This window comes from Saccostrea echinata, unplaced genomic scaffold (genome assembly GCF_033153115.1).
Source record: "Saccostrea echinata isolate AGI-Se365-2 ecotype Australia unplaced genomic scaffold, CSIRO_AGI_Sech_v1 ptg000002l, whole genome shotgun sequence".
Classification (NCBI taxonomy): Eukaryota; Metazoa; Mollusca; class Bivalvia; order Ostreida; family Ostreidae; genus Saccostrea; species Saccostrea echinata.
This window is the reverse complement of record NW_026889751.1, coordinates 2,518,948-2,591,036: the sequence shown is the minus strand read 5'-3', so window position 1 is coordinate 2,591,036 and position 72,089 is coordinate 2,518,948. Positions and strand designations below refer to the sequence as shown.

At 33.7% G+C, this 72,089-nt stretch overlaps 3 protein-coding genes across 3 annotated transcripts in view; 2 read left to right on the top strand and 1 right to left on the bottom strand.

Annotated features, from left to right (window-relative positions):
- Positions 1-816, top strand: part of LOC133205158 (chymotrypsinogen A-like) — a 14,005-nt gene extending 13,189 nt beyond the window's left edge. Inside the window, exon 4 of the mRNA XM_061340906.1 lies at positions 1-816. This exon is cut by the window's left edge and continues 1,264 nt beyond it. The gene's annotated coding sequence lies outside the window, so the exon portion shown is untranslated.
- Positions 817-36,947: 36,131 nt separating this feature from the next.
- On the top strand, positions 36,948-42,262 carry LOC133178349 (uncharacterized). The gene is made up of 3 exons (XM_061313081.1): positions 36,948-37,079; positions 41,039-41,243; positions 42,078-42,262. The coding sequence occupies exons 1-3, from the start codon at positions 36,987-36,989 to the stop codon at positions 42,125-42,127; spliced, it is 348 nt and encodes a 115-aa protein (XP_061169065.1). The 5' UTR covers positions 36,948-36,986; the 3' UTR covers positions 42,128-42,262.
- Positions 42,263-52,902: 10,640 nt separating this feature from the next.
- On the bottom strand, positions 52,903-56,090 carry LOC133178348 (group XIIA secretory phospholipase A2-like). Its single transcript, XM_061313080.1, has 4 exons — positions 55,838-56,090; positions 55,122-55,189; positions 54,558-54,723; positions 52,903-54,042 (listed from the first exon to the last, which is right to left on the bottom strand). The coding sequence occupies exons 1-4, from the start codon at positions 56,049-56,051 to the stop codon at positions 53,735-53,737; spliced, it is 756 nt and encodes a 251-aa protein (XP_061169064.1). The 5' UTR covers positions 56,052-56,090; the 3' UTR covers positions 52,903-53,734.
- Positions 56,091-72,089: the final 15,999 nt, after the last annotated feature.

The window sequence follows — 72,089 nt, the reverse complement described above, 5'->3', positions numbered from 1 at the left end:
TTTATTTGCCACGTGTAATGATTTTATTTTTATTTTTTCTTTATGAAAATGATGGTGATTAGAGTTTAATGATATTATTTTTATTTTTTCTTTATGAAAATTATGGTAATTAGAGATTTATTTTCTACTACATACATTGTTACTTATCTCCATTGTTGGTATCAGTGTTTCAGGAAGTGATGTTTCAAGCTGCACATCTATTGTAAAAACAAAACCGCGCTGATCGCAGATAATGACTGTGGTTTGTGTTGCTAATGAATGTCTGCCATAATTACGCTCAGTAGGCCAAGGCCATGTATAATTCTCTTTGAACACTCCTGGCCATAAAAAATTGAATAATATGTAAATAAATATCAATTAATGTTGAACTTGTGTACTTTTCCCTCAAATTACCACGAAATGAAATGGCAGTTAAACAAGTAAGAACAATTTACAGGCTAGATAAGATGCAAAATGTTTAAGTTAGTAAAAAAAAATGATGTACATGTATAGTGGTTTAAAGTACGTTTACTCCATATGTATCTGAATATCGAAATTAGAAAGAAGCATACTGTCACGTATATGACTGTAAATTGGAATTTACAGTAAAATGGATAAACGTAATCAGTATAAACGTGTGTTCAGTTTTTAAGCCAGTAAATAGTTCATTCCCCAAATAAAACATACAATTTGATTATGAAAGTTTGTCATTATCCTCATTCATTACGTACATAGTATGCATGTAATTTTACAGTTGTCATATTTCTAAGATCGTGAGCAAAGTCAAAAAACTGTTCTCATGTAACAATGCTGTAAAATAAATGTTTTATAAAACTGTTAACTCTTGTTGATTCATCAATTATATACTGTTATCAAGTAGCTCTAATAAATTTAATGTTAGATTTTTTTTTCCTGATTTGCTTAAAAATTGGGGCGGGTGGGCAAATTTTATTTTGATTTCATTTTCTATTACTGTAAACATCTTCATACATAACGATATTCTTATACAAATTTTTCATATTTTGTAGCTTGCGAGTGCATTTGTACAGTCAACGAGTTCCAATATTCACCAATATAAGTTCAATAACTCCTTTATTATATAGCTAAAACATTTCCCATTGATTTAGATTAATTATTTCAACTAAATAACTCGGAGTAACAAGAATTTTCAGTATCGGTTATTAAATTAACGGCTGTCCTGAAAGTGTTCAATATCGAGCATTCCAATGACCCTAGTCCAAAATATCTGACATTTTCCTGGCTTTTTTACGATTTGATATTTTACGTGCCAGGAAAACGTCAGAACCGGCGCCGTTACGAAAACTTTGAATTCGCCGCCTCCAACCGGAGGCGGCATTATCAGGTTGATTTTCGAAACTTGCGAACCAAATTAAATGTCAAACTCACAACTTATCAATAGTACAATACTTTTAGTACTGACCAACATTATTTTTATGGCTCGTTTTTAAAATATACAATCCGCGATGAAAACATTTTATCTGACAGTCGAGATTTGTTTTCATGTCGTGCATTTTAAAATCTTGCAATTCCTGTATCGAAATGTGTAGTGATGTTTTCTTTTCATCAATATTGGTGAGTACTAAGAAGCATTGTGCTATTGATACATTGAATTCGGTTCGCAAGTATCGAAAATCAACTCCGGTTGCAGACGGCGAAATTTCCAGTTTTCGTAATGGCGCCGGTTCTGACGTTTTCCTGGCACGTAAAATATCAAATCGTAAAAAAGCCAGGAAAACGTCAGATATTTCGGACTACAATGACCCTACCAAGCATTATGATCTGCTTATTGAGGTATTATTGAGGCTAATACGTAATAAATTATTTTAGGAATGACTCTAATTCTTGGCCAAATTATTCGAGTATAACCTGGTTTGAGTCAGTTTACGCTTTATAATCCGCGAAGCGGATTATAAAACAGCGTAAACTGGTTATACTCGAATAATTTGGCCAAGAATTAGAGTCATTCCTTATAATTTAATTTTAAAATCATTAAACAACTGTGGGTGTAAAATTTCGTTGCTTTTTATTAGTTCAAATTTGCCGCTCAATAATACAACCCTAGTAACGGAAGTGATGAGAAGCAAGGGGAGGTAAAAACTGATACATAGTCCTAGCAGTCATGTTTTTTTGTTTGCATGTGGTAAGATCCGAGTTACTGTTTGAAGCTAAAAGTACATTTATTAAATCTGGAATATTCCATGAATCCCGAGGACTGGAAATGAGAGCATTGAATGGATACAGACGATTCAGCTGGTTGTCAGGGGGGTGTGTCCCCATACCAAACCAGGTTATACAGAAATAATTTGTGTTCCTTTTTGGATATTAACCAATCAGAGGCTAGAATACAAACAAAATTAAATTATTAATTAATAATTTCAATTTTGCATGAAAATAAACACATCTTACCTAGCTGCCACTACTATCATTTTGTCTTTGAGAGGTTGACCAGACGACATTTTTTGTTTACAAATGTACATCGGGGAGTTCGATAGTGAACGCTTGTATTCGGAATGTTTCAGGCATACTCATACATGTATACGTACATGTAATACAAACTCAGCGTTCAATAAAACGCAAAGATATTGAACGCTAAAATTTCTTTAGACTTTTAATAGATTTTTTTTTATTTTAGGAATGACTCTAATTCTTGGCCAAATTATTCGAGTATAACCTGGTTTGGGTCAGTTTACGCTGTTTTATAATCCGCTTCGCGGATTATAAAACAGCGTAAACTGACCCAAACCAGGTTATACTCGAATAATTTGGCCAAGAATTAGAGTCATTCCTTATAATTTAATTTTAAAATCATTAAATAACTATGGGTGTAAAATTTCGTTACTTTTTATGAGTTCAAATTTGCCGCTCAATAATACAACCATAGTAACGGAAGTAACGGAAGTGATGGGAATCGAGGGGAGGTAAAAACTGATACATAGGCATAGCAGCCATGTTGTTTGGTTTGCATGTGGTAAGATCGAATTATTGTTTGAAATTAAAGGTACATTTATTAAATCTGGAATTTTCCATGAATCCCGAGGACTGGAAATGAGAGGATTGTATGGATACAGATGATTCAGCTGGTTGTCAGGGGGGGGGGGGGGTGTCCCCATACCAAACCAGGTTATACAGAAATAATTTGTGTTCCTTTTTGGATATTAACCAATCAGAGGCTAGTATACAAACAAAATTAAATTATTGTAGATTATTTATTATCTATATAATAATAACAAATACTTGTGCTTTCTGGAAATATCACAGATTTCATTGTCCTTTTAACGTCCAATTTTTCGTTCTTTGATATTGTCAAAATTTTACATAACACATATGGTGTCTAATTTAGCCATTACTAAACAGTTCTAATAGATTTACCATGTAAAGTCGACCGACACCTGTATTGTATGTAATAACTCGCAACATGCTTCTGTGCTAAAAATGGTGCCATGCAACTTTTAATACAAGCGGGGAGTAACTCTAAAACTTAGACCGCGATCAATGCCAACAAATTTCCAATTGACTTACTTGACCAAAATAGTAATTAAAGAAAAAAATTGGGGCGGGAGACTTTGAGAGGGGCGGGCAGGGCCATAGGGAGTTGTGGTATAAAACTTTATTGCAGAACCTCAAAAGCTCAGAAATGTCGTCAGAAACGAAAATGTTATACACAGACAGAATGTATGAATTTATGACTTAGACCTTCTACCTTTTGATCTCAAAATCAATAGGGGTCTTCCTAAGGCCATAGGGACTTGTATTATAAATTTTCATTGCAAAAGCTCAAAGGTCTCTCGCGATATCACCCAGAATCGGAAGTGTTAAGCACAGACAGAAAAAACAGCTAGACAAACGGACGGACAGACAGACCCAATTAATATCACCCACTTTCATGCAGTGAAAGCGAGGAACAAAAAGTTCCACGTCAGTACATCCTCTATTGTCGAACGGGTTGTTTTCCTCTTTAGATGTCGGTATATTGTAGAATGATTTCATATTGGCCAAAACTTTATTCAGGTCCGGAAATCTAAAATTGTAAATGTACATGTATTAAACAAATATAAGTTTAAACTGTACTGTGATGGAAATTTAACAAACCCATGGTTAGACTGCATACAGAAAATCTGTAATATATATGGTTTATCAAATGTATGGTACGGACAGGGTGTCAAAATAAATTATAATTAGATAACCGCGATTGTGAAACAAATATTAAAAGATCATTTTATTCGAAAGTGGTCTAGTGACGTAAATAATTCCTCAAAAGGACAAACTTACAAATTCTTTAAACAAAACTTTTGATTTGAAAATTATATTGATAAGTTATCTCCAAAATTTTGATCATTATAAAAATTATTTTAAAACTTCGTTCTGCAAATCATCATCTACCAGACGAAACTGAAGATGGTATAGTATTACGACAGAATTTGTACACTTTGTAATAATGCTAAAACTGCGGATGAATTTCATTATATTCTAGAATGTAAAACTTTATTCAATTTAGAGAAAAGTTACCTGGACAATTATTATTCTCATAGACCGAATGTTATTAAATTTATGGAATTAATGTCAACTCAGAACGAAAAAAAACCCTGAAAAAGCTATGTATGTTTATCCTTAGCTGCAGAACTGTAGCGTTATGGTTTTATATTTTAGTTTTTGACCATAACGCTACAGATCCCGTAATGCAAATATGGTGCAATTCTCGACGCAAGATTTTCTGCGCACTGGGATGTATTTCTCCACTTTCCAGCACTGGACCATCAAAATACCTTTCATTCCCCAATTCTAGGCATATTCTATTACCAACCAGTATATTTCATCCACCTCCTAACCCTTTATAGTCGTCTCTACAGACCAATAAACTCTCTTGTTTTGAATTTTTTGTCGGATGGCAGAAAATTCAAAACAAGCGAGTTTATTGGTCTGTAGAGACGACTATAAAGGGCCAGGAGGTGAATAAAATATACAGGTTGGTAAAAGAATATGTCTAGAATTAAGGAATAAAAGTAGTAGATTGTCCAATGCTGGAAAATGGAAAAAAAAAATCCCTAAAGTGCGCAGAAAATCTTGCGCCGTAAATTGCACCATATTTGCATTACGGGATCTGTAGCGTTATGATCAAAGACTAAAATATAAAACCATAACTTTACAGTTCTGCAGCTAGTTTATCCTAAAAGTTATATTATTATTATTATTATTAATGTACACCATGTACCAATTTTTGGTTTGGGTGAATAAAATGATCTCGAACGATCTGTACAGCTCTAAATAATTATATATAAATGAACTTACACTTGATATCACGATTACTTTAATACGCGAGTTCCAAGATTGTAACTCTTCTACGATAGAGGCGCAAAAAGTAACAATATCAGCATGGAAGTTGGACAGGTTCTTAATGTATACAAATGTTTATAAGTAAATGAACGATGGCTATGGCTTGTACAATTCATTCAATGTTTCAGAAAGATGACAATGCTATGCAATGATCATTTTGATGGTTTTATAAAGCTCTACTATGCATATTTACAAAAATTACTTTCAATTAGAATACTTGAAAACGAAAGAACCGTCATAGTCTTTGTAAGAAAAGTAATTCTTTGTACAAACCTTTTCTAAAAAGTTATTGGACTCTTTGAAGTTATTATAAGGGAAAGAGTCATTCAGAATGTCGACTTATAATGATCACATACGTGTGTATTTATTAGAGATCCATACATCTTCCCTCGTTTGATAAGTTCTTATCTACTGTTTTTTTTTTTTTTTATCTTGTTTTCATTTTCTTTTATTCTGATTTTTTGCTCGTAGAAAGAAATTGACGCCTTTAGTTTACTTGGGTAATTCTCGAGCTGAAGAGTGCATCCCGACAATCAGTAATGATGGTATATGGATGATGTAATAACTGTCCCGTCTGCCTGCTTAAGCGGAAACAAAACTCCCCTCCGTATCGAAAGAGCGCATCATGGGAGATAATCTCGAAACTTGCGTATTAACGAACTCTTTCGCAGTGAAGGTAAAAAATGTCTATTAGCTCGGGCCAGCGTGCTGTTGAATACAATGCGATATCGATCATTGTGGACATTTTAAGGACAGTTAAGAAAGAAGTCCTGGTGATATATCTTGCCGCTGCACATTCACCGAGCCATGCTAATAAAACTTGAGAGGAGTTAGTCCTCGTGGTTATATTTATGTTACTACTTTTCAAAAGCCGACTCTTCTAATTGAATTCAACCCTTTCCTTCTGAATATCGTTACATTTGGAAGCAAAGCAAATACTTTAAACATTCTAATTAGACAACCTAAAATGTAGAGTTTAACCCTCGACAATACATTGTATTTCAGCATAATTATATTGATTGTTCGAGGTATTCGATTGCATTGGCGTGAACAACGTTATGCCGCAGAAATCTTGCGAGATATATATGTAAGATCGAGCTTCTTGACTTCGTCACAAAAAAGCGGCAAGTACATGTACATATGTAAGTTAGATAAATGCAAGTAATCGCGATACTAAGTATTAGATATGTCAAAACCATTACATAACGATCAGATTTTTTTTTATTTCTATTCAAAAAAGAATTTAAGATATAAATTTATTCAAATTTATACATATTTAAATATTTTCGAATTCAAACCGATTACAGATATTGTTACCGCTTACCATCGTTCCGACGATTAACCTGCCATTCCTGTTGCTTAGTAATACACTGGGCGGGGCCTGCAGAGATTTTTCATTATTGAATTTTTTTTTTTTTGGTTGAATCAAGGATCAGGTTATGAAAAGTAAATGTAAGGAAAAACTGATTTTTTTGTATTATAATCATGATCAGTCAGTTTGCCAACGTGATAATTTTGTGCATAAACGCCTTTATGCGTTTTATCACGCGAGCAAATTGATTGATTACGTTATAAAACCAAAAAATAGATATTTTTTCATTAAATAATATAACATAACTTGTGGAATCCTTTGAAAAAAGGAAATCTACTATTGGGCCGATTTCAATATAATCTTGTAGCCAAATATACTATACTAAGACTCATAATTCTCTTTTATCAGTGTTTTCAATGGGATGAAAATAGGAATATTTGAAAACGCTATTCTATCAGCATTTTGTTTACTTTCCAAAAAAGTTACAAGTTAAGAAAACATCAGAATACGCGTTTTTGTAAATGTAAGCTTAAAAAAAAACATGTTTCAAGCGCAGGTTCTTCTTTTCCTTTATTACATGTATAAGTAAAATCCAGCAGAATTACATCATACTGTTTATTCATATATTAACTTTTTTTTCTATTTTTTAATATTCTTTTTTATTACAGTGTATTTATTTTATTTTTTTTAGGGGGAGGGGTATGTTGATTTTCTTTTTGCAGCATTTTCCTGGCATATTAATATCACCAATCATTGCTCTGCTATAAGAAGTTTTTAAAAATTTTTTTCCAATATATTCCTATGTAAGACCTTGATCCCTTTTTGTGGCCCCACCCTAACCTTGGGGCCAGAATTTGAACAAATTTGAATCCACTTTACCCGAGGATCCTTGCATATTAATAACAGTAATTATGGCCCTGCGGTTTCTTTTCAAAAAAACATTCCTATTAAAAAAAATTGAATTCCTATTGTGGCCAACCCTAACCCCGGGGGGCCATAATGCAAGGATTAGTTTCATATGATTTTGAAAGATCCCACAAAATTTTCACGAATTCTTAATTATCTCATCTTAAAAGAGGGCGTGGTTCTTCGGTTGCACAAACTTGAACCCCCTTTACCCAATGATGATTTCTCGCAAGTTTGGTTGATAATGGCCTAGTGGCCTGGAAAAGAATTCAAAATGTGAAAAATTTATAAACTACTCAGGAAACACTACAGACAGACGGACAACAGACACTGTTCGATCAGAAAAGCTCAGGTGAGCCTTTGGATCACGTGAGCTAAAATGGTACATCTTACGTAAAAGTTACTTGATAAATAGTGAAAAAAAATCATCAGTTAAATGATGAATAGGATAAAAAATACATGTAGTTATAGGAAAATACCGTATACATAAGAACATAAAATATTCTTCATGATTATTGTGATCACATTTAACTTGGCAGAAATATCTTTTTGATGGCGAGAGAACTACGGAAGCCCGTTGAGGCCAGTTCAGAGAAAGAAATATTTTTTATTGCGTTTAAACGCAATAATTATTGCGTTTAAACGCAAAACATTGCGTTTAATCGCAATGATTATTGCGTTTAAACGCAAAAGATTGCGATTAAACGCAATCTTTTGCGTTTAAACGCAATACTTTTGCGATTAAACGCAATACTTTTTGCGTTTAAACGCAATAATATTTTTGCGTTTAAACGCAATATTTTTTGCGTTTAAGCGCAATAATTTTTGCGTTTAAACGCAATAATTTTTGCGATTAAACGCAATACTTTTCCGATTAAACGCAATAGTATTGCGATTAAACGCAATAGTATTGCGATTAAACGCAATAATTTTGCGATTAAACGCAATAATCTTTGCGTTTAAACGCAATAATCCTCCCTTATAAGGATTTGTTTTGCATTTAAACACAATGATACTGTAGTTTCAAAATCAAACATGAATTAGTCAAAGCTTATAATTACATGTACTAGGACCCGACACTTCAACTTTGAGAAGATCTGATTTGTTCTGTGTCTTTTTGCAAAATTTTCCAGTTTTTGAAAATTGTAATAAAACAATGGCATCCTAACAACCTGAATGTCTTAAATGTATTAGAACCCAAAACTCTTAATGAAGTCTCTGATCAATTGCTTACGTGTATCACAACTTATAGAGAAAGTTTCAGTGGTATTAATAGCACTTGTCAATTTGATACATGTAGTACACATCGATCAATCTGTTTTCATTTGATTTTGATTTTGACCTCATATAAATCCATCACATATGTTCTTGTGTTTACTGTATGCAACCATAGGAAGGGTTATGAATGTACATTGAAGTCTAAATACTTCATCATGTTGTACGTAATTCCAACATTTCCTCAGTCCTTTCCAAAAATCCCTTTATACATGATTTAAACTTGTGACTGCAACGGAAGGCCAGTTTTTTTTAGCAGAACAACTGACGGAAACTTCATTAAAAATGTAGAGAAAAAGCTTAAGACATGTCTCGTTCTTAGGATTCCTTTGTTTTTACAACCCGACATTTTTTTTCTCCTCTATAAATTCTTATTAGTGATTTACCTTTCAGAGAGTGTTTGCTCGGAGAAATCTGATTCTATAAAGACAACACACAATTTCCTAATAAGTAAAAAGAGAAAGAAATAAAAGATATAAGTATGCCTGGGTCCATTTTTCTCTGCAAGGTTTGATACAAATGACTGCCTTTAAACACAAAGATTATTGCCTTTGAACGCAAAGATTATTGCGTTTAAACGCAAAAGATTGCGTTTAATCGCAATCTTTTGCGATTAAACGCAAAGTGTTTTGCGTTTAAACGCAATATACATTGCGATTAAACGCAATCTTTTGCGTTTAAACGCAATGATTATTGCGATTAAAGGCAATGTTTTGCGATTAAACGCAATAATTATTGCGTTTAAACGCAATAAAAAATATTTCTTTCTCTGAATTGGCCTCAACGGGCTTCCGTAGAGAACTTTTGTTAAGAGAAATAATTTCTCTCTTTACATTTAAGTTTTGAAAAGCGTGACTAATCACTTAAAGAAATGGATATCAGCGTGTTCAACTAGAAATTTTAAAGAAAGCACTTCTTTACTCTTTGTTAAAATGATGATTCTTACCGCCAAAAATAACGATGAGAAAAAAAAAATCTGATTTTCATAGCTCGTAAATTTTTATCACTGGTATGTGTATTGACATACAGTGTATACAGAAAACACATATGTACCTGAATTGTCGAACATCATACAGCTACTATAGGTTCACAGATAGTTTAGTACTTTTTGTAATTAGTTGGGACCGATCACATGTGATTCCATCCAAGGAATTCCCCTTTACAAAATACGAACCTTTCGTTAAATGGTAAGGAGAGTAATATATCCTTGTCCCCTTCACCCTCATCGAATCGAGTTTTTCAAGCAAGGTGTTGAACCCCCCCCCCCCCCCCGGGAAAAAAATCCTGGATCTGCACATGCAATATCAGCACGCACACGACGGGATTACTTTGTTCACTGAAAAGGATTCTATATATTCTAACAGAATTTATTCAAAACCTTCTACATGAAGTTTCTTCTACATATAAGAAGAAGAAAACAATGGCAGTGGACTTCAACTCGACATTTAGATATATGGACGACTTATTATCAATTAAAAATAGTTACTTAACTTATCAATCGTCAACTTCCCTTACTTATGCAGCAATATACTTCATCACCTGCATACTGCATGGCCGTAGGAACCGGAGGGGGGGGGGCACGGGGGGTCCGTGCCCCCCCCCCCCAATAATTTTGCAGATATATAGATTACTATAAAAAATTAGCTACTATATGCCTGTGCCCCCTCAATAAATACGTCTGATGCCCTTTTTTTTTTTTTTGCTTGTCAAGAAATTTTTGATAGTTAACAGTGCCCCCTCAACTGAAAATGTATGGCTGTGCCCCCCCCCCCCCCCAACTGAAATTGCTTCCTACGGGCCTGAATACTGCGTTTATATCTCTCAGCTAATTCAATACGCAAGAGCATGCTCTACGTATGAACATTTTTTTAAACGAGGTAAGTTATTGACAAACAAGTTGATGAAACAAGAATATCAACAGTCTCGTTTAAAGTCATCATTTCATAAGTTCTATGGTCGATACAATGACCTTGTCAGCAAATACAATTTATCATTAAGTCAATGCTGACTGACGTTTTTCATACTAACTCTCAGACCATTATTTACACACTGAATTGTCCACGGATTTTTCCGTTATTTCCCGATCATGACAAGGAGCACACGGCGGGCGTGACCGGTCGGCAGCTGCAGAACTGTAGCTCTCTGATTGAGAAATATTGGAAGAGTCAAGCATTGTAAAAGCAGTTACGGCGTCGCTTTTTTGTCGCATGCTTTCGATCCAAATGTCCACATAGTTGAATCTGTCTATATTCCGATTTGTTGTTTGTGGATACGTATCCGAGCTGTCAGTGTGTTGTCCGTTTCTCCGATGTAAAATTCTCTATATCTAGGGCATATTATAGCATAGATAACATTCCCAGTTTCGCAAGACATTTCTGCATTTATCTAACATTAGAATATCGTTCAGAGATAGAAAATTATAACTGGTTCCCTTCGCAATATGCTCGCATGTATCGCATCTCGGTGATGGAACAGTTTCTTTCATTGAAAATGGATGTACAAAGATTTAGTCTAGCGTTTGCTGTTTATAAATTGAACATTTTAGTAAACTGTTGTTTTTTTTTTTTTTTTTTGGGGGGGGGGGGTGTCTTCATCTCACTTAAGTATTCTGCTTAATTGCTTCACTAGCTGCAATAATGTAGCCTTCTCTCCGATTTTTTTTTTCTTGGGAGAGGGCTACAACTCCTTAGGATCTCCGTAATGGTGCAAGTGCGGGAGTGATTCACTACCGCAATGATTTCGGCTCAAATTATCAGTAAATGGGTATTTTATTGACATATCTTACCTGAACTCATAAAATGTAGTTATGCAAGACATGAATAGATCCAAAAATATACAGAACAATCCGTATATCGGTTATTTTTCGTGTATGTCAACATCCCAACTTAAATTTATCCGCCATGTTTACTGACCTTGATCGATTTTATTTTGGGACAACCAATGAGAATTCGGGATCTAGGGGAGCGGATCGTTTAGGATTTCCCTTATTTTAAGCATAAGTATCACTGTTTATGAAAAAATATCCCATGGAATGCTTTTATTTATCGATGTTTAGTGATATTATACAACACAAACATTTATCAACACCGACATTTACTTTATCAAGTGATTCTAAATTTCAAGCGTAAGTCTCAGTACATCACGCGAGAACTGTCATGGCTGCTGCAGAGAACGACTGGTAAACACGCAGAATTATTTTACTTGATTTTCGCGTATAAAGGGCTATGATGTTGATAGTGAATAAAAATTCCGTCTTATTGGAAGTAAGTTGAATGCAAAAACAATTTATTTTGCCTGCAGTCGCCCGTATCTAAAAAATATATTTGCACCATTACGGAGATGCAGTGGAATTGTAGCCCTCTCCTGAAAATATCAGATTAAAAAAAATCGGAGAGGGCTACATTATTGCAGCTATTACTTCACCACTGGTGTTAGGCCTTGATTTCATGGATTATGGATATGAACAAAAGAGATTATTTGTTTTCTTCCTGGTGGTCACGTGCTGTAAGGAATTGTTCTCTGTCAAATGATCAGACATTTTTTTTAGCTGCAGAACTGTAGCTCTCTAAAAAAAAAGACAGACCAGAGAGCTACAGCGCCAACGATAGAAAAAAAAACTGTATATTTATTAGGCACAAAAAGTTGCGCTCCATTTTGGGTTTATTTCGCCAAATTCTTAGCTCAACAGCACAAAAGCTCGATTTCAAAAAAAAAAAAAAAAAATCCATAGACCTCTATCAATTACTCCCATAGTTTACATCTGCACGAAGCGCATTGGACCGAATTATCTTGCCACCCAAAATGGCAATATACCTGTAAATGGACGGAATTTTCGATGGTCTCAATTTAAGTCCCAGGAAGGCTATTAACAATTGTTTTAATGAAATATGGAGATAATAACAAACAGTATTCACACTCAAAGTCTATTAATACAATACAAATCGGGAGCAGAGCAAACACGGACCTCCAAAATGATCAGAGGTGGGATCAGGTGCCATGGAGGAGTGAGCATCCCCTGCCGACCGGTCACACCCGCCGTGTGCTCCTTACATGTATCATGATTGATTTAAATAATGGAAAAATCCGTCGACAATTCAGTGTGTAAATAATGGCTTAACAATTAAAAGTATGAAAAACGTCAGTCAGCATATGACTTAATGATAGATTGTATTTGCTGACAAGGTCACTGTATCGACCATAGAACTTCCGAAATGATGACTTTAAACCAGACTGTTGATATATATTCTTGTTTCATCAACTTGTTTGTCAATAACTTTCCTCGTTTTAGAAATTGTTCATTCGTAAAGCATGCTATATTGAGAGATATACACCCAATATGCAGGTGATAAGGGTATATTGCTGCAGAAGTAAGGGAAGTAGACTATGTGTCAGACTCTGTGGTATCTGATCTGTTTTGTAACAAATTAGTCCAGCGAAAAAGTTAAAAAAATAAAAAAAAATTAATGTGTTAATTTACTTATCCAGGTAAACTAATGCATGGTTCTAGGTTTTTTTTAAATGAATAGTTAATTTTTTTCAGGTAGGACAGCTAGGACCGGTGATTAGGTGAAGTGTTTATTGATACAATGATTAATCCTTTAACCCCTCCCATTCGAAAAGACCCGTGCTATCCTGCAGCCTGGGGTAACGTAGACCTAAAAAATTTAGTGTTTGTAAAATAGACTTCAAAACCCTCGAGCCTTTTAACCTTGGTGTTCTAAAACAGACCTCAAAACCATCGAGCTTTGTTACCTTAATGATAAAGGATATATAGACCTCAAAACCATCGAGCTCTGTTACCTAAGTGATAACGGATAGACCTCAAAACCGTCGGGCTCTGTTACCTAAGTGATAAAGGATAGACCTCAAAACCATCGAGCTCTGTTACCTAAGTGATAAAGGATAGACCTCAAAACCATCGAGCTCTGTTACCTAAGTGATAAAGGATAGACCCCAAAACCATCGAGCTCTGTTACCTAAGTGATAAAGGATAATCGAGCTCTGTTACCTAAGTGATGAGGGATAGACCTCAAAACCATCGAGCTCTGTTACCTAAGTGATAAAGGATAGACCTCAAAACCATCGAGCTCTGTTACCTTAGTGATAAAGGATAGACCTCAAAACCACCGAGCTCTGTTACCTAAGTGATAAAGGATAGACCTCAAAACCATCGAGCTCTGTTACCTAAGTGATAAAGGATAGACCTCAAAACCATCGAGCTCTGTTACCTTAGTGATATAAATTAGACCAAACCAATGCAGCCAGACTGAGTAATTTTTATACCTGTATCCTCTTGAAAATAGTAAAAACTAATGTTCATTTTAATTAAAAAAATATCTTTTATTTAAAAATATGGATATCAGTCAATGAAGCAATGCATGCTATTATTTTTATTAGCTATCGGTAATTCGTACGTTCGTGATTTGGCCACATCTTTAGGCAACGACAGAAATCGGTTATCAAAATCGTAAATAAACTAAATCGGTGACATTGTGTTTTTATTGAATAAGGATCCTATACTAAGACTTGCTCTTAGGGAAGTATTGGAAAACGGAAGAATCCTAGACCAGATACTTACTTAATGGGAATATTTTCCGGTAGAGTAGAGTATATTTTTTCCTCAATGACTCAAATATATCCATAAAGATAGAAGATTACGGATATAATATTTCATCTTGTTTGTGAAATTGGCATATTTAAGCTGATTTATGAAATTGGCCATAGAACAAGTAAAGCATAAGAATAATATCACATTTATCGTCCGTCCTCATTTCTAAAACTATGTCTTATACAAGCATTTTCATTGAGTATTTCATAATAAATGTAAATATCCAGATTTCAACATTCTGTTTTATATGACTACTATTCACACATGTACAAATTAATTTAAAACTTTTTTTGTAAATAAATATAAACAGTCAAAAGTTATGCCATCATCTTGACAGATCGTTGCAAATACAACTTTTCTTAACAAAAAATGCACCGAAAAGTGTATACCTGGGTTGTGTGCATTTATAATCCCAATGTATATTAAATGAAATTATTATTTGAATTACTGCTCACTATAAACAGAGGTGGACCACATTATTTCCAATTTAGAAAAGATCAACCTTGACAGACATTTACTTCTTTTCAGGGTAAACCCCGACGGAAGACTTTGTCATTCAATTAACTTATAATCCGCCCAAAAATTTTTGCTTAAAGAAAAGTTGATCTGGCGAATGATTTAGGATACATACAAATGTAACACAAACCAAAAAATGATGCATGGATTAGTATAGATTTTTTGGCTTATTTTGACAGGAAATAACACAAATAATAAATTTCTAAAAGATTAAGAAATTGGTTAGTATTCTTTGGTGTAAAAAATTGAGACTATGAGCCGTTTATAACCCCCCCCCCCTTCCCCATTTTATGACATTTTTACAAAATCTTACAAAATGTTCTAATTTTACTCTAGCAAAATTATTCAATTTAAATCTTTTAGACTTATTGTTGATTAAAATATCCTGAATAGTACGGATGTATGGTAAGTGACGTAACTCTTTAGAAGCCACATAGTTCTAGAAATCAATCGAGTTACAGAACGTGTTTAGCATGAATCGAACGAGAAAAAAATCGTAAAATGCTGACGGTTTATACAGGTTCCACGTATTCTCTTTTTGTGTTACATAAAATGCGAAATATCACATGTGCATTTTTAAAACAAAAAATTCCTGTATTTCTAGGTAATACTGAACAGAATTTTATTTTTGATAAACCTTGTAATTCCCCCAGAATGATTTCTGTACATTAAAAAAAAAAGAACCTTTGAGTATGATTTATCAATTGACAAATTACTTGCAATCACTTACGTGATGATTTAACATACAGTAAACATGCATTTGTATGAATTTTGCACTTCTGTTAAAAATGTATAGTTTTCTATTTCTTTTAAAGCCTAACAATTTTTTCTGCACTAGGATATGTTAATTTTACACTGTACGTGGTTTTACTTTGGTTCTAATTACTAATTAAATTAGTATTACATATTTCATAAACTAAAGATTATGATTTATTTATTTAAAGGATATTCTATTATAGATCATGTACACTCTGTCTGTCTAAGTGGAAAGTTAAAAACCCCAAATTGATTAGATTTCTTTGATTGAACGAAAGTAAACGTGACTTTTTAATTTTTTTGAACATATTTGAATAAATCAAAAGGATCAGAAAAAGATCTAATAACTTACTATAGTTTCTCTTCTACTTACATGTATTACAATAAATCATGGAAATTAGGGATCCCGGAAAAGTCGATTAAACAAGTATAAATACAAGTAAACACGGATAGGTAACACAGCGTTTACGAGGGTATACTACTGGTTTCATCAATAAATTTCAGAGCAGCAGCAAATTTTCGCGTTTTAACTTGATTGGTGATGGTTAAGTTTATTTCATTTCTGCTATAAATCTAATTATTCTTGAAAAAATAAAGCACAAAAGTAATTCAGATCTTTTAATTGACGATGGTATATAGTTGTCCTCCAAATTATGATTTATTGTGAATTTTATTTAAAAAATGTCATAACCATATTTTTTACTTCTTTGAAAATTATGAAATATATTTACTTAAGTACTTTCTTTAAAATAGGTATATATACACTGTACATTGGTTGATAGTATTCACTTCTTTTATGAAAGAACCTTAGAGATTTGATATACACAGAGCATGTACAAATATAAACCAATGAATTAACTTAAAACGATGATGTATTAAATATATCGGGCTCGTTTCCTTGAAAATTTCTCACTTGAATCAGTTTCACATTTTATGGCCCCACAAGGATTCTCCTTTGCTGGTTTTTCCCGCTTCACTGTATTTGTTACGTAAAACATACGTCATTTTGCTAATGTTTACATCTGATGAAGGATTGGTTACTTAAAACAATTCACCGGATGACGAACATTTATTTTTCATTAAGACTAAATGGCATGAATGAATTCCCAGGGGTTATTGACCTGGATTCCACTAAATGTTAGAACCAGTTATGATGTCATTTCATTGTCCAGGGAGAGCCTGTAATGTAAAATCAATTTTTTCAATATTGCACCCTCAGAATTTGCCATAAACATTATAAGTTAGGACCCGTTTCACAAAACTATCTTATGATTAAGATCGGTCTTAAGACCGCAAATTATCTTAAGATTGCATCATAGCTGTTTCACAAAACTCTCATATCTTATGAAAATCGCAAGATCTTTCTTAATCTTAAGACAACTAGATATACCTGTCTTAAGTCTAAAATGAACATGACGACAGTATACTTATCTTTTTGCTCAAAACTGAATGATTTTAAAAGAGAACGGTTTTTAGAGATATCCTTTGGACTATATCAGGCCAGTCGGAACAATGACACCCCCGTCCACCTAATAATTTTGCCAATAAATACTATACTATTGAAAATATAAAATATACCTACTTTATGGTTGTACCCCATTATTCTTTGCGAGGCATTATTGTTTGTTTGTGCATTATGTAAAATTTGATCCCAGCAACTGTGTTATTTTCTGATGCAATATTTTTTTTTACACATGTAACTGCAGAAGAAATTGTTCGAGACACTATTATTTCAATATTTTAAAGAAAATGAAAGAAAGACAACTAAACTTCCTGCAAGTATATTTTTTTTAATTTCCCTGTGGCATTGAAGCATGAAATTTAACATGCTTAAGACTTGTCTTAAGATTTCTTATACTTACATTTGTGAAACAGCAGTGACAAATCTTATGAGTCACATCATAGATGATCTTAAGATCTATCTGAGGACAAATCTTACGATAGTTTTGTAAAAACCCGGCCCTGGTTAAAAGCTAGACTATCACAAGTAAAAGGCTAAGCAATATATGGATAAGCATTGAGTATTTTTACTACAATGAGTAATGATATTTTTGATATATTTGGAAGCACATCATTTCAATCGACGAATCATGAAAATCTCTCCACTTAATTTCACTAATTTTAGAACTTGATGCTTAAGAAATGTATTGAATATAAGCGAATGAGAAATACTTGGCAGAGACAGAAAATATATTTTAAGAAAACAAAAACGTATTATGATTTCAATGGCCACAAAAACTTAATAACTGACATTAAATGCATATTTAACGGACATTTCTGCAAATCACATTTACATTATAGCAAACCTGACGATCCAGTAGATAATAAACAAATGTAAATTCAAAACAAACGGACACAACAAATGATACTCTATGCACAACATTGTTCTTTGCCAAATTAACTTAATAAATGGCGAGAAACCGTTTATCTTGATTTTTTATTTTCCTTAAATTATTTAAGGAAATTAAAAGAACAAGATAAACGGTTTCTCGCCATTTATACCTATATTGAAATCAACATACATGTACATGCATGTAAACGCAGAGACATAAAAATAGAGAATTATTTAATTATAAAATGCATTTTCAAAAGATTTAAAAATTATTATTATGCTCCAAAGTTACTTGTAAGAACTTGTATATTGTACGATTTACGAATTTATTTCAAGTGATATTTTTTATAGTTTCATAAAGGAAATATCTTCATCTTCATATCTTCATGGATATCCCATCTACATTTCTGTTGCAATTAATGTAAAAAAAAAATGCTTACAAAATAATGAATGCCAAAATGTAGATGTACCTGCCCCATCATACTTTGCACCAGTCACATCCAGACACCAGGCCATATCACTTAAATGAGCTCACTTTTGATCTCATTTTCACTTTTCCACAACAAATTCCTTTTGTAAAAGTGAAAATTAGATTTTTTAAAAAGTGTGCTCTTCTAAGTTTTATGGCCCCGGAGCAACAAACGGGTGAAATTTTCGACGGCACCAATTTCAGGTCCAGGAGAGTAATTAACAAGGTTTTTTTTGGGGGGGAGGGGGTGATTGTAGAAGTAGTTAAAGCATGTATTATAGAGCTAAACAGCTATTGAAACATTTTGAGATAGCAGCTTTAAACTTTGTACCTTTTTTGCGCACTATTTTGTGTGCAATAAATATACTTTTTTCAATGGGTGGACTTGAAGCTCCCTGGTTGTTACCCCCCCCCCCCAACTTTTTTTTTGACCATTGAGATACAGACCTGCAACTAGCTTTGCCTTCTTCCTCTTTTGTCCTCGAGAAATACCAATATTTTGGGGGATTTGTCATTAGATGACTCCATAGTTAGACATATGAACAGATGCCGATTAAAGCACCCCCTATGTGTGTATGATACAATAAACAAAGTGGTGTTTACAAGCCTTTAAGAAATCAAAATTTGTTTTACTTTACATTCATGGATATATATTTACATTTTCAAATCTGAGGTAAAACTAAAAAATAAGCAAATAGCCTGATATCTTCATAGAGCCATTTGCTCACATAGACGTGATTAAAAAAAAAAATCATCTGACGGAACTCCTCTCTCGCTTTAAAAGAGGTATACAAAGGCGGAGAGGTAACTCCGACAAAACAAGGATCGGGTAAAAATGTAAATATAAGGTTTGTTTGTATTTAATGGTAAAAAAGATTGCTCACGTGATAGTGTTATGCATCACGCGAGCAAACATTTTGATCACATAATAAAACTATGAAACTACGAGGGTTGTCCCAAAATTCCGTAGACAAGCGTCGTTTTGTAGTAACCCAACGTCATAAATTAATGAAACTTTCAAAATAACTAAAACTACTAACAACTAATATTTTTAGTGTAAAACATTGCGTAATTACACAGATTTATTCTATTTAAATGAAATTATTCAATGCCTGGTGTAAAGAGGCGGCGCAATATCAAAATTTGCTATTAAAAATCGGTATTTAAAATGTAAAATCTCGCAAAAAAGAAATTTCTTGTCAAAATTTCGTGGGATAAAAATGATAGTATCTCAAATTACATAAATAACTATATTCAAATTTTAACGCATATGCCTTCATTAATAAGAATTTTATAACGTTTATTTGCACTGGTTAGACGCTTGACTGTTTTAAGAAAATGATGCCGCATTGACACAGGCGGCGCAATGGAATATGCTAAAATGTAGTTCGGAACTTTAATAGAGGTGCATTAGAAGACACAAATGTTTGGAACACATAGATACATTTAAGTTCGTATTATTTGAATGACATAAGCAGTTTTTCAAGGTATATATGGAAAACGAAGCAAGGAAAGAGACCAGCCGAAAGAAATAGACAAAGAAATCGTCGTCAAAGCTACACAGTGCAACTCCATTCGGAAAGACGAACAAAAAGTACCTCGGAGATAAGGAGATTTTTATGAATTATTAATAGATGCGTGCAATTTAAACTTTTTTGGCGTATATTTTAATGTTAAGTACATCATAACAATTATGATATTTCATACTTATTTCATAAATCTTTATGTTAAAGTAGAAAATGTGATTCTGATAATTAATGCATTTTCTCCAAAATTCGTACCGGTGACGTTTACGTATTTTTTGACGTCGAAGATTGCGCCGGGTGGTCGGAAACGGTAACATTAAAATTCTAATTAAACGTACGTTTTTTAAGTAATGATGTTAAAACTTCGTAATCTGTCAGCTAAAAACACACTTTATACACCCATAAAATTATATAAAGATACATTGATTTGTGACCGTGTAGTTTGGGTCTAAAATAATATGTCGTTGTACGGGTAAGAGGGAATGTTGGCAGTGATATGAGTGGCGCTGCGGGCCGGGAGTGGAGTGCCGTATTCCTAGGGCTCTTCCCGAAAACACATGTGTATGATTAGTCCAAAGTAACGAGTAATCTGGTTTTCGAATTTATTAAAGGTTTGAACGATGGACAACACTTTTAACAATAAAGAATTAAAAGCGGGGACACAGACGGAAGTGGCCGGTAATGCGTCTGGCCTCCGAACTCACCTATACAAATCAGACACTGGTATATAAAATAAGTTCTTTGACAATAATTAGTGAATTGAGTAAAAAAATGACAAGTGTTGAGTAAATCACAGTGTGCGAAAAGCTTCGCTAAGATGGACATAAAAGATGGATGAATTGAATATAATTACTTGAATGTTTTATAAGGTATTAGAAAGTCTTGAGTGTAATTGACACTCTGTCCCTTTGTAGTTCAAGACAATTGTCCAGTAAGTGTCACTATGTAATTATATGTAAATAATTAAGTAAATAAATCCTAGTCCAAGAATAAAGATTTGGAATTCATATCAAGAAAAATAACCAATAAAACATATTTAAATTTAAAACAAAAGTTCAAAATAAGATTTACAAAAGAGTCAATTTTGCACGGTGATAGATTTCTGCAATAGATATGAACTCAGTTTACGGAATTTTGGGACAATCCTCGTAGACTGGATAGTTATTCCTTGAATACACGATATCCTACATTGAATGTAATTCAATTGCATTTCAGAATATTTATCATTACATGTATATAGAAATTATTAATTACTGATTATTGTTATTTATTAATTACTGATTATTGTTATTTATTTATTTTGTTCTTATTTCTTTGTAAGAAAATCAAATTTGACCCATCGCTCACCACAAATTGCGTTTTGCATGTAAATCATAGAAGTGCCATTGTTGTCAAAAGGCATTTTACGTGATCTGGTACATTATTGCTGTCATATATTATCTGACTGATGGAAATTTCCGTAATATCGTATGTGTCGCTCAAGCTAAATCGAAAATGAACTATGACAAGTAAACTAATTGAACACCCCCTATAGCCATAACAATGTTTTCATTATTCCTTATCAATTTCTCCTCCAAGACACGGGTTCAAACTGATGTTTTAGGGTCAATTATTTACTTTTTTAACTTTTTTCCCATACTTAACGAGAAAGATCCAAGAAACGTCTTTTTTAATTAATCATCAGGCCAGAAGTCGAGAAGGGTGAGCACACCCGATCTTAACAAGCGAAAATGTCATCAATAAATTGTCGGTCATTGATTCTAAATAAAACATTGTTTTCTCAACAGATTATAGTCTCATTTTGACATTCAATTGTATCCCGGAAACACGTGACACGATGAAGGATATTGGGAAAAATAATTGTACCCTGTCACATAAATGTTAAATCTCGTGGTAAGCATTGATTGAAATTAACCTTCTTTTGCTCAAAAAGCGAGTAAATTTCTTAATTAAAAACCAATCCTGTTTTTACTTAAGGTTTAATCGGATATAATGTATCCTTTTATTCTTTAACAGGTACCACTTCTTTGAATTGCGGTATTCTCTCTCTCTCTTGTTATTCTGTTTAAGGGTTAAAATAATTTTTGGTTTCAAGTTCACGAAACAGTGAAAAAAGTAAACTTTACAACAAACAAACAATTTTACAAGTTTTTTTTAGTTATGATATCTTAATACCTCCATCTTGAAATAATTGCCTGTTCTGTACGAAATAATTTCAATTTGGTTTTACCCAAATATTGCCAAAATTACACTGATTCAAGGAGACTTTTCACACAATGACACTCATAGCTATTGAATAAGCCTAAGCAAATTCTGTTGCAATTTGTTCGGGGCAGGAAAACTGAAACATTGACTTTGATAGATTTTCCTAGTTATTTTTTTTGTTTACCACAGAAATAGACTAGTCCGACTCATTTCACCTATGTCTATCAAAGAACCAAAAACCAAGAATTCTTTTAGAATTTTTTTCAACTTCTCAAAGCAGGTTCAACAACCTCACACTGTAATACATGAAACGTAGGTGTGTTGACAGCTGTGACATTTTTGTGAGGTATGTAGATTCAAACTCAAAATATGAAATGACGTATACATGTATTTACAGACAGTATTTTTTTTTTCAATATAGACATGTAGTTCAAGAAGGGAAGTCGTGTGCATCTTTTTTTCAGAAGACAAGCTCAATATTAACATGCACCTTTTATAATACACAATATAATTTTCTAAATGTCCAAAAACACTTTCTTTTTTGTATAAAGGGCCCTTAAAGAAATTGGACGGGTGGATTGGTAAACATTTTATTACTACTTTTTGTTGTAAATGATGCATATATCAAATCTCTAAAATATTAAGAAAATATAGTCTTTCAATGATGCTCAGATTTCGTTATTTTTCCTACCACCCTTATCAATTTATTATAGATCAGAAGTTATCCTGGTCCACAAAGACTTTATTTTTCATTTTAACAAATATGTTCAATTTAACTTTTAACCAATAACTGAGAGTTTGCCGATTTTCGAACCACCATGGCCATGAATTGAGAAATGGTCTACAAAATATAATACCCCACCCTTCCAATTATCCCTTCTATAGTAAATAAAACTCATGTTGACTTTAGAGATTTGGAACTAAATCCTCATTTGTCTACACTAACAAGGGAACTCCTATTATAGAGAAACAAAGATTGATTTTCGCCAAGGTCACCAGGAGCATGACAACAGACGGAAACTCGTCCATTAACAAAATCTTATCATCCACTGATCATCTATAATGGCCTCTCTCAATCAATGCTGACCACTGCAAAATGATAGTTAAGATATTTCTCTGTCAAAAAGTTATATTGCTTTTATTTATATCAGCATCTTGGTAATGGAAGTTATAAATAATCCTCAGATTTTTAAAAATATTTTTACTGCCTACCGCTTACTGCTTTAGTGCAATTTCTGAGATTTTTTAAGGCTTAGTGTCTACCTAACTTTAACTTAAAGATGATAAAGGAAATATACGATAGAGGGTAAAACGATGCAACAACACGATTGTCCTTAAAAGCATGTGTTATATTATGTATAAAATGTTGAGATTGTAATAAAATAATACAAGTCAATATTATAATAAATCATTTACTTGTAAACTTTAACGAGGATGCAGCTAATTGGTTTCTCAAATTATTTTCAATAAATATATATAGCTACTGTGACAGTGCAACCTATAGAAAAACTGTATATTTATTGCGCAAAAAAAGTTGTGCTCGGTTCTGGATTTATTTCTCCAAATTCTTACCTCAAATGCACAAAAGCTCGATTTCAAAATAATTCCTTAGATAAGTACAACTTCTTTTGTTGTTGATTTCTGCACGAACATTTTGGACCGAATTGTCTTGCCACCAAAAATGGCAGTATAGATAGGCAAAATTTTCCATTGCTTCAATTTCAGACCCAGGAGGGCTAACAACGGTTATAAGGAATGTTTTTTTGTGGAAATAATAAAAGAATATGTTAGGAACACAGGGTCATATTTTTTTTTATTGCAGCTTAAATACTGAAAACGTACTTTATTCGACGGGATCATAATTTCGCGGAATCACAATTTATGTTCAATCAGCGTGTATAAATTACGCGTATATCTTGGATTGTTACGGAAGCCCATTTAAGACATATCAAAAATATTTTTGATATCGATATTACGAATTAATAAATTTATTTAAACGCATTTAAACGGTAGAGCATGCTCTACGTATGTACAATTTCTAAAACGAGATAAATTATTGACAAACAAGTTGATGAAAAGGATATCAGCTGTCTTGTTTAAAGCCATCATTTCGTAAGTTCTATGGTCGATACAATGACCTTATCAGCAAATACAGTTTATCAATGAGTCAAATGCTGACTGACGTTTTTCATTCTAATTGTTAGACCATTATTTACACACTGAATTTTCCGTTATTTCCTCATGACAAGGAGCACACGGTGGGTGTGACCGGTCGACAGGGGATGCTCACTCCTCCATGGCACCTGATCCCACCTCTGATGTTTGGAGGTCCGTGTTTGCTCTGCTCCTATTTTGTATTGTTTAATTGACTTTTGGGCTTGAATACTGTTCGTTATCTCCATATATTTCATTCTAAAATTTGTTATAACAAATCAAATTCGTTATAACAATTTTTGTAACGAATGAAATTTGTTATAAAAATTTGTTGAATTCGTTATAAAGAATTCACAAATACTTTTCTACAGGCCCTAATTGTCGAATTTGATTAAACAAACCTAAATTCGTAATAACAAATTTTTAGAATTAGTTTAAACGAATTTAATTCGTTATTACAACTTTTAGAATTCGTTTAAACAAATTTAATCTGTTATAAAAAGTTTTTGAATTCGTCATAACGAATTCAACAAATTTGTTATAACAAATTTAATTCGTTATCACGAATTAAAAAAAATTGTTATAGCAAATTAAATTTGTTCTAACAAATTCAGCAATTCGTTTTATCGAATTCAACAATTTTTTTTGATAGGTCCTAAATGGGCTTCCTAGATTGTCATTATATGTCCTTAAGGTCAGATGACACGTTTCTCGAATACATATGATTTTTCATTTGTCATTGAAGTATTGCTACTTTAACAAGTTTCCTTACAAAAAAATTGAGGTACCTTACCGAGATACCAGAGGGTGAGATACCAGAAGGCGATTTTCTTATACATGTATACATGTAATCCTTATGGGTAATCTTTTGAATTGCCAATGTCACAATTTGTGGTGTACTTATTTTAAAAAAAAAACTTATTGAAAAGAATTTAGAAATCACAAGAAAATGACAAATAGGAATAATTTCTGATATAATACCAAGAGATACAAAACATCTATTTGAGGAACGTGTCGTCTGACCTTAATGAATCTTTAGTACGCTATGACTTTCCGCGGAAAAATTGTGACCGCGTATATAGCGGAAATTAATCCCACGCGGATAAAAGTATGTCTACAGTATACGGAGAAATAAATCGAGAAACAGCGCACTTTTTGTTGGAAATAAATATACAATTTTTTTCGATGGGTGGCACTGTAACTATCTGGTCGTCCATCCCAATTCAATTTATTGAGACCAGCAAGCTACAGATATGCAGCTATAGGAGATTTGCTAGATTTAGACCATGAACATTTAACCAAAGCAAATAAAGGGGGTTCATGTCAAGGAGCACATGGCGGATGTGACCGGTCGACAGGGGATGCTTACTCCTCCAAGGCACCTGATCCAATATCTGATGCTTTTAGAGGTCCGTGTTTGCTCTGCTCCCAATTTGTATTGTTTAAGTGGACTTTCAAGCTTGATTACTGTTTTTTATCTTCATATTTCATAATAGATTTTACCCACAATAGCCTAACCCGTCACAGTTAAGTTATCGGTAACTCAACCAATACCTTAAGGTTAACTCAACCAGTAACTTAAAATAGGTTAACTCAATCACATTAACTCAACATCTAATCATCACTTTAGTTTAATGTTGGTGAATTTAATTTTGTCTTTGACGTCATAGTAGAGCCCGATTTAAGTTAAATCACATTATATGGGATAGCCTAACTCAATGTGAGTTAATTCACATTTACGTGCGTTACTGTACAATCACATTTACGTCGGAGTGTAGCCCTACGCCCTTTTATTGCATCACACAATGTGATGTGTCCAAAGGGTGGTAAGAATGTTAAGCCCCAGTCACACTGTCACCATTTTAGATCACGGTAAGCAACGGCTTGGGGATTCATGAATATTTTTGGATGCGTTGTAAGTACCATTATAAGCCCTAATAAATCGGAACAATCCTGAATGATCCGTAAATCGCTACAACTCCTTTGAAATGTTCAAAACAGTCGTAGAATATCGGGATCCTACTGTAATCCTAATATCAACGTGTAGCAATCGTATAGACTTTCATGGAGTTTCGGGGACATTCGCAACAAATAGCTCTACGCTTGCTTGAGGAAAAATGACGTCTGTACGCCTGTAAATGACGATTCGTTATAAACCGTAACGCAAGTACGTTGTGAATCGGTTGAAGAAGGATAATGTCAAGGAAGTAATGCGAATAATGACGATGTACCAATATTTATTACATTTTCAACAGTGAAATACTGTGATTTATTTATTGAATAAGAGTGATATTCTCTCACAGTGTGAAAGGATACCAAAATGATATTCTCTCACAGTGTGAAAGGATATCAAAGTAAGTTAAAAATAATTTCTGGCCTGTCGTAAGATCGAGATAGTAACCAACCATCTTGATAGAGCTAAGACTGCAAATTTCTTCCCAAATATGTTGCTAAAATCCATGCTATGTAATGTTTTCAATCTCACAACTGGTAAACTATGACGTCTCAACCGCTCAACTATGACGTCAAGCCTATGACACTGTGTTAAGAAAAGACAGAGGCAAAGGGAAAATTAAAAAAAATGTAATAAACAGAAAATTCAATGTTTTGTAGATGAATATGGAATTTATTTCACTCGTGAGACAGGATTATTTGATATTTTCACCCGTGCTTCGCATTTGTGAAAATATCAAAAAATTCTGTCCCACTCGTGAAATAAAATTCCATATTAATCTACAAAACATTGAATATCCTCTATTTCTACAGGCTGCACAACGGTTTCTGACGGATAGCTACTATGATTTTACGGTAACACAGGGATGGGTACGATATTTTACGGGTTTCTCGAACTGAATATACTGTCACGATAGCTCAGTCAGCAGAGCGCTCGCTCCGTGATCGGAAGGTCGGGTGTTCGAATCACGGCCGCGACTGACCCAAGTCGACAAAAAAATAGGTAGCAACTGTTCCTCCGCCAAGCGCTCGGCACTATGAAGTGAAAGTTGCAGGTTTTTTAGATGAGACCTTAACCGAGGCCCCATGTCACGGTAGGCGTTGGCACGATAAAGAACCCCTCACTGCTCAATGGCCCTGAGTGCCGAGTAAACTTTAGGTCTAAATTTGAAGCCCTTCACCGGTATATGGTGGCGTTTCTAATACGAGTGAAGAATTCTCGAACGAGACGTAAAACAACAAAGAAATCAATCAATCATTTCACAAAGGTACAACCAGTGGTTCATGTATGTAGGTGATACACAATATTTTAGTAATATACAGGTAATTGATTTGCGACTACTTCACGAATTTTAAAATAATTTCCTGAATAAATTCCCTGGTTCATTTAGTATATGTATTGAAGATGCAGATATTTAATTACTCTTTTGATTGATAAATGAATGTTCTTGAACTATATTTGTATACAGAATTTCGTTCAAATTAAAACACTAGTATTCACTTATTTATAAATATTCATTCAATTAAAAGACTAGTATTCACTTATTTATGAAAATAATCACATAAAAACATGTTCTTTTGCAATAAATTTAAATCATGTTTCGCTGCCTCGGCACTGCTCCTGCTTCTGAGCTTTTTAAGCTAAGCGCATGCACAAGCGTTTATTAGTGACGCTTCATACCCCGGAAGTCGTCCAATCAACGACCCCTATCAGCATGATGATTTCCTAAATTAAACGTCGCAAAATTTCCGTTTTGTTTATTTCACAAAATAGCAACACTGTATCAGATGCTTTGAACTGATCTAGGGCATCTTCCCAAGGGTCGTAGGTATGTAAAGTTAGCTACTAGTAACTGGCTACTAGTAACTGGTTATGACAAGTGGATAAAGTTAGCTACTAGTAACCGGCTACTAGTAAATGACTTAAAATGATTAAAAAACTAGCTACTAGTAACTAGCTACGACAAGTGGGTAAAGCTAGCTATTAGTAATTAGCTACGACAAGTGGGTAAAGCTAGCTACTAGTAACTGGCTACTGGTAAAAGACTCAAAATCAGAATAAAGCTAGCTACTAGTAACTGGCTAAAATATGTCAATAAAGCTAGCTACTAGTAACTGGCTAAAATATGTCAATAAAGCTAGCTTCTAGTAGTTGGCTACTAGAAACTGAATTTGAACGTAGTTCTAGTAATTGGTTTCTAATTAGCTGTATCAGTAGATATCAGCTCTCTAAATACCCAGGTACTTGAAGGATGTTAATATTTTACGCAAAAATTAATAATCATATTTCACAAAAAGTACTAGTAGCTAAAGATATCATTATAGATATCTTGGTTACTTAAGTGACGGATCATTTGGAGAAGCTAAGAGAAAGTTTACATCAGCAATTTTAGTAGATATCAGTTATGTAAGAACCCAGTTACTTTAATGATGTCAACATTTGTATCCCAAACTTGCATTATATTACACAAAAAGTGCTAGTAGCTAAGTATATTACTATAGATATCTTGTTAACTTCAGTGCCAGATTATGTGGAAAAGCTAAAAGAAAGTTTATATCAGCAATATTAGTAGATATCAGCTATGTGAGAACCCAGTTACTTCAATGCTATCAACATTTGTATCCCAAACTTGAATTATATTACACAAAAAGTGCTAGTAGCTGCGTATATTACTACAGATATCTTGTTAACTTCAGTGCCAGATCATGTGGAGAGGCTTAAAGAAAGTTTACATCAGCAATATTAGTAAATATCAGCTATGTAAGGACCCAGTTACTTCATTGATATCAACATTTGTATCCCAAACTTGCATTATATTACACAAAAAGTGCTAGTAGCTGAGTATATTACTACAGATATCTTGTTAACTTTAGTGCCAGATCATGTGCAGAAGCTAAGAGAATGGTTTCATCAGCAATACTTGTAGATATCAGCTTAGTTGGAATCCAGTCACTTCAATGATGTCAATATTTGTATCGCAAACTTTTCGTATGCCTCTCGAAATATACTAGTAGCTGAAAAGATAACAAAAGATAAAAGTAAATCGGCAGTCATTTTTTATGTGGAGAACCTTGAAGAAATTTCTATTTAGCTGTATCAGTAGATATCAGCGCTCTAAATACCCAGCTTTTGAGGCTGATAACACTTTACCCAAAAATTGATTCACATTTCACAAAACGCGCTAGTAGCTGAAGATATCACTATATCACTACATCATAAAAAATCATATCATAAAAAGTACGATTAGCTAAGTATATTACTACAGATATCTTGATAACTTCAGTGCCTGATCATCGGATGGAATGGATGTCTTCGAAATTTATAAAAGAAACGGCACACTAACGGTTTTTCTAAGATATGACTAATTCAAAATGCATAATGATAGTATTAAACTGCAAGTAGAGATTAAAAGTAGCATATTTTAATATAAGATATTTTGACTAGCGAAACAAAAATACGAGATTGTATTCATTTATTTTTTTAAATGCATTCAATATATTACTTTTATTTTCTTCCAATTAATATTTGTAATTATTTGTTGTACGTACAATTTGTAATTGTACGTACCTTTACGCACATTGCAAACCAGTTACTAGTAGCCAGCTTTACTCACATGTTGTCAGTTACTAATAGCTTCATTTACATTTTAAGTCAGATACTAGTAGCCAGTTACTAGTAGCCAACTTTACCCACTTGTCGTAGCTAGCTACTAGTAGCCAGTTACTAGAAGTTTACTAGTAGCCAACTTTACCCACTTGTTTCTGACTCACTTCGCTCCACATAAACCCTTGACCGAATAGACTAAATTTGAAGGGGTTAGAAATGCACTCTCTGATTGGCCTGATACAAGATTGCATGAATAAATCAAAACATTGCTTTATTTAACCTGAAACTAAATCGTAAACAGAAAAACACGCCATTCTTAGTCCAAACGAAAACGTCTTTACCATTAAATAACCCAGTTAAAAGCTGTCTCAACTTTTTAGTTAATGTAATAATAATGTTGAATTTATTACTGTCTTCAAGTATTGTCTCGCATTCGCTTTTTAATTCGCTTACTTTTGATTGGTCAATAGGAGAGGTCCGTAGAGTTTAAAATGTATAACCATACTAGATGGTGCGATAGTTTGTTGTTTAACGTCCCTTTCGAGAATTTTTCACTCATAAGGAGACACCACCAGTTGCCTGTGGAGGGCTGCAAATTTTGACCTACGAGGGGTGATCAAAAAGTTCGCAAACTATATCTATATTTAAAAAAACACAATTCAGATCAGAAGAAATTTGGCACACATATAGTCATACACATGTTCTATAAATAGCAGATGTTAAATAATGTTTTGCTCTGTGTTTGTGACGTCACAATGTGAAAATGACGTGCAAATCCATCGTCGTTAACCCACGGGTGATTCACATCAATTTATCATTGAGGTAGCTTGTTGACTCCAAACCGTGGTTTGCGACGATGGTGCATATCGAAAGACGATAGAAGGGAGTTTCTCAATCATTTTTGAAGTTAGATCTCACCCGCCACCGGTAGGAAAAGTGTAGATATTGAATAAAATCAAGTGTGAATGGAGGTATCCCCTGGAATCCAATATGGCGAGTTGCGAAGCTTGTGTCTTTATATGTACAGGAATATTGTCTTTTTCAAAAAAAATGCTTATTCCAGCGATTTTTGATTTTTTTTTTATTTTAATGAATATATTTAGACACACATAGAAGAACACACAATACACAAAACATCATCCTGAAGCCGAGCGCTTATGATCGAAAGCTGCTTGAATTTGTAATATATCCAATCAATCGTTCCTAATCAGTAGATTATTTTCACTTGAAGTGATTAAAAATTCTTTATTCTCTTAGGATTTCTGGCGGTCTTTTCATACCATTGCAGTGCCTAGGGGACACCGAGCGATTTCTCCACATGTAGTTGGTACTATTCTTATCTTATTTCAGCAGAATAAAATAAGGAATTATTAGAGAATTTTGTCAGAAATCAATGATTTTGGATATGTAATTGAGTTTATTAATTCTTCTGTTGAACTGTTATGTATTTTTGTGTTAGGGCAGTAGGTCAGCCTGTTCAGAATTTTTGTTTGCTGTCAGTCAAATATTGATTACATAGGGTTATGAGTGAGAGTGAAAAGCAATGGTCACTTGGTCGAGAAAAGGGGAGTACCGAGCTCATTAGAGTTATGGGTGTCGGGGGGACCAGGTGGTCTGATAGGGGCCCAGGGACAGAATGCTAATACACGGGGAGGCTCTCAGTCTGAGCGGTCGGACCAGCTATTTGCATTTAGGCCACTAGTGTTTAGTACTCCAGGCCTTCAATGGGGTGGGGATGGTGCTGTGCTCAGATACGTCCCTCACCCCCCCCCCCCGATGGGTATTTATAAGCTTGTAATCAATACAAACATGGCCACTGCTATAGAACAACTGGGGATGAACAACACTAGAGTTTGGGGGCTGTACAGAGCAATGATCAGGTCATAGCCAGATTAGGGGTATTAGAAACCCATATAGCCCAACTGACCCAAATACTTATGGGGATGTCAGATTCCTCAGGGGGTTGCCACTCCAAAGAATCTAGTTCTAGAAAGGATAACTGTAGTACTACAGTGAGTAGTCACAATACAATCCCCTTGAGTAATCCCACAGAGAATCCTTGTCAGGTGTCCCAACTTATGTGACTATTATACCCAGCAACACACATGTTACCTGTAGCAGTGTTGTTTTCTCACATTAGGGTCCATCTGAACAGGGGATTAAAATGGGACAGTGTAGGGTCTCCTTTTCAAGTGGGTATAGTGGTAACCCAGTGGCAGTTTCTCCCAGTCAAAGTGTTAGTCAGGGGAGTGGGATTAGCCATGCCTCGGACATTAAGGACATAGTCACACAGTGCTAGGGGGCAGTGCCCTGGGCGGAGCCCCTATATAGTTTTGAAGGTTCACTGCCCAGTGTGTCAGAAACTTCTATGCCCCAGGAGGCATATGAACATACAAGTAGGGAATCCCTCGGGACTCAGAGCCCCTCATATTCTGCCTTGGAACAGGTATATTGTAGGGGTCGGTCAGAAATTGGGGGTGTGCTGGTTGTCACTTCGGGGAGTCTAGCTGTGGAGTTTGGCCCAAAAGAGATTTATGCCTTATTTGCATCCCCATGCAATAGAGAAAATATTTCTTTAGGAGCCCCTGGAAGACTCTTGGGGTCATTTCATGGTGACTTATTAAGGCGAAATAGTGTCCTGTCCCGGTTTGAACGGTGGTTTGGGAAAGGCACACTCTAAGTTGCCTCACAGGTTGAATTTAGTTCTATGACCTAGAGGGTGGAGGAGACTTTAGAGCAGTGGAGTGATAGTGTCATGGAGACCGCGCAACGAGCTCTAGGGGGCGAGTGTCCCGGGACAAGTGCTCCAGGAGCAGGCAGTTCTGTGTTTCGCGATGGTCTGTCAGGATGCATGAGCCTCTAGGAGACTGATAGACAGTCCTGTAAATTTAGATGAAGCTGTTCGGCGTGTTAAGACCTACCAGCTAAGCCACCAAGCTTTTACCCCTCATCACAGAGGGGTGCGCTCTGTCTCATTAGACGGTCAATTGTCAGGTGCAGAGCAGTCAAGGTCTCTCCAACCAGCTCCACAAAGGGCGTCCTATTAAACCTGTAGTCGCCAGAACTCGCCGAAGTCAAAGCTAAGTTAAGTTCTCATGATTGATAAGTCGGTAAATGAGCGAAAGCCCTTTCAAGGCAAGCATGTCCGCTCCTTCCCCATCCCACGCAAGTGACAATGGCGGTCTGGTCTTTGCTTCAGATGCCATCAGCATGGGCATTTCCGTCGTGAGTGCCCAGACCGATTCAAGTCTGAGTCCTCAGCTCCTTCAAATGAAGGTCAAAGAAAAGGGGCTGAGAGTAAGCAGGTGTATATATCACAATCTCCAACAGTGGGGCCGTCTCCAGGGTTGCGAGGTCAGGCCACGAGAAAGCGCGTGGCGTGTGCCTGTCACCGTGAATGGTCGCGAGGTAAGTGCTGTAGTTAATTCCGCTGCGGAGTTAAGTATCATATCGCAGACAGTCTATGATAGAATATCTCCGCCCCCAGAGATCAAAGTTGGCAATGATGTGGACCTGGCTGGGGGCGGGGTTACCATGGAGGTAGGCACTCTGGGTTCTTTACCAATTGAAATAGGTAGCAAGCAGCTCGAGCACTTTGTATAGATTGCACCACCGCAGGTTGACATACTCTTGGTCCTTGATTTAATGCAGGAAGCTGTGGTTGAATTGCACTGTGGTGATGGTAAGTTCAGAGAATGGGGTTGCAGGACCCACTCAGGCCATGCATAAAGCTAGCACCAACTTTGTGCAGGCAGTTGCCTCCAGGATTACTAAATCGTAACTGATGACCTGTGTTAACCATAATGCACCTTCTAGAAAGATGGGCGGTCAGAATTGGAGCAGCTATATAAACAAGCCAGAGCCGACGAACCCACAAGGTGTCGCTGTGCAGGGTCGGGCAAACTGCATGGTTATATCAGACTAAGTAGTGTTCATGCCCCTTGCTCTTTGAGCAAGGTCAACCGGGTGACTTGTATCTGTTGCCATAATTTTCAAGTTGATGTTCAGTTTCCTTCTGGTCCAGATGTCAGGTGGTGTCCTGTGTTCCAGAGTCCAGGGAGGACCAATTCTGGCATGTTCACGAGAACCGTCTCGAGCAGATATTCGAGTGGAACTGGAATTTTTGTTGAACTATTTTATTTTGTTAAGCAAACCAGTATCGTTTTATGATTTAGACAATTAATGTTAAAAAGATTTGTTATGAATATTATATCAGGTTATCAATCTGCTTTGTAAATCACAGGAGTTTAACTATCCCTATCTCTTGGTAAAAGTGTTCTATACTTATATATTGTAAAGGCCCCTATCTCATTCCTCCACAAAATGGGAGAATGTAGTGAAATTTGGGAGGTGTTAATTTTATATTTAAGTTCGGGCTCAGGTGCTCATATATATTTCTCTCTACCATCGTTTCCGCCAAGCTGGTTTTGTAAGATATCCAATCAGTCTTTCTTTATCAATAGATTATTTTTCTTAAAAAGATTTAACACGATTTATTCTTTTGGGAAATCACTTTAGTATATACCGGTACCTGCAGATGTCATAAATGCCCAGTTGTGAAAAATATGTACACAAACTATGTTTAGGCTCTTAAATTGACTAATTAAACCTAATTTTGAATTAATCTGCAATACATAGTTGTTAATTTTAAAACTTATTTTATTTTTATTATCAATTCTTTTTTTTTTCTTTTTTTGTATCTCAAGAGTTATATAATAAATGCACCGTTTTATTAATAAGGAAATGGGAAAAAGATGCACATATGTTCATATCAAGTTTGGATTCCAGTGTTTTACGTTTATTTAGAGGCACGTTGTATTACCCCCCCCCCCCCCCCGCAACCCGCCTCCGCTCACTTTTTCCGAAAAAAAAAAGTTACTAGTATGTAAATTTTATGTAAAGGTTGGTTGCCAATTTTATGTGTTTGTCCCCCTCCACCGATGATAAAGGCTTTTTGAAATTTAGAAGATTTGTTTCTGTTCGTTTGTTTGTTTTTTTTTTTTAATTTACACCCCCCCCCCCTCATCTTTTGAAAAAATGATATGACCCCCCCCCCCCCCGATTTAAGCAGCTTCTCAAGAACACATGGTAAATGAAGAAATTATTTTACGGGAACAAGAAATTTTGTAGCAGGGAAATATTTAAGCATATAAATTTACTCTTAAACAGAACCGTGTCTGGGCGAATTAAAAAATGAACGTATCAAAATTGTTTGCAATTGGAAAGGGCGAAAATAACCCTGTATTATACAGAACTGAAGTAATTTATGCTTCAATATTTATTTTGATTGTTATTCATATGAACGGTGCATTACGCAAGACTAGTCTTTATGTACCATTATATTTTGGAACTTAATTCTACTGCATTTGGTGACGCGCCACATCGATAAAAATAAAATATGAATTATCGTCATTCTCTATCTTTTATTTCAGACTTTCCCCTGAATTAGACAAGCACAAAAAAGAACAAAATTGTCAGATCTAAAGTTTTCTCTTTACTACTCTATAAGTAATTTGAAATTGCGCCCATGCCAAACGAAAATTCATATATATTAGATTAGATTCCAAAAATTTTATACAAGTAGAACTGTGACAATATCTGAAAAAGTTCATACTTATCAAGAATATTTTCAGAAGAATATGTCTCACTAACTAGCTGAGCGCTTCTCAGTACTGTCAGTATTTTGATGATATTGCACATAGAAGTTGTGATCATCTTGGAAGTCAATAAGTTTCTTGTTACTGGTGAATTAAAAATGAAAATTATGTTACCGAGTTCAAATGTTATCTTAAGTTTTCAACTGATAACATTGAAAACGATTTATTTCTTTATAAAACAGTCATTCTCTATCTTTTATTTCAGACTATCCCCTAAATTAGACAAGCACAAAAAAGAACAAAACAGAAAAAGGACGAAAATGTAATTCGAAAAACATACACTACGAGTATTTTCTAGCCACTTATTCGACCAAAAATAAAGGGGGATACAGTTATGGGACTTGTAACTTCTAGCTAATAGCGAAGATTTTTGTCAAGGAAAAAGAAGGCCGTTTCACAGGAATGGTCTACTTTTTCTTTCGGAGTACAATTTCAAAGTCACTCTCCTGCTTAGTTTCAAATACCCAAAAGTGACTTTAATATGATATGAAAGCCATGGACTTTATTTAAGCCTTTCCACAAAATTTGATAACGTATTGATTTATTAGTGAAAGAAACTGTTAACTGACCAATCCGTTTCTGATGACGACAAATCACTGAGTATAAAATCCATGCAAGAGCACTGAGAGAAAGTCGTTAACAAAAAGGACTGTGATGGAACGTATACATCTGGTACAGGTATGAAAATGACTCTACATATCGCGTTTTGTATCTTATGATGTGACTTTTTCCACGTTGTCTTTTATAACAATGACGTATTTAGCACTGTGGTAAATGTACGTAAGATATTTCATTTGTTGTGGAAGCTGGCATTTAAATGACCCTACAGTTGGTTTTGTTTTGTTTTTTCTTCTATTAATTCCATGATTTTTCAAAATAATACGTAGATATGAGCAAATAAAACTATTTGTTTAAGCTGGAATAACTCTTAATACGTAGAGATTTTGTTCACTTGATACCATCCCCTCACAATAAAAACCAGTCAACAATACTATTTACTGACCTTCAGAGCATTTAAATTGTACTTCACCAGACTGTCACAAGTGTACAATAATCGAAGTCAGCATCCTTGAGTACTTTGGGTGGTGAATTGGTTTGTAATTGCAGATAACGTAACGCTTTCCATCTGCCATTTCATAATTGACCATTTGTTTGGTACCTCTTCACGTGTCCTATCTCATGGTAAAAAGCGCTCAAATCAAAAGTCCGATAATGTGTTGTATTTGGAAAAGAAGCCATCGATTAATTTGAAGATGGTTTGTCAAAGAATATAAAGTCCCCAAACTGCGTACAGTACCACAGTGTCGCTTACACAGCGAGTTCAAACGTGATTATATTACAGTAAAGGTGAAAAAAAATTTTTATAGAGGTGGAACAATATGGCTGTTCTGAAGTTGGTTGTCTTGATGTCTCTGTTGGCTGTGGTGTTATCGTTACCCACGAGCAAGTCCAAATGGAGGTCCGTCCAAAAAGTAAGTGGAATTCTCTACCCTACCAATAGTACAGGTATTAAATTATATAAAATGCATGGACAGTTATGGTGTCTATTCTAGCGATAGGACAGTTATTTTGATAATCCCTTAAACAAAGTGAATATAGTTATGGTTTATTGCCTCTGTCGATGCAGCTTCATGCTTTTAATTGTCGACTCAAGGTGTGCTATCGACAGGTTCTTATATTTTTTCTCGGGAATTTTAGTTAAAAATAATAATCCCCAGAGAGCATATAACAAGACGTGATTACTGAAGTGATTCAAGGCCATCGAACGGGGATGTGTTCGTTGGGTGTGATCGCGACCCCTTAAAAACTCTTTCTCAAAAATATCTTGAAACGAAGTGTTACTGTTCATCTGTTTAAAGTAATACTTCTATGTTTTGTTTATTTAATATGTGAAAAAGTTACTTCAGGATTGCAGTAAAATGGGGCCCATAAATTTATAAAGATAAATTTAATTTTCAAAAGAGGGGTACCCCTCCAAGTACCTTACGCCACACCCCCTTCCAAGAAACTTGGCGACGGCCCTGTGTTTGGCAGATCATAGAAAAGAATTGTAAAGAATTACATGAGAACACAATGTCATCTACATGGTTTTGTTTTTCCTTGAATAACTGTAAACCAATCTGTCTTCCAGGGCAATTTTCTTTCACATATTTGACAATATTCGCACCGATTTCCTGAAAATTCCATATTTAATGTTCAGAACAAAACCAAGCGCAAATTCACTATTTCCAGGTCCTTCAAGCACAAAGACGGGTGATTTTATAAACTTTTATGCCATATTACAAAAATTAAATGGCGTCTTTTCAGCATTTCGATCATACATTTTGTTTCCGAGTACTTCAGCTTCAACTGGCATAATATATACAGGATTATATATTTTTTTTAATAAATCTGTACAAAACTTAACATTTGAGTAGGTCTTCGCTCCATTTTTTTTTTTTTTTATAAAATTATACTCAAAATATGCGTAAAAATATAAATACAATATCCTGCTGGAAATGATCGAATCCCATTGGAGGTTGATAATATCCCCGAGGAAATTTAATTTTCCTACAGGAACTTTATTTTTCCCATGGGAATTTTCATTTAAAGGTGATTATCTCACCTGACAGGTGCTATTCACCTGTAAGAAAGGTAGTTTTGAACTCTGTTAGTGATGGTCTACCTCATGGTACAATGTATATATGTGGATTTTATGTTAAATAAGAGATTGGTGGTCACCAATATGCCACTTTGGAAGTGGCAGATTTATCCAGCACAGTGTCATTTGTTATGAGCAGTATAGCTTAGTGGTTAGCGTATTAGCGTTACAGGGAAAATTGATATTTGGGATTTGTATTGCTTGGGTTCGAACACCAAGAATACTAGATTTAAAAAAAAAAAATCATAGAATGATTTTTGAAGAATTTTTCCGCAGAAAAGTTTTGCTTGTCGTAATTTCATAACTTTCAATGATAAAAGCTTCACTCTAAATACTAAAGTCACAAACTGATATTTATACACTTGAAGCTATAGGCATTTTGCACGCCTTGTTTGACCATCTCCTTATTTCTTTATTTTCCCTACATGAAACAAGAAGTCTTGATGCAAATGTCAAATGTTTATTTTAATCGATATACCGATCCCGAGGTTTTTTTTTAAAGTTCATGTAACTGTGCATTTCATACAGTTTAAATGTAGTGTCATGAGCTCATAATCATGTAATATATTTGCTACTTAACAAATTCCGTGCATCTTCATTCCATATTCATAAGACATAAAAAATTAATCATTCGGGAGTATTTTTTAAAAAGTTTATCAAAGGTCAAGGTCAAGTGGACTGTATCATTGTTTTTTTTTAAATAATGTTTTACGAAATCCGTGCTAATGCTAAATAGGACAAACTTACATCCCAAAGGTCCAAAAATAGGCTGTTTATCGGCTTTATGAACTAGTTTGAAAAGTAGTTCAAAGGTCAAGTTGAAAGGTCGAAGGGTCGGTAACCGTGGTGTTTTACAAGAGCCATAATGACATGTAATGGATAACCAAAATATCAAATCAATACCTCTTACAGTTCTCAAGATAAAAGGTGTGACAGAAGGATGGACGAAAGGGCAGCTAGACAGACAGACGCTGGGAATAGTGATTCCTAAGTGTCGCTTTGCACAAAAAGACCTCCCTTTCCCGACTGATAGATGAAAGCTGCACTAAAGACGAAAAACGTAGACAAAGTTTCAGTCGACCAAAAATGCTCTAATATGCATTAGTTATATATAGATAAACTTATAATGAAAATGTTGTCTGGTGATAATTCCTTTTAATTCTTTTAAATTTCGTATTATATGTTTGTCACTGTGACTTAAGAGACACGATGTTAAGATGGTATGCCTAAAACAAATACGTAAGCTTTTATGGTTTTTCTAAATCATGATCAAAAGCATCCTACATGTATTTGCTTTCTTATCATGTTTCCATGTATTTCCTCTGAGCATTAGTCAAAGGAAGCATACACTGTTGGTGGTAGCATTACTGTGAAAGCTCCACATTGATCTTGGCAGCCACATCTTAGCCTGACACAATATTTATTAGTAATCATATTGAATTAAAACTTCACTAGACACGTCATATAAATTAATTAATTTTATCAAAGATATGCACTATAAGCAAGGAGCCAAAGTTCTAAAATGGCATGGCGACGACTAGGGATAAATTTACTGAAAATTATCTGTAATTCATCATTAAACTCATATCATTCACCGAGAAAAACATGAAAATAAATCAGCAGTGTTGGAACTTTTTGTATTTTCGCATGTTATTTGATAGCAAGTCTTTATCCATAATTATAGAAATATTGGCTGAATTGATCCGGAAAACGTTGCGTGCGCCTTTGGTTTCAGATCGTTGTTTAATATTGAAAGGTTAATTATTGAAAGTATTTTTAACATTCTATTGAGATTGCTTAACAGGACATGGCGTAGTTTTCGATTCTCTTCTCTTATCACGTAAAAAATATATAACTTGGGATTACCTTCTATTTATAGATGAAACAAAACTTTTAAATTAATGTTATATAATTAAGTTTATCCACTGCTTAAATAGATCCCCATTCATTAGTGAATGTCATAGCATGTTCATTTAATTGATGAAAATATTAATATTTTTTTTTCTTCCATGAATTGAAACTAATTTCCGCGTCCCTTCACCGGTTTCACAGTTTAACCTTAAAATTGATCATAAATAAAGGACGTTGACATTTTCTTTTCTTTTTTATGTTGAAAGCCCCCCCCCCCCCTATATTTTAATATTCCTTTGTTTGAACGTCAATCGAGGATGAGATCTTTTAATAGAAGTTGCCGACACAGCAACAATTTAGTCGTGCACAACCAATCCTCCCGTAGAAGCAAAGGAATTATGTTTATAAAATATCAAAAAAGAAAGCTTACTCTACAGTAACTCAATAATTTGCATCAAGTGAATCCATTCTTTGGTCAAATTGATAGAATTTATCAAAATTGATGTCAAAAACATAAAAAAGAATACTAGTATAATGTAAAAAAAAAAAAGAAGAAAATGTCTGCTTGTATTATGTATTACATCATGCAGTATTATTGACAAATTCCAGGAGACTCATTATCTAACAACAAAATGAATCAATGAACGTACTAGTATTACATGTATTGCGATCGTCACGGACAAATGAAATAAATAAAATCAACTTCTACATTTTGTTTTTAGTTATTACACACTACGTATCGTGGAACTGTACTTTTCAAATGTCACGGAATTATTGTGTTTTATATAACCATGCTTCGGAGAAGGTTTTTTTTTTAAATAAATTACACTCGGATGAAAGCATGTGCATATCGTTGCGGAATTAGTTTTCACACCCTCCTTTTTCTGTGCAACACCCTAAGCGTCTAGTATTTTCAATCACATTTTTTTCTGTTTTCAGCGATCTGCTCCATCATTAGACAAACGCTCAGTTTTTGATATGTTTGATAAATTCGACTTGAATGGTGACTCCAAGCTTGAGTTTCACGAAATAGCCTATTTCTTCTTCAACAATTTCCACTTCTCTTCCGAAGACGCACAGCGATACGCACAGCAACAGCTCAACAACTTCGACATAAATAAGGATGGCGAACTCGACATCTGGGGTACATAATGCTTTTTTTCTTTCTTTTCCAGAAAGTACATGTATATATCCATTTTTTCAGGCCCATTGGAATGGCGGGGGGGGGGGGGGGGGGCATGGATATGGAGGTCTCCCCAATAAGTTTACCAGGATATATTTCACTATTATAATAGAAAAAAGAGCTATCCCCCTCAATATAACTTGGCCAGTATATACTTTACATTAGAAAACAAAGCTTATTTGCGGTTGTTACATTACAGAACAAAGCTAATTTGCGATTGTGCCCCTCCAAAAATGTCTGGTGACATTTTATTTTGGTAAAGAATTTCTGTGTATGCTGAACCCCCCCCCCCTCCCCCCGAAACTAAAATTGCTTCAAACAGGTCTGCTTCTTTTAGTACATCTTGGGAAAAAATAAAGTAAAAAGCTCTTCGAATAAGCTCTCTTGCTCATCATATGTATGCACTTGGTTTTTCTGCAAAATAAGATTTTTGAAGGATTTATGTATTTTCACTGTATGACAATAAAGCCCAACTCTTAACACTAGAACCCCTGACTCTGAATCTGAGAGTATCATATGAAGGCTAAGTACTTTTCTCATAAATCTTGTATATGACCTAGCATTTAGTGATAAGTTTTTGCAACTAATGATGCAAGGTGTTTATACACAGCCACTTAACATTAACGTTCTCTTTACCTTCATACAATTACGAGTTTGTCATTTCAGGGGGAAAGTGTGCTTTAAAAACTCACATCGGTATTTGTTTGTTGAATTCTTTTTTTTCGGCGGGAGGGGGGTGGTGGTGGTGGTGGTTTACATATAAACATTATAACGATTTTGTTGTCTCTTTTTCAGAATTTACTAAGGACCCGCCTAGTATCGACACTGCGGACATGTATTACTAGAGGACTGTCTTTGTGTTCTACTCAGGAAAAAAAATTCTTGAAAACCTAACAGACATGCAAAAAGATCATATGGGTGCTTTCTATTTAAATATGAAAATTAAACAAAAATGAGTCTTGTTTTTTTTTTTTTTTAATTTTTAGAACTACTAGAATGAAATTATACATATTTCAGAGATTTGAATGACACAAAATTGATTAGCTACATGTATATTTTGTATGTAAATGAGCATGTATTTCATAAAAGCTGTCAATTTATTTTAAGAATATAACTTAATTCCATCAGTTTTTTTTTGCGTTTATTTTCTTAGATGTATACCTCTTATTGTACAAAGCTTTTTGAATGCCGTTTTACAAAATGGAAGGAAAAGAAAAGCACACACTTACATTGTGTAATGCCTGTGTGTTTTTAATTCTATCTTGTTCTGACTTTCCACACCACCAGCTGTTGTATCAATTTCTCATCAATAGTACGTTCGACTATTTAATGAAGATATGGGGCAAGGGGGTATATGATTTAATGTGCTTTATAACATGCGATTAAAAATGAAAAATCCCAGGACTTTGGGAGGACGAACCCTTATTAAATGGTAACCATGGAAGGGGAAATGGGGAAGCTTATGACCCCTCCCACCCTTCCACTCTGGAGCCGCTTGGACCAGTTATATGGTTGTTGATCCCAAGATTTTGGGATGAATCATGGGTTTCCAGATAACACCTTCTGCAAAATATTGCTTGAAATTTATGATAAAAATTTATTAAAATGTTGATTTTTTTTTTACTGATTTGTCCGGGATATGGGTCATGTTTGAAGCTGTCTCATGCAAGGCGACGAGTTCGCCCACAGAATACTAATGTTGATTTGATATATGGTAGTGGTAGCGGTAATGTAAATATTTCTGAGAATGACTATCAGGTTTGTGCATGTTAGCAATAAAGAAAACTGAGAAGCCACAGTAAACGATGACAAATACAAAAACGTTATTTTTTATACTTCTAAAATGCATGAGAAGCTATGACAAGAAAGTACGAAAAACGGTTAGGGATGACAATATACCCGAACATCCTATCGACAGTGCGAGTGTAAAAAGGTCAATTTTAAACTAGATATGTCGGGTGACACAAATGTCCTCGCTGATATGCAATATTTAAATATGTGGAATACATGTATATGGGTGGAAATGGCACAAAAAATAAAATATTTTTCTGCTTTTGTTTTCTGGAATCAATTGTCCATACCATCAAACCATACTTTAGCTGTATGGAATGGTGATCATTTACAAGCAAAGCACTAAAAAAAAAGGCCAACAACAGTGAATAATTTAGAAATTTTCAAAAAGTTTAAGCGCCACTTTTTAAGGGGCCAATCAATATGAAACTTACATTTGTATAGTCATCAATTATTCTCTTTAGAGCTTTCGCCTACATTCACTTCTCTTCGCAAGCCTGCATGTTTTGATTCTGGAAAACGTGTAAATTTCAAACCGGTGACAGCCTACACTTCAACTGACATTTCGTCAAAAATATGTCTGAATGTACTTAACAGACGTTGCGAACTTGTAAAATATTTTAGACGAAATATCAGTTTAAGTGTAGGCTGTTACCGGTTCGAAATTTACACGTTTTCCAGAATCGAAGAGAAGTAGATGTAGGCGAAAGCCTGTCCACTTCTCTCAAGAAAATGTCATCAATATAAAAAAAAACAGAGAACATTATCTACAAGCGGTTAATTCTACCTATTCCCACTGTTTGAAAATCGGGTAGGAAAAGGTAAGATTTTATGTGGGAATAGGTGGAATTTTTGTTTAAAAAAATAATTAGCTGTATAAACATATAATTACCGTATAAACAGTGATTATTGAACACCTGTTTGAACACTGTTGAATAGAGGACAGGTAAAATGGCTTTTTATAATAAATAATCAGACTTTTTACTAATATTTATATTAATATTTTAAAGAAAAATTGGAGATTTTAAAGTGAATTAAATCATATTTTTCCGATAATCTATTTATGGTATTTGCTATTTTCAGCTATTGAAATGCATATGTCCGGAAAATCGGTAATTATCAGAAATTTGTTGTCTTCAAGAGTATACTTATGTGTAAGAAAGACACCATCTTTTTTTTTTTTTTTTTTTGTTCTTCTGGTCAGAGACCAAAATTTATTTTAAATCATTCCATTAACAATGGGGACATTTTGAATTTTTTCCCTCCCATATCAGCAAGCAGAGACTGCAGACGGTTTATGATATACTTATTTATAATTTAATGAAGATGGAAAAGAATTGTTTTCAGAAAATAATTTTTTCGTATATCTCCAACTTATCAACAACTTTCTCTCCCCCCCCCCCTCTCTCTCTCTCTCGAACGTTAACGGTAGTGAACCCTGTCTGAATCCTCGCTTGTTGCGTTCTACATTCAATCTAATTTACAGAAAATCTTTATCAGTTTTCTAGTCGTCATCCTTTAATTCGTCGACATTTTTTAAAATCATTTAATCTCATTTTTTCACAGTGAACAACCAAATCCATGATTACTGTATACAATTTACTTATAATGATTAGTGTTTATAACCTAGTTCCCACTAATATTTCAAACGTATCCCAAAAATAATATTTTGCATTTACATGTATATGTCATTTGGAGAGTGACCTTGGAATCAGTGATGAATCCCCCCCCCCCTCGACGAAAAACTAAAATTCTTATACCAGTATATTAAACATAGAAAATTATTTTTTTAATGCATAATACAAATAGTCGTAATACGAAAGCCCATTGAGCTCATTTTCGTAGGTAACAAAAATATATTTTTCGCGTTATAACGCGAAACTTTCGCGTTATAACGCGCAACTTTCGCGAATAAACGCGTAACTTTCGCGTTATAACGCGAAAATGAGCTCAATGGGCTTTCGTAATAATAATAGAGGGATGTTTTAACATAGAAAGTCAACCTTAAATAGTTCTAAATATATGTTATAGAAAGTTAAGACATACGTAAGTCACCTCTACCGGCCGCCTAAGTTTTGCTAAGATTGTCAAATCTTAGCACGTTTCTAGTTACGGTCTTAAGTTTAAGACTGTACTTAAGTCCTACTTAAGCACGGTCTTAGACTTAAGTACCCTTTAAGTTACGACCCCCAGAAGAGCTTATGCGATAGTAAGGTATTCGTTGTCCGTCCGTCTGTCTTCAAACATTTTTTTTTCAAAACGCTACTCCTCCTACACTTTGGTCCAATTTCAATAAGACTGTACACAAGTACACTATACTATGATACATAATTCTGTATACCGTTTTTTTTTACTTCGTCAAAAAGTTTTGCCATGATTACTAAAAATAGAAATTTCTATGAAATTCTTTCAAAATACTACTCCTCCTACAGTTTTTGTCCGATTTCAATAAGTCTTGGTACACAAGTACACTACAGTGAGATACATAATTCCTCTATCAGTTTTCAATTTCAACAAATGTTGTTGCCATGGTTACTACAAACAGAAATTTCTTAAAAATAATTATTTCAAAACGCTACTCCCCCGACAGTTTTGGTCTGATTTCAGTAAGATTTGTTATATAGGAATATACTATGCTAAGATACATAATTCTTTTTACCGGTTTATGATTTCAACAAACGGCATTGCCATGGTTACCAAAATAGTTATTTCTCGAAATACTTTCAAAACCCTACCCCTCCTACAGTTTTGATCCAATTTCAAGAAGACTCGGTGCACAAACACACTATAACTAAGATACATAATTTTTGTGTTGGTTTTTGATTTTGACAAACTGTGTTGCCATTGTTATTAAAAATTGAATTTCTCTAAAAATCTTTTTCTAAAAAAACTCTACTCCTCCTACAGTTTTGGACTTGTTCACAGGTAGTCTAGACTAAGAGGCATAATTCTTTTTATTGGTTTTTGATTTTGACAAACCGTGTTGTCAAGGTTTCTAAAAATTAAGATTTCTTTGAAATTCAAAATTCTACTCTTCCTGCAGTTTTAGTCAGATTTCAAAAAGACTTGGTACACAAGTAGACAATACTAAGATACTCCAAGTACGCACCAGTAGAGGTACAGCCTCGTCAGAGACTTCTGGTTTCTTAATGCCAAATTCAGTGTGATTGTTATGGAAAATCAAGGACGAATTGTATAGTTAGAAACAACAAAACACTGAAATATTTATTCAACTTGATTTTCTCTGTTCTTAGATCTCATTTTCGAAAATCTTTACAGGTAAAGTTAGAAACATGTATAAATTTTGCACGTGTTTGATTGAAGCAATTACTGGAAAGAATTATGGGGAAAAGTTCCATTTTGTGTACTGAATGAACCAGAGGTTCATGGGCCTTGACGGTCACCTGAGTATCGCATGTTTCTCAGGCTATGACCAATACAGCACTATACAATTATGGACTCTTTCGGTGGTGAATATGGTTTGTTATTCACCAGAAAAATATCAATATTGACCTCGGCTTCGCTTCGGTCAATATTGATATTTTTCTGGTGAGTAACAAACCATATTCACCACCGAAAGAGTCCATAATTGTTTTATTATATAGTCCGGATTTGAATAAATTAGACATTGAAGGCTGCATGATGTTACCACTTCCATTTACGAACTTCTGTCGTAGAAAAATTTTGAAAAAATGTCCAGATTACAAATTATAACTTTCGTGTTTTCCTTTTGCTGTTTGTAAGACATCGTAATGTTTAGAAAATAGCCCTGCGATAGGCTTGGCTAATGTTTTTCCTGCTCAGTAACACGGCTCCGGCCGTTGCAACCATTGTTTACAACGTTGTTTGAGGTGTTGATTGTGACGTCACAATGCCGCTGCACGCGCACAGACCCTCCGGTGAATACGGCTTCAAAACCAGTGAATATGTAGTGTTATGAACTGTTTGCGTTTGTATAGATTACATAGAGACTATAAATAGACTATATAATAACATCTGAAATTGAAAGTTTTGACGCATGTTAAATAAATTTTCGATTTGATGAGGACTGTTTATGTTATCATATTCATCAAGATTGTCTTCTACATATAGATGTTCTGGAAGAAAAAGGGATTTTTAGGTCAGCTGAGTCACTCGGGTCTTTGTTATTCAATATTAATATGATAATTACTGAATGTAAATAATGTAATTGATAGGTAAATTGAATAAAAGAATCATATAAGAATTTTCAATATATATAAAATAAAAAAGTACTTTCACAGTTTTTTTTTCATAGTCAGGTAGGTTTATAAATAGAAGATTAATAATTCTGAATAATCTGAATAAATCTGATATAAGTACAATAAATATTATTAAGACAAAGAGAGGCCAATATGTTACGGGGATAGTGTTTGTTGTACTCTTGAATAATGTTTTTTTTGTTTGTTTGTTTGTTTGTTTGTTTGTTTGTTTTTGTTGTTGTTGTTGTTTTTTTTGCTTTGTTTTTTTTTGTTGTTGTTGCTAAAATCACTTTTGACACGTTAGTGACATAGTGATAGTGAGATAGTGAGTGAGTGTAGTTAGCATTGGCATATACAGGCAAGTTTCTGAGTTGTTGCTGATTACCAGACGTACTATTTTGTTGAACCCTGATCATCTTTTTTCTCTTGTTTTTGACTTGACATAAGTCTTTCAGTTTAATTTGTGTAATAAATTTAATTATATAATTTACCATTCCATGGATCCTTTATTTAAGAGATCACTGTCTAGTTTGTTGGGTATATGCCAGAGCATTAACGACAGTTGGAAACTTGGGATAATTTGCTTAACGGGCTCTTATGCGCATTTAAGCTTATATGTGAAATAATAATGTAAAAATTTAAAAAAAAAAAGTTATGGCAATGTCAAATGCAAATGCTATATTTTCTGTCAATAGATATGAAATACACGAGGCATTCCATGTTAATTTCCACATTCCCTGCCCACTGACTTCAGACACATTGACAGCTGCGGGAAATTGATACGCATATTAGGCACTTACACCTTACACTTGGCAAAATATACATTCAGTTGTAAATATCGAGAATTCAACACACCAGTCTAATTATCACAGAGGTAGTTGGAAATATAAATGTAAGGTTTTAAACTTAGGTCACAGGTACTTGTGGACAGGACCCTGCTTCTACGAATCCCCTCCTCCCTTTAATGATTTCTTAAAATATTTTTTATGTAATTTTCTTTATTTATATCTCTTACCACTTTATCTACATGGTCCTGTTCAAAAATCACATTAAAAATATGACCCATATTCAATTTCTAATAACATTCATTACCCTTATATCACTTTATATATATATATATATATATATATATATATATATATATATATATATATATATATATATATATATATATATATATATATATATATATATATATATATATAGGGGTCACGAATCTAACTAGAATTTGCATCTGCCTCGTAATTGATCAGTAACATGTAGATGAAGTGGTAAGAGATAAAAAAAAATACATGTATAAGGAAGATTATATAAAGAAAAACTTATGTAAAACTCTTTAGAGGTGGGGGGTGTTGCATCGTGGAAGCAGGGTCCTGTCCACAAGTACCTGTGGATCAACCTAGCCCACCTTGGACCCTCAGCCTTGGACGAAAATTTCACAATTTTGGTAAAGGACAACAGCTTACTGTCATCATGCATGCAGTTTGCTTGCTGAAATGTTCAGTAATAAATAAAATTTTCAAAGGTACATTTTACATGAACAACGTCCCTTCCTTGGGACCTGAAACATGGAGTTTCAGGATTTTAAAAGAGGGCTTTTTTAAAAATCATACACAGTTTTTTCATCAGTAAAGAAGATTATCAAAACTTTAAAGTATTTTCAATATATGATCTTCTTTGTCCCCTTAGGGGGCCTGGATCAAGGGAACATGAAGTTCACAAATTTTGGTAGAAGTTAAATGCTCATAATATTCATGCAAACAATTTGCCTTCTAGTTGTTGATTTCAGATAATGTTCAGAATTGTATTTCAGTATATATAAACAACGTAGCCCCATCCTCTATCTTGGAAGATATTTTGCCATTGTTTTTACAATTTTGGTAAAAGGTTAGCTGCTCATTATACTTGTCTAGTAATCATGCAAAAAGAAGACAGCTAAATGTTCATCCATTCATAAAGAAAAATTTCGAAGTTGTATTTTTCAATATATGACAAACTAAGTCCTACTCAGGGTTTAACATTGGACCCAAGGACCACGACTTCCACAATTTTGGTAGAGAAGGAATTGGTCAGTAGTATCAGGCAAATGGGTTGCCTGCTGAATGACCAACAGTAAAGAACAAAATTTTTGAGGATTGAATGAATACTTAAAAACTCCAAGGAACTTTTAGAAAATTTGAAATCACAAAATTTTACTAAAATCAATAACATCAAAACGTACGACTTTTCAACACTTTATACAACCATTTCCCACGATAAATCGAAGTCCAGGCTTTTTGGCATCATAGACAGCTGCTTTTTCAAAAAAAAAAAAATGGAACTAGTAAATATACTTACTTTGTCATTGGTCATTTGCAAAATTATTTTGTTAAAAAGCATTCTGATTGTACACACAAATACTCTGAAGTTGATATTAAAAAGATGCTTGAGTTTCTGATTGACAATATCTATATAATTTTTGGGGATCAGGTCTTCCAACAATCTGTCGGAAATTCCATGGGTACCAATTGCGCCCTGTTATTAGAAGACATATTTTTTTCGTATTCATATGAAGCAGAAGTTATGCAAAAACCTACATGAGAAGAAAAAACACTTGCTGTGGCCTTCAACTCGGCATTTCGATATATCGACGACGTATTGTCAATTAACAACAGATACTTCCATTCATATGTCGACTCGATATATCCCAGTGAGCTTGAAATAAAAGATACCACAGAGTCTGACACATCTGTTTCAGATTTAGATATTTTACCAGAAAAAGACGTTAAAGGTAACCTAACAACAAAGCTTAATGAAAAACATGATGACTTCAACTTTTCAATCGTCAACTTCCCTTACTTATGTAGCAATATACCCTCATCGCCTGTATATGGGGTTTATGTCTCTCAGTTGATTCGATACGCAAGAGCATGCTCTACTTATGAACAATTTCTAAAACAAGGCAAGCTATTGAAAAACAAGTTGATGAAACAAGGATATCAACAGTCTCCTTTGAAGTCATCATTTCGTTCTATGGTCGATACAATGACCTTGTCAGCACATACAACCTGTCATTGGATCAAAAGCTCACTGACGTTTTTTCATACTAATTGTTAGACCATTAATTATACACTGAACTGTCTACGGGTTTTTCCGGATTTTTTTTCGATCATGACAAGGGGCACACGGCGGGTGTGACCGGTCGGCAGGGGATGCTCACTCCTTCATGGCACCTGATCCCACCTCTAAATTTTGAAGTCCGTGTTTGCTCTGCTCCAAATTTGTATCGTTTCATTGGACTTTCGAGACTGAATACTGTTCGTTATCTTCATATTTCATTATGATGGATTTGGCCCCATCCCTTATTGCCCTAGCGGGTTAGGATTATGAAATTCAAAAACGTCGTTAACGGTGCGACATTTAACTCCGGACACGACATTGTCCAGATTTTTTACTTCCATTTCTAATTGTGATCATGATGTCCAAAAATAAATTATTGCACTTGGTGGGATTTCTTAACTGTATCACAGGGTCTCTTGTTGAACTCACAAACTTCTCTTTTTTGAAAGATATGAAGTCCTAAAAGTCGGAATCTCATGAGAGAATGGTGGGAATTCTAGTCCTAACAACTATCCCACCTTTCTCCCATGGGAGAAAAAGTGTCAGATGGGATATTTTCTCCCACTGGGATTTTATCTCCCACAAATTTGTTCAAATGGGATAAATCCCACGGATATTGACATTGAAACATTTTCTCCCATACATTGTTAAGCATGGGATATATCCCATAGATTATGATGAGTGGGATATCATTCTTCCGATCCTTGAAATTCAGTGCAACTAAGTTTTCTTTTGCCAGAAGTGTCTGATGAGACTGTAGCTCTACTGGTTTTTATTTAACAAAAGTAGAGAAGGTAGCACTTGGACTTGAAACTATGACAACAGCAATAAATAAAATAATGATCTTTGGTTTAGTCTTTTTCTGAGTCAAGTTTAATTGCAATTGAACAAAAACTTTAGTAGAAGTAATATTTTGAAAGAACTTCATAGACATTTCTATTTCAGTAACCATGGGAACAAATTCTGAAGCCGATATGCAGATTATGAATCTTAATTAAGTCTACTTGTGTACCAAGTTATATTGAAATTGAACTGAACTGTAGGATGACTAGCATTTTGAAAGAATTTCACAGAAATTTTTATTTTTTTGTAACTATGACAACCCGTTCATTGAAATCCAAAAACCGACACATAGAATTATGTAGTATAGTCTACTTGTGTACCAAGTTATACTGTAATCAAATCAAAACTGTCGCTAGGAGGAGTAGCATTTTTAAAAGAATTTCATTGAAATTTCTATTTTTAGTAACCATGACAACACTGTTCATTGAGATCAAAAACCGATAAACAGAATTATGTATCTTAGTGTAGTCTACTAGTGTTCCACGTTATATTGAAATCGGATTAAAACTGTAGGAACAGAAGCGCTTTGAAAAATTGTTCATAGACAAACAAACAGACAGACAACGATGGACACCTTAATATCGCATAAGCTCTTCTGGTCTCTGACCAGTAGAGCTAAAAAAGGACTATTTTTTTGTTTAATAATACAAATCAAAATACAGGTGTTCCAATCGAAACTTCTCGGACCTTTCAAACAAGCGGAAAAACAACCTCGAATGTGTTACGTAGGCGTCCATGACAACCTCCCTTCTCATAAACTTTGAAATGAATGTAGGGAGACCTCTTATCTGTAGAGTTTGGAGCTCAGCTTTATTGAATGTAAAGATATTACCTAAAATATACTACAGGAGTGACTTTTAACTCTGTCTTTCCAGCGCTTTAATAAATAGGGAGCGACTCCATCTTGTATAAATTTTTAGCATCCAGTAATGTTAATACATTCGAGGTTGTTTTTCCGACCTCCGACGGAAAGACCCGAGATGATGCGATTGACAGGTGTTCTGTACCAACTGCAAGTCGACAACATACTTGTGGAAAATATTTTCATTAACTTGCTTTACCTTTTTCTCAATATATCCTTTGTAACTTACCTGTACAAAATTTTAAATATCTAAATGTCTCTGGACAATTTTATACCATACAATTGTTAGCAAAATATGGGGCAACAAAGAAAACAAGATGAACGTACACATAAAGATTTTATTTACATGTATCAGATAGTGCCCCATGAAGTTGGTTATGTTTTAGAGGGAAACGGCACCTTACGCCGGCAGACCCTAGATTGACTCCGGAAAGGGAAATAACTCTTGTAAATGTGAAAGTCATCTTTTATACATCGTCGCAAACCACGGCCAAAATTAGGAGAGAGCTATATGCGGACTCCGAACCGTGGCTTGAGACGATTGCTTTTATAAAAACTTTCTAAACTGTAGACCACCCGCCATTTTCACCATTACCTTAACTGGATTTTTCCTACGCAAGACTCAGTTAATGAATCGTAAGACAAGTACAAAGGTTGAAACAAGAAACTACATCCCTCTCTTAATGCCTTCCACGATATACCCATTTAAAAAAAATACAATAGTCAAGTTTCATATTACCACAAGCTGCAAATGAAACGTTGTTTAACAAAATCTCTCAGCTTCTATACTTTTTTTTATTTATGTGAAACAATTGTAAGTACAATTAAAAATAAAGTAACAATCCAAAGGATATTGGAAGATCAATTATTAACAAAACATTTTGCAATAAAAGAGAAAAAATCTGGAATTCTATAACTGGACGGAACAATGAGAGAACAGATAAAAAGTTGTTTCCTGTTTATATATGACACCAAGAAGTTTGCGTTGAGCATGATGTCAAAATTTAATGATAACTCAAGATAATAAACACTGAGAAAACAAACAATGTACGCGTAATACCTCTGTTTTGTACATGTATGCAATTATGCGTAATTTGTTCTACATAATTATGCGTAATTTATTCCAATAAATATGTTGTAAATCCACCTGTAAATGCAGAAATGAATGAAAATCCATGGCTTGCTCAATGAATTAAAGAAGTATTAAACTTTATCAATCAAGAAATTGTTACCAATAGTCAATACATTGTATTTCAATTAGATATAAGTATAAGGTACTAAGAGTGCTCTTTTCTCTTGCCCTGCGAGCACTACAAAGGTAGTCAGTGCAATAAAAACAGCTATCAGCTTAAAACACTATTCTGAGGTTTGGTTCCATATTTTATAAAATACTTATATATAAATTTGGAGATTTTATCAAGAACAATTACTCAAGGTGTTTCTCTTTATAAAATGGTATCTTGCACACCAAAAGTCACAAGTACATGTAATTCTCTTCATGGGTCCTCTTGATTTACTAGTCACACTTGGAGATTAAGATTTCAGACAGGGTATTGTTTCTGCAATACTACTGCAATTTTATCACTTTCATACCAAGAACCGAAGAATAAAAGTATGGAATGATAACTAAACTGTATTCACAAGTCATCGTGTCGATGCACTCCCTCTTGTTTTAGCTTAGTGGCCTTTAATAAAGTTTCTGATTCGGATGATTTTTTGGATTTTCTAGCACTGGCATTTTCTGTCCCTGGTATGGGTTCAGCATTTACGATTTTTCGTTCATGGGTCAAAGTCGATTTTCCTGTGTTCGCTTGCACTTTGTCTTCCTTAAGGGTATCTTGGTCTATATTACCGCAGTCACAAGCTTTTGCCTGAGCCTCTTTGTAGGAATTGCAGCCTAACATATTTGTTCCGGTAAACATCAACTCTGCAGTGGCCTTACATCCTAAAACATACCACTAGGGTGCAGTAGAAGACTAACAAAGTCATTATGTTTTAAATATTTGATACTTGTCTAATCTATATGATCTGTTGCTTTCCGTTATTCTTTTAACTTTTTTCTAAAATGTTTGCGTCAGCAAATACACGAAATGGTCAAATTGAAAAATAAACATCTAATGTGCTTTTTCCACTGAATGTCTGTCAGCATTTGCCAGTGGAAAATTTAAGGAAATTATCGTATGTTATTAAACATTAAACTTTGGTTGATATGACAAGCAGTTAGGAACACTATTAGTGTAAAATCATATGATTAAAGATACGGTGATCGATAATTTTTATAACAAGAAAATCTGTTTCAGATAAAATAATATACGCGGCTTTTATTCATCAGATACTCCCAAATTAAGTTGTATTTTTGGACATTTACCCTGTATATAATTTATCAGGAACCCCTAGACCCAGTAGTAATTTTTTGACACTTTATCCATCAATTATTACATTTTTTTTTTTTACACTTACCCTCGTATTCATCGCTCTTGAGCCCATTCTTCATCTTTTTACACATGTTAAGTAGACACGTTTTGAAATCATTGTCACATTTCTCTTTGTCGTTGTTACATTTGTCGTAGCAGAAATCGTGGTCGTCACAACATGAAGTCATTAGAGGAACAGATGAGGTATCAATCTACAAAAATAACACAAAAATTAAATTCCAATTTCACATTTTTTAAAAACCTTTGATATGGTATTGTCGTTAATGAATTTCAATCTAGAGTTGAAAATAATTACAAAACTTTCATGTACAATCATTTTCAACTTTAGAATGAAAATTAATAAACGACGAGATGAACACTGCATCATTGCTGATTCATAGGTTTTGTTTCATCTTTCATATATATATATATATATATATATATATATATATATATATATATATATATTCACAATCAATGAAAACAGATTTACATTCATATAATGATTCAGATGTAGACATAAATATATATTCTTCAGATTGCCAGCACTGAATGATGTTCTAATAAAGTATTGTAACTCCTGCAGTCTTAGAAAAAGACAAGAAATAACCTCTATCCCAAATGTTCCGCATCCGTTACTTGATCGAATGTGATTTTTTCGTTCTTTTGGTATCACTCCTACAAAAGAATTTTAAAATGTTTAAATATACAATTCATAGTCATAATATGTGTTCATGGAAGCATAGCGTGTACGAGTTAAATGAAAAAAAGAATCTCCATTAAAGTAACAAGATACACACATCACTTGATACCGATTATTGCATCTTGCCTACTTAAAATTTTGTCCACTCATACTGTCAATAACTTACCATGCAGTTTACAGTACAAACTATTTAAATCACTTCATACTCTTGTATTTTTTTCTTCCTATTTCAATGGTAGCCTACTTTTGGACAAAATATATATGACCATAGCCTATATAGTGTCCTTCCTGCTTTTTTTTTTTAAATTTAACTTGCATTATGACTTGACTGAGCCATTTCTGAAAGAATAGTTGGGCATAAAGGTTTTCAATTCGACCGTAGGACTCACTGGTATGTCGTCATTTATATGACTAATTTGAGCTTTATACGTATACTACAGTGCTTTTCAAATGGTCATACACTCTCTAAATAATTTTACTATCATGATAATAAATAATTGATATATATTGGAAACAATGTTGTTCTTTTTACATTCTTTATAGATGAATAGTGAATTTAAAATGTCGTGTGAATGACTTTACAGACAAATTAAGTTACGGGAAAAGGACAGATTTTGACATACCGTTTGGACACTTAAATTTGCATGGACTGTTGATGGTGTCTAATGAATCGACAAGTTCCCCTAACATGTCTCCAACTTTGTCAAACATCCCTTCCATGTTACCCGCTTCCCCATCCTGTAACATTTCGTCTAACAGGTCTCGCGAATTCCCCTGAATTTGAACAAGCACCTGTGATAACAGCGGCAGAAGGACGACGCACCTTGCCACAGCCATGGCTTCTTTCACTTTCTGTCAATCGTCTGCAATGGAAAGCATGTTTTTACGGGTTTGTTTACCATCCGCGTTTGAGCACGCACAGAGTTTTTAAATTGTTTCCTTTGATTACAGTAAAACGTTTGAATGAGAAGGAATTTAACAGCTACGTCTTTCTTTTTCATTGGCCGCCGAGATTTCAACCCCGGTTATCTCGCATTTCGCTGTGCCTTCTGGACAAATTTGGTGCTAATTTATCCTAGTACTTTTAATTCTTTTCACGCTTACTGGATAAATATTTTAATTTCTGTCAGTGTTGTGTGTGTGTTTGTGTGTTTTTGTTTTCAAATGTTAATGGTAAAACATTTGAAAGACTTTAAATTGTAGTCAACTTTATTTAAGTTTAGTCTATTATCATGTCAATTTAAAAAGAGAAATAGTAAAACAATACTCAATTATGTGAATGTGATTAATTATTTTATTTTTCTATCCCAAGATTTTTTCTCTCTTTTTTTCTTAATTATATCAATATTTATTCATTTAAACTTTCTTGAATTTTTTAATTTCATTTCAGTTATATATATATATATATATATATATATATATATATATATATATATATATATATATATATATATATATATATATATACAGGGTGTCCCAGAATATATGATACCATTTCAAGATTCTGTGAAACCTATTGTAATAAAGATTGGATTACAATAAATGAATTATAAACATCGCATATATTGTCCAATTTTACTCACATAATTTGAGTCATTAAAAAGAAAACAACAAAATGAGTTCACTTTGAAAAATGCTATGGTTTTTAAATGATGCCCTCTAAATGACGTTCTATCTGTATAATGATAATGTCTACACATTGCACAAAGTTCCTTAACTTGAGACAACAGTGCCTGCCTCGGTAGTAACTTCTGGATTTTCATCAGAGGTAAACCTTTTATATATGTTAAGGATTCTGGTTTGGGTTTAGCAGCTAAGTCTAAGATTGATAATTACAGTTTCAAGATGAGAATAGCTAGCTCTTTTGATAATCCATTTTGATTGAAATTGCAGCTTTTTGCAAAAGTTTGATGTAAATTTGATACGTTGCAATTTCATATGTGTAAGATTTTTTGTTGGAATATTTTGTTGCTAAAAATTGTACTTATTCATATAATTTTAGAGACAAATAAAGAAATTAGCCTAGGGATGTGTTTGTGGCAGGTATTTCAAATGCTATCATATATTTTGGGACACCCTGTATATAGTGTTTGAGTCAGGCATTTTCTATGTTTTGGGTTGCTCTTACGGATTTTTTTTTTTTTTTTTTTTTTTTTTTTTTTTTTTTATGTAAAATGTAATATTACATGTATGTTCGAGTATTTGACATTCAGCTAACTTTAATTAATTTAATCACTGGTATAAAATCAGATAATTTTTCCCAGCAGTTAAATATACATGTTTCATTAATTCAGTGTTATTTTTTTTGTACACTGTATATACATGTATGTATGTATGTTACTCTTGTACCAGTGATCTGTTTTGAGAGAATAAAAAATGATTTTAAAAAATTGATTTAAAAATCAACTGATCAGACACGAAATACTTCTATTTCCATATGTCTTTTAAAAACAAAATAAATTAAAAATTATTTAAAAAAAACAACAAACAAACAAAAAATACTTGATAAATAGACATCGATTGGGACATCCATTCGTTCAAATTTATTTGAACATTATAATTTACTCTTTAGAGTTTATCTCCATTACTTTCTTCATTGCGATAATCAAGTCAGTTCATTCAGATTCTCCTTTCAAAACATGTTCACCATTATTTAATTACTTGACACTTTCACGACTCTAACATTTCGATGGAGTCTGATAAGACATATTTACGCGTTTTATTTAAAGAAAATATGAACATGGACTATTAGGTCCTTACAGCCGGCCTGTAATAAATGTTTATCATCTTTATAAACTGGCGTCGGCGCTGCTCTGTCGAACTGATAAAGATGACGATAGGACGGTGTTGCCATGAATTATTGCCAAAGATTCGGTAAATCACGGCTTGGACGGAAAATGGCGTCTGGACTAAGTCTGCGGATACTCTACTGATTCCATCAATAAAATTTGATTGATGGACAGAAAAAGGTTGAATACCCTCAAGTGAGTTTTAAAAAATCGGGATTTCTTATTTTATTTTTTTTTTGTTTCTAATCAGAGGAGTTTATATAATAAAGCCAGACTTAAAAATTCTAAATTGTATGATGATAAGAAGGGACCATCGACGAATAAAGAAAAAAACCCCAAATCAATCCGCTACACTTAAATTCTGCTATATATATATACATATAGAAAATAACATGAAGTTACTACATGTATCTCCGCTTGAAATAAAATCGTATTAATTCACTGATATATTGCAGTGGTCGAACTAGCGTCACTAGTAAAGTTCATTTGTCTCTTTCTATTGTTTTGATCATATTTCATTGAATTCATCAAAAGGATGGGAAACAGGTTCTATATAACTTACTTAGTTCCTTTCCTTATATATTCATGCATATCAAAGAAAGATAAAACAATTGATACAAATGAAAAAGCAAATAAATAACATATCAACTAGAGAATCTACAGGTTTCGTCAATAAATTTATGAACAGCAGCAAAAATACTATTATTTATCTGTAAAGGCAAATAAACGTCATCACATAATAATAGATTTATATCAATAGTAACTCTATCTATGATGTCAAGTTTTTCTGTTTAACAGCTCAGATATATTCCTCTTCTTTATCTTTTTTTTAAGGTGACTTGTCACAGATGAAGGTGTTTACACGAGAAAATTTTCTTTAAATTTTTAATTTTTAAATCTCGAGCTCTGTTCTAAATTATTAAATCTAAAAAAAAAAAAGTACTACATGTATTAATGCTGTTGTATAAATATATATTGTATAAGATCTCATGGTTTGTTGTTGGATATGATTTCTTTTTATCGATTTTATCCCCGAGCCTTTGCGAGGAGATAATAACACAACGAGTTGGATAAAAAAAAGTCATATCTTACCACAAACCATAGAAGATTCTTTTTATCACATGTTTTAAACATAGCTTTCACATGTTTTACACTGAATTGTATATTTAAGTCCACAATATATTACCACAAGTATCGTGGACGGGATTGTCCCTCCTCTCCCCCTCAATATTTTAAAAAAATTATATTCTTTGACAACTTCATCTATACGTCTCTGTTTGAAAATCACATATATATACCAATCATATGCAATTTCTATTTAAAGTTGTTTATACAATGTATATATATAGGATCTCCCATGATTTGTAGTTGGATATGATTTTTATCCAACGAGTTGTGTGTTTTTTATCCCCGAGCCTTGGCGAGGGGATAAAAAACACACAACGAGTTGGATAAAAGTCATATCCAACTACAAATCATGGGAGATTCTTTTTATCCCATGTTTAATACTTCACAACCAATGTTTTACACTGTTTTATACAGGACTCCACTTTATTTTACTTCATCACTCTAACGCAAAAACCATTGTGACGTCACAACTGCACTGAAGTGTGGAATATGAAAAAATTATCCAATGAGTCATATCCACGGGATAAAGGGGTAAACATGGGATATATATATATATATATATATATATATATATATATATATATATATATATATATATATATATATATATATAATTGAAACAACTTTGAATAGAAATTGCACATGTTAGATATATACATGTGATTTTCAAACAGAGACATATAGATGAAGTTGTCAGAGATTAGAAATTTAAAAAAAAAAAATCAAAAAAGCAGTTTTACCCCTGCAAAAACTACACATTGTAAGAATTATTGTGAATACCAAATTAACTCATCTCCAAATACATAAACAAAAGACACTAAATAGAACTCCAAAATTCTATTTCGTGTCTGTGTGTGCAGGTGAGGGGAGACCCGGGGGAGGGGGGTTTTCAACTTTTTGACAATAAAAAAATAAATACAATAATATGGCAGGATTTGGAAATACTACATGTACAGAAAAAAAGCGGAGGAGGGGGAGGTTGGCCTTTCAATGAACATTAAAACTTTGTGCGAAAAAGACCCCCCCCTCCCCCCCACACACGCACATACCAAGTGTGGGTTTTTTTTGTTGAATATATATTTTTTTTTAATATACGGAACTGGTTATTTTGAGATTTCTTGCCAATGTAAAGTTTACATTACATTAAATTATATCGGAGAATTTTTGGCAAGAAATAACAACTATCACCCCCTTCACAAGTGGGGTTGTTGCCGATTGCCACCTATAGAATCGACCTTGACTTTTCGTTTCGTGCATGTAAATACTGCTTAAATAATGAATTCAATGACGTGTAATTCAACAATGATTTCTTCCTAAAACGTTAGGGAGATATAAAAAGTAAGATAAAAGGAAATTTCTTCTTTTGTAAACCGTGTTGTCTCATGGAAACCTAGTTTATCATTCCATGAATTTAACAAAGATCAATTTCTTTTGGCGCCAAATGTATGCAAAGTAAAAAGCAAATCCATTCATTTGAATTGCATAATTTATGCCTGTACAGCAGGGCTTTCTAAAAGCGACTCCTCCATGGCCTTGAGAAGCGATTTTGTCCCTTTTCGCATGGGTAGGAGGTGACGTGTGAAACGCCATTAACAATAAAATTGTTCCGTAATTCTGTGTATTATGTGAGAATACGGGAGAGGATTTGATCCATAATGCATTAACAAGACCTACGTGTCAGGCCTTCATCTCCAGGAAGTGCGAATTTACTTCACTGGATTTCAAATATATTTGTACATGTTTATGTGCGATGAAATCAAATGTAGTAATGGATTAATATTATTTTTTTGACAATTCATGGATTAATATAGAAAACACAAGCACTAGCTATTATTGAGAGTTTAGCTGGGTTCATTTTATTATATGTATCAAATCAGACCGAGAATTAAATTAAATATATGAAGTCCAAGTTCTCACAGATTTCAATGAAATACAAAATATTTTAATTTCTTCAGTGAAAAAAAAAAAAAACAAATTAAAATCACTTGATTGTAAAAATTATTAAAAGCAGAATATTAGTATTTGTAATCCTGCTTCTAATGATTGAGAACAGATCTTGAAAAGTGCTTTCATTATTGTTAGTCCTTTATTCTGTGGAGAATAAGATGGCACAGCGAGGAAATAATCGTTGACGCCACAAAGGGTCGTTATATCTATCAATCAGCACAAATAATCTCTTCATCATATCGGGGGAGACCATATTTGACAGATACAGGCTCTTCACTGGCGCGAACGTTCCTCTTAAGGAGAAAAACTCTACATTTGACAACACGCTCGTACAATACTTGACAATAATATCGCTCTTCAGTTTTCAATAACCGGAGATTTTACGCCTTTTTATTCTTCAAATAGTTTACTTCAGTTTAATGTTAAAATTCTAATTTCAATAATAAAATACCCAGTTATTGTTCTATGAACAGCGAAACGCATTCTTTGCCCGCGGGTGATCGTGGTGTTTGGTTTCGCGTTAACTATGCTATAAACGGTGTGTGTTTGGTACATGCATTTGTCTTTGTACAACGGAATTTGTTTAAATACAAAAATTTTAAGTAATGATTAAAAAAATGGATCGAGTGTGTTGTGCCCAGGTCCTTGGGAATTTTTTCTCGAAAACCCTTAACATTCCTGGTATATCTCCCTCTAACACATGTACCTTAATCTGATAATTTTCGACATGGTCACCGTTGAGTCATTTGCCCTTTTCAAAGATCAAAAGGAAGAACTTAAGACTGTATACTTCTTTATTTCATATACTCAGTATATAGATGTCTTCTTTAATTCATATGACAAAAGAGAATTCCACCTGCAATACTTTAATGTTCCGAATTAGCACATTTTTGTTCACCTTAATTATATGCATTTGTAAACATTATGGTCATAATGAGTCATCACTTTGATTATTTAGATTTGAACTCATTAAATCATTTAAAAGTTTTGATATAAAAACGATAGCGACCAACCGGTTGATACTCCCTATCAGATAACACAAAATTTATTGCCCATCGAAATAAACACGTTATGTAAGTACTGAAGCGTACAAGCGAATAAGATGTGTGTACTATGTACTGCCGCATAAATGAACGGAGGGAAATGACGATTTTAATTATATACTCTCCTGCGCCACTTGGTGCGATTTTTATTGACCTTTTCAATCGGCTGAAAATTTTAAATATATGTTTCATTCTTAATCCTGAATACTTGAAGTGTGCGGTAGATTTATTTCTGCTTTGTTGGGAGAATTGAATTTTAGGGCCGTAAAATCTACCATTTATAAATTTTGATCACGGGAGGTGTCGCCACTGTCACGTCGCGGAGTCTAATAGGAGGAAAAACATCTTAAAGACAACACCAGGTCGAGGTTTATTGATAGGAAAGGTTACCAAAAAGATTTTACTAATCCCCTAGTGCGCCATAATCGATTTAAAACTGTAAGAAATGACAAGAAACTCGCTTCTGTCTTTGGCATATCGGCGACATATTTACATTGAACGTTCTGTGTCAACAATGTCTCGACTTCACTTTATTCCCACTTGAAATAGCAAAAATGATCAGATAATGCCATAAAGTGTTTTCTATTATTTACATATGTTTGATTCTTTGAAGAAGTGAGGTCCTGCACTTATTTTAGCAAATGATTATCCACTCGCCTTTCTTTATTTCTAAATAATTCTTAATTTTCTTGAAAGCTCTATCTTATTAAGGCCTGGGTTTCATTAAAGAATAAAGAATTCCCATCAGCCTGATGAGGCCTAGAGTCGAGACAGGTTATTAATTTACTCATTCAATCTCGGTAAAATATATAGCAACCGTGTTTATTGGCACCCGTGTTTCGGACATATTTCTCTAGTTAGGGTTAATTTATATTCTCTTACAGGTATTTTTGCCAGTCCCCAAAGCGCTATCATTTTAAAGGGTTTCGTTGTTTTGGTAATGTATATATATATATATATATATATATATATATATATATATATATATATATATATATATATATATATATATATATATATATATATATATAAAAGATTTATTTATTTATTTATTTATTTATACAAAATATCGTTTATATCAATTTTTTTTATTTTACTGTGATTATTTCCCCTTATTTCTTCAGTTTTATTTTACATTAGCGAATCTGAGAAGAAGAAATAGGAGCAGTACATTTTATACTATAGTCATTTCTCAGATTTCCAATCATGCATATGTTTAATTAAATTTAAAAAAAGTTTTTGTGATATTTTATTTGAATGTCTATTGAGAATACAATTATAGTAAATAAAAATATGCTTTCATTGGAGAAAGAAATAGTGATAAGAAATAAGTTACATTCCAACCAAGACCACCACGTCGACGCAGGGGATTTTTCTGACTCCGTAACGTTGTGGTCTGACGTTTAAATCGTTTATATGTTTTGTTAATTTGACATTAATGCTTCTTGTGACAATGTCAGTCATTAGGTTGTATATTATCTTCAGTAGAGATTCACAATAAAGACTGATGCATCAAATTAATTATAATTATTGAGCCGGAAACTGCAAGGCTTTGTTATACTTGTAATGTATGGTCCTAGATGTCAATTTAATATTCACCTCCTTTTTAAAATCCTGACATGAAAATGACAAGCGGATTAAGATATTAATGTGTACAAGTTATTTGTAGTCTTTATTCTGTTTGTCTTAAACATTAAAGGAAAAAATAAAATTATATAAAATGCTGTGACAAATTATATGAATACCGAGGCGTGCAGGACCTTTGAAACAAAACGCTTTTGTATCCAAAACATCACATCCTTCACAATGCTGGTATTATGCCTCTCTACTGGTCAATTTGATCCAAGTATTGAACAAAACATTTGATTGAATTATTTTTAATATAACGTAGACATTTAGACCTTTTGCGTGATGGCATTAAATACCGTTCTACAAACAAGTCTTTTGTTAAACACGTGTCATTTTTAAGAGTCGAAAAGATGAAAGAACCTACAGCAAAACGGGGAATTAAAATATTTTTAAGAAATGTTTGTACTTTACATGGTTTATCTAATGAGGATTTACACTATACGGTTACCACCATGGACAGCCTTGTGAAATGGCGTTTTCACAACAATAAAACGCGTGTTTTCTCGTCAAATATTCTGATTTTTATTAGGTGCTACATATTTTGACAGCGGACAAAGAGCTGCATTCCAATCGTTTCCTATTTAAATTCTTCGCTTGGTCCATTTGTAATGTTTGTATATATATATATATATATATATATATATATATATATATATATATATATATATATATATATATATATATATATATATATATATATATATATATATATATATATCTACATTTATTGTAGTAACAACAACAAAATATGTACAAATGTGCGTCGGACGGTCTGTCCCACCCACAACAGTCGATAATTATTGTCAGCTTTTATTGTCAACTTCCTCACATTATTCTTTTTCAGTTTGAACATATCAGTCTTTGACCGAAAAAAATTAACTATAAGAAAATAAGAAAATAGAAAAAATAAATAAATAAAAAATAAGAAGAAAATAAAATAAGAAAAAAGAAAAGATCAGAAGTATTCTGAAAAGAAAAGATCAGGAGTATTCAATGAAAACTAGAACTTCTACGGATTGCTAGATTTATTCATTGATATACTCTTTTGCTCAGATTTTTTTTTTCATTCCTCGGAAGTACACAATATAACACCATCTGTTTCTCATTTTGACAAATGAAAGAAGTGATAGAAGATGCGCATTAAGCCTGAACTCCGAGTACTCTTTCAACGAGTGAGGAAAAAAATTGACGTCACCTTGTATTCAAACCGGAACACAAATCCTCAAAGGAGAGCACAGTTGCTTCCGGGTCATCGAGAAACAGAGAGACGCCGAGATTATAAAACGCGCCCAAGAAAGAGAGTGAATATCTACAACGACATAGTTTTCATTCTAATTAACTGAATTATCTGCCTAAGGGGTCTCCACAAAACATCTGGTGTCATGGTTGACTTTCATTAGGAACTAGAACGGCTCCTTTTTTTAAGGGAATACCGGAAACGGGTTTTCTTCCTGAATCATGCATTGTACTCCTGTGTTTGGATCAGAACAAACCGGCTAAAATACTGTAACATCATGAATGCAATGAAGCGTTATATATAAACTCAATACATCTTCCTCTTCACGCCTGCCACTGTCATGCACAAGAGCCCCCTCAATGTTACAACACATTTTTCGTTGTCGACATGCTTTTTTTTCAAAGAGACCACTTTTCTGGGTTATCTTTTACAGGAAAAGATCTTTTTTCGAGCTAAAATTACAAAGAAATGAACTAATGTTAAAACCACGCACTTAACCTGGCAGTATTGTACTTTGTGGCCTATTGAAAACAGTACAATTTCTATATCCAGCCAAAGTGTCTGTGGATCTTCTCTTGTTGCATAATAATTAATACAAAAAGTCATCATTGACCTTTAGAAGCGCGAATTTAAAAAAAGGTGACTAGAATTAAAAGATAGCAAATCAAATCTGAAAATGCACCTTATTTTCTATTAGGAACTCTTTAACGTTATTATTGCTTTATCTCCATCTAGCTGACATTTGAGGGTCCTAATTATAATTATATACTTTTGCGGGGTATTCTTTAATCGAATACATTGTAACACCACATGCATTATTATTATTTTCAGATAAATCTCTTCATCAAGGTTTTGCCATATCACTGTTTTTGTGTTTTCTATTGGACAATACCAATGACGCGTTAGATACCTCCAGATCTTGGCAAACTTTCTCGATGACCTTCGCGATTAATTTAATGGGAAGATTTCTATCAAAATCGTGAAAATCTATTACTTCTATCAAGAAAACATATTTATGAAAGAAAAAAACCCCTAACGATCATCATAATTACATTCTGGGCATGGAGTTTAATACATCTAATTAATAAATCCGCCAGAAGGCAACAAAATTTTGTCTCCCTTATGTCTCCGTCGTTGCATAACATTTCTCGACGTCTGTAAAGGGTACGTCTTTCACTTGGACAGCTGGAAAGAAAATCCATTTCATACAGTATTTCTAACAGCAAAGTATCAATTTCTGAACAACTCTCTTGTATTTTATCAAATAACGTGTCTCTTCCGAATGAACGTTTCACATTTTCTACTACCAAACGAGGTAATTATAAGTTTTATATTCGCCACAAAATCGCTAAACCTAAGATTACAATAAACAAATAAACGTAAAACCCTGACCTTTAAGTAACAGGTAGATAGTGTAAATCTTTAGGATGTTAATGCCTTTCTATAATACACAGGTAAATCTTGCTATGTGTGATCCTGAAATTCCTTCTTTGTATGATTCTGATTTCTACCATGAATCTGAAACGACTAAACTATCGGAATTTATTGTCTTACGATGAAGTCGGGATTGCTGGCGTATCAATTTTATTTGTCAAGAAATCGTTGGGCATTAGCATAGTGGAGCCATGCATCCCCCTTTGGAAGGGCTTTACAAGTATCCCCGTCTCCTCTGTGGCGGGATTACTATGTGTTATTAATACAGAACTGGCGATTACGGCCGCAGAGGTTTTTGGTCTGTTCTGACACGACTATAATTATCATAAATAAAATACAATAATTTTATTTTAATATAGCCATGTGGTTTAATGAGTCCAGTCTCCGTGCCATTCCCCAAAAGCTGTTAAATACAGTGCTCACAACTCTTTCTCTCAAAGGTCGATATTTTTTTTCCTTCTTGGGTGGTTTTTGAATTGGGGTTGATGTTTAATTATAAGACTTTGTAGAACATACCTTGATGCACCTATCAATCTTTACACTGAATCTATTTGTCGCCATTTTTGACGTTTGAATCTCTGTTTACATTTGATATTAAAGACGGGGAAATTACATATAATGATTTTGTCCCATTGTAGTCTGTGCAAGAAAGTTTTTACCAAGGGGCGGGGAACTCAGAAGAACCTTTTGGGGCGAAAGTTGATCAGGGTAGCTCAAGCGTTTGATCTTGATCACTTCTAACATTGATTACTATCTGAAACTGTGGTCTTCTATACGTTTATCAGATTGTTGTCTTCAGAAAGATCTCTACGCAAATAAATTTTCACGTGATGTAACAAATAAAAGAATATATCTTTTCTCTAATCATTTAAAACTACCCTAATCAAGATAAAACCGTGTTAAAACTGCATGTGAATCGTGGAACGAACAGGTGATCAAGGTGCCGGAACCTGATGGTGCTAGTAAAGGATTGTCACCGTGCTTCCGCACCAACTCAATACAATTTACCTAATAAGATGTCTGTGCAAAGTACCTGATGAAAGTAAAAGAAGTAGCACTTTTTTAGTATAATCATTTGCATGTTCATCTAAATCTGTTACCAAACAAACAGAAGAAAAATGTCGAAATGATATAAACTTGAAAACACATCGTATTATTGGTCTTATTAAAAAGATTAAATATCAGAGAATGTAAATAGCACAAGAAATTTGCATATATTTTTCCTAAAATGTTTTTGATAACGTAATTGTCAACTGTTTAGGGTACATACATGTATCACTTGATACACGAGCATCTTTCCTTAATTTTCAACATGTTTAAGAAAATCCTATGTAATCCCCGATAAACAATCATCGAGACAATGAGAGATTTCTTATAAGCCTTTAGCAAAATGATTGCAATGTCAATGTCAATCCTTCCGTCTATCGTTAACCCGAAAAACACGCCTTAGCGGGCCGCCTATCGTCTGACGGGGCGAGAGAGATGGAGACTAAAAGTCAGACTGTGATGGTATCAGGTGTTGCCCAATAAATAGCTTATTAAAACGGCTTTCTTACATTCTTATGTATTTATATCTGATAACGGAACAAAAGTCGTGCTGGTCTAGATATTTTGGAAACAAATTGCACACAGTCCACAAAAGCTCCCTATTTCATGTATTGGATTAAATGTTTTTCATATGGCCCTTTCCCCTGTGATTATTCCATATGTTGACGGTGCAGTAACAGGACTGTCGTTTTTAGCCGGGCTTTGCTGAAAGCAAAGTCCTGGCTGTAGGCATCGTGACCGACTGCCTTACTATAAATAGCACAGGTTCAGAAAAGTAAACAAAAAGCCTAACAGCGTCAAAAAAGACGCTTCCGATAAACAAAATAGTCACATTGAAAGACGATACTTACACAAATATTTTTATCATCTCAATCTACGGAAATTGATCAATATTTTTGTTTGAGAATTAAATTGAAAGAGGAATTAGATATTTACTTTATTAGGGTGTTCGTGATATAACAATTTGTGCACATACGCTACTGAATTGCATATTGTATGCGAACTATTTTCAATTAGAGCGGGCTTTTCGACAGGTTGCCTATATTGAATTAAAAATTTCATATCGTTTTCGTCGATGTTATGTGTCTGAGTGGTTATATTCTCAGACTTGTCTTTCAGCAAATAAATAGATAAGTAAATTGGAGTTTGACGAATTAATGTGCGTTATGCCTGAATTAAGTCGTCTAACAATTGTACATGGTGTATCTGGTGTATCTAGTCGGCAATAAAAGTACTGTTTGTTTGAAACTTAAAGAATATCTCTAAAAATATGTGCATTACTTTAACTATGAATTGCATAAATTATTAAACCAATATGAATTTAATTTTTTTAAATTAAATTCTAATTCAAATCTATCCAAAGAAAAATCAGCAAACCAACATTCTTTTTAAAAAAGTTTGGCAATTGACAGACAGATGTTTTTTGTAAAAAATTAATTGTTTTCTTAAATGTTTAAATTAGTGACCTTAAATGTTTAAATTAGTGACATTAAATAAAACAAATGACTTATGTATTCCCTTAACTAGCCATATGTTATTAGTAGAATTAAAATTGTTAAATTCTATAAATTCCGCACAGCCGTAATCCCACCCGAGATACAATCAGAGATGGACACCTAATCCCTTAATTGACTTCTGTTTATATTTATTGACACTTAATCTTTCATCTACTTTAATTCTATTATATACATGCCGCTAAAATGTCATCATTCGCTCAATAATTGTTTAATACTTGATTTCTAAATACTTTTTGTTAATCCTTTATTTTACTCTTTCTTTGTTCAGTATGTATGTTTTGTTGTGAAAATTTATAGTCAGTTGGAATCAGACCTTCGGTGCTGATACATCCCAAACTCATGTAAAAGTATATTCCATGCTGATTCTATATAAAAGTACTAAAACTATAACGCGTGTTGGCTTATTGGAGGTTTTATGAATCTGGGTTCAACAATAAGAGGAAAACTCACGGTTGGCCCAGAATTAGAATTTGACGGACAAATTCTACGCCGTAAAACTGGTAATGCTGAAATGTTTTCAATATATTACTACTCAAATAAAAAAAGTTAAAATTTGAATGCGTTTAAAGAAAAGGGTTTGAAAATACGGTATTACTTCGATAACCCTGAATGCAATTAAAATGACTTTCTCCTTTCTAATAAATAATTTCGAACAAAATTCCTTATGATGGTTAAGATCTTGTGTTTGTTTGTTTGTATGTTGTTTAACGTCCCTCTCCAGAATTTTTCACTCATATGGAGACGCCACCACTTGCCGGAGGAGAGCTGCAAATTTTGTCCCATACTCGGCACTTACGGCCATTGAGCAGTGAGGGATCTTTTTTATGCCAGCATCTACTGCGGGACCTCGGTTTATACGGTCTCATGCGAAGGACCGGTCTCCACGTCCCACAGTGGGATTCGAACCCGCGACGTAAGGATCAACTCCTTACTTCGCGACTCTAGAGCAGACGCTCTAACCACTGCGCCACGCGGGCGACTAAGATTTTGTATAAAGGTGATTTAAATGAAGTTCAAAACTATTTGTTTTCTTTCATAATATGAAATAAACAAAGCAATTCCATTTGGTTAATATTTTAATTTAAAAGTTTTAATTTAGATGACTGGGATAAAGATTTATATTCTGTGAAGCATGGAATATAAATAAATAAAAATTTAAACTTTAAGATAGAAATTTCATGTGAATATGTTTATGTATAATATATTAATTATTTATACCCATTGAACAATCAATTTAGCGTCGAAAATTTTTATGCTTACAAATTCAGATTAAATTTTTAGTGAAAAGTCAATGGTATGTTTTAAATGTGAAAATTTTGTTCAAGACTTCTCACCTTGGATTCATCTCGTATGTGCTCCCAAAGCGCTTTACAGTATATTGAGCATGTGCGCGCATTCCAAAAAAAAAATTGTCTAAAAACACATACAAACTCTCAAGAGTGCTGGGAAATAAAAATCGTTTATGTTAATATATAATTTAAAAAATACAACATAAAAATGTTCATTACTCTTTATCTAAGTACAACACATAATTTTTCAGAAAAAGTTGGTTAGTCTTTGCTTCAAAACTTCCTGTTCAGAATGAAGAGCCATCTATGTACGAGCCATAAAGACCTGAATATATCATGATTTTCTCAGGCAATGATCATTTTAGCCGAACTTGGAACTAGAACTAGACTCATATTCATGTCTTAAAAATTAGATAATTATAATTTTCGTGCAGCTGGTTTTCTAGAGGACCAAAAAAAAGAATATTTTTTTTCTGATTAATACAGGCATGTAGTATCGTTTTTAAAGGAGAAAAAAAGGAAAATTGTCCAAACCCGAGAATCCTATTCCGTTGGAGAAGGAGTAGGGGTGGGCTATAACTTACTTTCACATTTCGAATTTACCAAATTACCGTAATTTTAATATGCTACAATAAAATGATGGGTACAATCTAATTAAATTTAGACCACCCATTTTGCTTTTAGTAAATCTGTTCGTCGTTCGTGACAAATACCTGGTATATATTACGAAGAGTGAGTTGAAGGTTCCAATTTAAATTTGATTGCGAAGAGTCAATCAACCTTTCAATGTACATTGTCCATTGTAAAAGCTTATGTTTGAAAAATTGTGACACCCCTAGCTCCTCCGATACTATGTGCCTGTATGAATCAGCAAAACCACTCAAAGTGCACTGTCACCATGCATAACCATTGTGAGCTTAATGTTTAGAAAGGTAATATCACCAAGTCCTATCCTGGGGTCTTAACGTTGGGTTCTGGACCGTTAATTTTAATTATTGTTAGATGGGTTATTGTTAAATCATAATCATACAAACTCTACCTGTTAAATATCAATGGTCAGAAAGATTTTCAAATATGTACTAATTTAGGATTAGACAATATACTCGAGCATATTAAAGTCCGGCTTTCAGTACTTTCAGTACTTTGATTATATTAAGAAATCTCGGAACTTTGATCGCATTGCGTCAAACTTTATCACCACGATGATCGAGGAGAAATACTAGGCTTCCTGTTGATAAATCCTATAGGTTTGTGCGCTTTGTAATGAATGATAGTATACTGTCAACCAAAGTATTCTATTGGGTACTACGCCAACATTATTAGAGTGAAAGAATGCCTTGTATCGCATTTAACGTGACTTTCACAATAGAAAACAAAGCTTACTTTGGTAGAGACGGCTTCCAACAATCAAAACAAAATTGAAGAATGTTGTTTGTATTAAAAAAGAATCGAATTGGTTCTTAAGCAGTGTTAAGGAATCAAATTCTCTGTGTACATCATTGGACTTCTTTAATCTTCAGTATTGCTTTATTATAAAGCATGGTTGCTAAATTTGATAAATTTATATGAGGATCCAGCAAATAAATAGATTCTAATATCTTGCTGTCCAGTGTATATAAGTATTGTAGTAATACTTTCTCTTGAGATATCTATACACAGCAGAGAGAGAGAGAGAGAGAGGCTGCATATTTTAAATTTCAATTAACAAACTGTTTAACGTTGTGATGTAAAAATTTCAAACAAAGGATCAATCAATGTACATTATTAAAATTGCATTAAGTTTCCTTTGTAGCCACCCACGACAAAAACCGATTT

Coding starts and splice junctions, on each gene's coding strand:
- LOC133178349 (XM_061313081.1), top strand. CDS start 36,987: ATGGCTGTTCTGAAGTTGGTTGTCTTGATGTCTCTGTTGGCTGTGGTG. Junction 37,080..41,038: donor AATGGAGGTCCGTCCAAAAA/GTAAGTGGAATT, acceptor TTCTGTTTTCAG/CGATCTGCTCCATCATTAGA. Junction 41,244..42,077: donor TGGCGAACTCGACATCTGGG/GTACATAATGCT, acceptor TCTCTTTTTCAG/AATTTACTAAGGACCCGCCT.
- LOC133178348 (XM_061313080.1), bottom strand. CDS start 56,051: ATGGCTGTGGCAAGGTGCGTCGTCCTTCTGCCGCTGTTATCACAGGTG. Junction 55,190..55,837: donor CAAATTTAAGTGTCCAAACG/GTATGTCAAAAT, acceptor ATTCTTTTGTAG/GAGTGATACCAAAAGAACGA. Junction 54,043..54,557: donor CAAGAGCGATGAATACGAGG/GTAAGTGTAAAA, acceptor GGTATGTTTTAG/GATGTAAGGCCACTGCAGAG.